Here is a 72,089-nt window from a genome sequence, read left to right on the forward strand (position 1 = left end):
AAGAGGACATCCGGACCGGCAGAAGTCTTCATCCTATCCGGGCAGAAGAGGACATCCAGACCAGCAGACATCTTCATCCAGGCAGCATCTTCTATCTTCATCCATCCAGAGCGGAGCAGAACCATCTTCTATCCAGCCGACGCGGAGCCATCCTCTTCTTATGATATCCTAAGGCCGAATGGAGGTTCCTTTAAATTACGTCATCCAAGATGGCGTCCCTCGAATTCCGATTGGCTGATAGGATTCTATCAGCCAATTGGAATTAAGGTAGGAAAAATCTGATTGGTTAATTTAATCAGCCAATCGGATTTAAGTTCAATCCGATTGGCTGATTAGATGAGCCAATAGAATTGACCTCGCATTCTATTGGCTCATCCAATCAGCCAATCGGATTGAACTTCAATCCGATTGGCTGATTAAATCAACCAATCAGATTTTTCCTAACTTAAGTCTATATTAGGGTTTATTTTATAGGTAAGTATTTAGTTTAAAATAGGATTAATTTATTTAATGATAGTAATTTTAGTTAGTTTTATTTAAATTATATTTAACTTAGGGGATTGTTAGGGTTAGGGTTAGACTTAGGTTTAGGGGTTAATAACTTTATTATAGTAGCGGCGACGTTGGGGGCAGGAGGTTAGGGGTTAATAATTGTAGGTAGGTGGCAGCGATGTTAGGGAGGGCCGATTAGGGGTTAATACAATTTATTATAGTGTTTGTGAGGCGGGAGTGTGGAGGTTTAGGGGTTAATACATTTATTATAGTGGCGGTGATGTCCGGTCAGCAGATTAGGGGTTAATAAGTGTTGGTAGGTGACGGCGATGTGGTGAGGGCAGATTAGGGGTTAATAAATATAATGTAGGTGTCGGCGATGTTAGGGGCAGCAGATTAGGGGTTCATAGATATAATGTAGGTTGCGGCGGTGTCCTGTCGGCAGATTAGGGGTTAAATAATTTTCTTATAGGGTTTGCGATGTGGGGGGTACTCGGTTTAGGGGTTCATAGGTAGTTTATGGGTGTTAGTGTACTTTAGCACTGTAGTTAAGAGCTTTATGTTCCTGCGTTAGCCCATAAAACTCTTAACTACTGACTTTTCAATGCAGTAGGAGTCTTGGAGGTAGAGGCTCTACCGCTCACTTTCTCCAAGATTCATAATGCCAGCATTAGGCAAATCCCATTAAAAAGATAGGATACGCAATTGACGTAAGGGGATTTGCGGTAGCTTTGAGTCGCGGAAGAAAAGTGAGCGGTGAGCCTCTACCTCCAAAACTTGTAATACCAGCGTTAGATAAAAAGCAGTGTTAGGACCCCCTAACGCTGCTTTTTAAGGTTTACACAAAACTCGTAATCTCGCCGTAAGTTACCAAAAAAATAAACACTAACTAACACAAAATAAAAATAAATTATCAAAGATTTAAACTAATTACACCTAATCTAATAGCCCTATGAAAATAAACCCCCCCAGAAAATAACCCCCCCCCCAGCCTACAATAAACTACAAATAGCCCTCAAAAGGGCCTTTTGCTGGGCATTGCCCAAAAAAAATCAGCTCTTTTACCTTTAAAAAAATACAAACAGCTCCCCCAACAGTAAAACCCACCACACACACAACCAACCCCCCAAATAAAAGCCTAAATAAAAAAAACTAAGCTCCCCATTGCCCTGAAAAGAGCATTTGGATGGGCATTGCCCTTAAAAGGGCATATAGCTCTATTGCAGCCCAAACCATAATCTAAATATAAAACCCACCCAATACACCCTTAAAAAATCCTAACACTAACCCTTGAAGATTCACTTACCGTTTTGAAGATCTGACATCCCTCCTCCAAGAAGCTGGAAAAAGTCTTCATCCATGCAGCCGAAGTCTTCATCCAAGCCTGCAGAAGTCTTCACCCAGACGGCATCTTCTATCTTCATCTATCTGGTGCGGAGTGGCTCCATCTTCCAGACATCCGACGCGGAGCATCCTCTTCTTAAGACGTCTTCTTCCCGAATGAAGGTTCCTTTAAATGACGTCATCCAAGATGGATCAGCCAATAGGATGAAAGCTCAATCCTATTGGCTGATTGCAACAGCCAATAGGATTTTTTCAACCTTTATTCTAGTGGTACCACTAGAAGGGGGCAAACATTCCCAAACCCCAAGAGCTCTATAAAACCCCTCCCACCTCACATGTACCTCAGTCTAACGTATAGCCAAGCAAAATAAGGTAAGAAAAAGGACTAAGAGCCATAAAAAAGAGCAGAGAAAAAGAAGTGCTCAAGAAAAAAAATAGCCATACAACATAGGGTGCTCTCTCTTTGTATTTGTAACACCATGGAAGAAATGAATTCATCAGATAAGCATACATTATGTTTTCTTTCATGCAGGTGGTGAGAGTCCACAATCCATTACTCCTGTGAACTAATATCCAAGCCGTGGAGTCAACGAGTAATAACATAAAGGGAAAGATTTAAAAAAACATATATTTTTCACTTAGAAAATAAATCCATAACCCCACAAAACCCAACAAGGGCAATCTTCTAAGTAAGCCTTAGGAATCAAGAGTTTCAACCAAGCTGCCAAAGAAACAGCAGAAACTCTCTGTCCTTCTCTAGTACCAGAAAAGTGAACAAATAAACTAGAAGTCTGTATAAAGGGGTAGATTTAACAAGTGCCGGGCAAACATGATTCGCTGTAGCAAATCTTGTACACCCGACATCGCTAAATGCTTGTGCAATGCTGCTCCCTGAATATTCGCGACCAAACGGCCACTAGCAGGGGTTTTTAATCATCCTGATCCTATCGGGACAATTGCTGTCCACCACATAAAGGTGGTGGAGAAGTTAAGGAGCAGCAATCTTACTACCGCTGCTTCTTAAATTACGTTTCAGATGAGCCTGAAACTTTGGGCGTAGAAAGCAGTGTCCTCTGCTTGTTGAATCTACCCCAACATCAAAATTATTCAAATATATTTTTGAAGCATTCTTAGGATCAGGACATAAAAAAGAGGCAATGATTTCCCTGGTAATGTTATCTGAAGAAAAATCTTTATGCAAAATGTCAAAATTAGTCCATAAAAGAGCCTTATCCTGATAAAAAAAATAAGATAAAGAGAATCACAAGAAATCACAGATAATTCAAAAATTCTTCTTGCAGAAGAGATAGCCAAAATAAATAAAAGTCTACGATAGAAAAACCAAAAGAAATAAAACCTTCCAAGAAAGCAGTCTAATATCCTTATGCATGGGTTAAAAAAGAGAAGCCTGCAAAACCCTTAACACCATGTTAAGGTTCCATGGAGGAGAAATTGACTTGATTAAAGGCTTAATATGGGCCAAAGCCTGACCAAAACATGAATATCAGTAAGATTAGCTATCTTCCTATGAAATAAAACTGAAAGAGCAGAAATATGCCCCTTCAGGGAATTGGCAAATAGGATCTTATCCAGACCATCTTTTAATAACTGCAAAATCCTAGAAATTCTAGATGAATGCCAGTAAAAAACCATGATCTATACACCAAGAAAATTAAGGCCTGTCAGCCTTATGATAGAGTTTCCTAGTTACAGGCTTACAAGCCTGAATTAAGGTTTCAATCACTGAATCAGAGTAACCTCTATGTCTAAGGACTAATTGTTCATTTTCCATGCCATCATGTTCAGAGACTTGAGATCTGGATGGGAAAATGGACCTTGAGACAGAAGGTCTGACCACAGAGGAAGAGGGCAAGGAGAACTGCTGGACATCTGAACTAGATCTGCATACCAAATCCTGTGAGGCCAAGCTAGGGCAATCAGGATTACTGACGATTTTTCTAGGCTTAACATGGAAATCTCTCTGAGAAAAAGTACCAGAGGAGGAAATAGATAAGCAAGCTGAAATTACCAAGGAGCTACTAGCGGATCCACAAACTCTGCTTGAGGGTCTCTGGACCTCGCAAAGTTCATGGGAAGTTTGTTGCTCAAACAATAAGCCATCAGATCTATCTCTGGGAGATCCCAAAGACCCACAATCTGATTGAACACATCCTTGTGCAGAGACCATTCCTCTGGATGTGTAGATTAGCGACTGAGAACTTCTGCTTTCCAGTTTTTTACTTCAGGAATATGAATTGCAGTGACTAAATAGGAATTTATTCCTGCCCATAAGAGTATTATTGACACTCCCCTCATGTTTTGGAAACTGTGAGTTCCCATGATAGGTAACATAAGTAACTACTTTGACATTGTCCAGTTAGAAATTGAGATGAGACCCCCTTTTTAACAGGGGCTAAGCCTGAAGAACCCTGAAAAATAGCACAGAGTTATAGAATATTTATTAGCAACCTTGCCTCCCGAGGATCCCAAATACCCTGTGCTCTCAGAGACCCCCAATAGCTCCTCAATCTGACTTGCATCTGTAGGGATCACAGTCCAGGTAGAACAAGCAAAAGAAGCCCCCTGAATAATGAACTGATGATCCAGCTACCATGTCAGTGACTGACTTGTACTGGGATCCAGAAAAATCTTTGGAGATAGCTGATTATGATCTCTGCAGCCCTGACAAAGCATACAAGGCTGAAAGATCTCATGTGAAGACAAGCAAATTGAATTGCATCTGAAGCTGCAATCATGAGACCCAGAACTTCCATACAAAGAGCAATCAAGGGAAAAGAGAGAGTCTGGAGGTTTAGACAAGCTGAAACAAATGTTAACCTTCTCTGCTCTGTTAGAGAAAGACTTATAAAGACTGAATCTATTTAAAATCCCCCAAAAAGTCATCTCTGTTTGAGGAACCAAAGAACTCTTTGGAAAATTGATCATCCGATCATGTCATTGAAGAAACAACAACAGCCTGTTGGTGTAAGATTCTGCTAAAGGAAAAAAATGGAGCTTAAACCAAGATTTTTTCCAGGTAAGGAAACACTGCTTTACCCTGAGATCTGATCACAGACAACAGGGCACCCAGAATCTTTGTGAATTTACTTGGAACTGTAGCCAGACCAAATGGTAGAGCAGCAAACTGAAACTGTTTGTCTAGAAAAGCAAACCTCAGAAACTGGTAATGTGCCCTGTGCATTGAAAAATGAAGATAAACATTGTGGACATAAACTGACCTTGCTGAGCAAAAGGCAGAATAGTCCAACTAGTTTCCATTTTGAAAGAAGGAATTCTTAAACACTTGTTCAGAGCATTCAGGTCCAGGACTGGTCTGCAAGTACCTTCCATTTTTGAAACAATAAAAAGGTTTGAATAAAAACCCATCCCCTGTTTCTGTACAATCACTGACATAGTGGAAACTGGCTGGAAAAAAATCTTGAGCCTTTAAAGGGATTCCTTGGAACATTGGACGGAAAAACCTACCTCTTGGTGGCCTTGTTCTGAAACCTATCCGATAACCTTGGGATACTATTTTCATAACCCAGGAATCTTGAGCAGACTGAAAGCAATCCTTCTGAAAAAAAGGAATAAACTGCCCCTTATCAGAACCTCTGGATTGTCAGTCACACGTTTGAGCAGATTTGGTAGTAGAGATAGATTTCTTAACCTGCTTTGACTTATTTCAGTTATCACTAAGCATCCAGATTGGGCCAGAGGTAACCTGCTTCTGAGCAGAGGAATCAACCTTTTGTTCTTTATTCTGACGAAAGGAATGAAAACAATTGGAAGATTTAGATTTCCCCTTAGACTTCTTGTCTTGAGGAAGAAAAGTCCCTTTACCTCCAGTAACAGTTGATATTATAGCATCTAAATCAGAACAAAAAATGTCTTTCCCTGAAAAGAAAGGGAACAATAGTATGGATTTTGACACCATTTTAGCAGACCAGGATTAAGTCATAAGTATCTCCAGCAAGGACTGCCAAATACATACTTTTGATATTGAACTTCATAATATCAAACACAGCATCACAAATAAAGAAATTTACATTTTTGAGTTAACCAAAAAGATTCTCACAAGCAGAGTCATCAGAACACTGTTCTGAAATGCTAAATAGCCAGTAAGATGAAGCAGCAGCCACATCAGAAATAGAAATTGCCAGTCTCAGCAAATACCCTGCTTGTAAAAAGGCCCTTCTATGAAAAGACTCTAATTTTCTATCCAAAGGGTCTTTAAAAGAAGTACTGTCTTCCAAAGGGAAAGTAGTATACTTAGCTAATGCGTATCCTCAGAAACCTTAGAATCTTTAACCCATAAACTATGTTAAACCTCTTTCAAAAGAGAAAGAATATGTTAAATTTTAAACAAAAAAGAGGAAGAATCAGGCTCAACATCAGAGGAAGACATATCTTCACCAGAGGAAACTTCACCTTCTGAAGACATAGCAGTATCTCTAACTTCAGGAGGCATAGTACTAGTAGAAGGTAAAATCTGTATTGACCTTTTACGCTTACTTAAAGGTGGGAGAGTAGCCAGCACCTCGGAAATAGAAGATTTGATTACATTTTCCCACTGGGTGATAGGTCAGTAGCCTTCTCCTGTAATGAACAAACAGAAGGAGGAATAATATCCATAGAAACAGCATTAAGTTGGTCTGAATGCATTAACATGTTTAAACATGAGTCACATAAATAGGTTGCAGGAGAGACCTCAGCTTCTTTACAATAAACACACTTAATTTAGTAGGAATGTGTTTAGGAGACTGCTTCAAAGGCACATTTAGGGACAGAATCAAACAGTTCCATTATAACCCCCTTAATAAGCTCTTTAGAAATGGTAATTTACCACCTCCTAAAGTAGCTTATACAAAACTTATAGCTACACTGCACACTAAGCTGAACTGCAAAACAAAGCAGGAAACATTTAAAATTCATATTTAAAGCCTAGATAACTCTCAGCAATATAAAATGATGTGCACAAAAAACAGTTATGAGGCATAAGCATAGCAAAACCCAACATGTGCAAGACCAAGGACATACTAACCTGACATGTGTAATCCTGCCAAAGGTACAAAAAAAGTATAACAGAATTACAAAGAAGCGCTCAATCCTGACGATCCTTGAACTGACTTACTCTATCTCGATGCACAAAAAATCTAACTAAGCACACCATAAGCGCAAAGTGCACAAAACAGTATATATATATATATATATATATATATATATAAACAATAAATGTTAAAAAATATATTTATGAGGAATCCCAAAGCCAGCCCTGGGGGTGAAAATGCATTCTGAGATCAGACGTTGTGCTATGTTAGTGAAACAAGTCAGTTAAACTTAATCTAGTCCCCGCTATAGAAGGGGCTTAAGCAGACAGAATCTATTACACTGAATAGCTGTGCTAAAGTTAACTGTGCAAGCAAGAACTTTATAATTACACATAGGGCGCCATGTACTAAGCTTCGAAGTGACCGTCCGTCTGTATTTCCGCGTCAAAATTTGCTCACGATCTGCTTCTCGTATGTACCAATATGCGATCTGGTCGAAAAACCACTATTTTCATCAGCGATCGTAAATTTACGCAACTGATCGTTCCGAAGCCTTTTTCCACTTACTACATGTTCGATCGCACGTAAATTCGCTGTAATCGGAAATTATGAATGTTACAACTAATCCGTCCGCTCCAACTTTCACTGTAACTTCGCGTGATTTGCTTTGCGACCATTTAGGTAGCGAATACAATAGAAAACTATAGGGCGTATCAACCTGACGCCAGGTAGAAGTACTTAAGTGAAAGGACTAGACTACTATTGTAGCATTATTGGTTTTTGGATCACTGAATGAAGATGGAGACACTTTTACACATGTTTCTTTTCCGATTAATTCAATTACGAGGAAGAAGGGCTATACAGGCACCGGTTGACAACTTGCAAAGAAGGAGAGGTAGAAGAATCAGAGTCCCTAGAGTTTTCCTTCCACGTATGGGTTTGGAAAGCATTTCTGATCGAGAGATTATCCAGAGATTCCGTTTGGACAGAGAAGCTATTATGGAACTTTACTATGAAATAGCAGAATACCTGGAACCTATGACAGCGCGTTCACAAGCCATACCCGGACTATTAAAACTGTTGGCAGCCTTACACTTTTTTGCCACCGGTTCATTCCAAGCTGTGTCTAGCGTTATAATTGGCATCAGCCAGTCTTTCTGGGAAAGATTTCTGGGAAAATGCACATTCTTATACATGTCAGCAGCCAGACGTTGCCACTTGTCTGACGATTATGACACCTAGATCGTCATGTGGGTAAAGAACTAAACCAATCAGGTCGCAGACTGCTTCTTAACTTTGCTCTTTCGCGCCGAACGAAGCTTCAAAGTTATCAATAATCCGATTGTCTTCGACGCACAATAGACGCAAAATTTTACGGCTTGGTTTTTAGTACATTCATGTAACGAAGTGCCATCCGCATGGTGCGAATGCCGGCGGGTTATTTCGATATGGTCTGTGTGAAAAAATTGACGCCTTAGTACATGGCGCCCATAGAGTATTAGCTAGATAGCTTTAATCTCGCAATCTGACATCCAACATATTAACAGGTCCTCTTGTTACAGCATTATTTCTGAATTTTTTATTAGCTGGCTGCAAAAAATATTGTTTGTATCTAACTGCTTGATATTTTACAAACCAAGTACAATGTTTCATATATAGATACATGACTCTAAGAGGTATTATTCACATACCTATGCTATATATTGATATCAAGAGAGTTCAAGGAGACAGAATCTATTACATTGAATAGCTATGCTAAAGTTGACTGTGCAAGCAAGGACTTTATAATTACAGATAGAGTATTAGCTAGATAGCTTTAATCTCATAACCTGCCTTTCCACATATTAACAGGTCCTCTTGTTACAGCATTATTTTTTAATTTATTAATAGCCAGCTATAAAAGATATTGTTTATATCTGACTGCTTGACATTATACAAACCAAGTACAATGTTTCATATCTAGATACATGATTCTCAGAGGTGTTATTCACACACCTATACTAAATATTAATATCTAGAGATTTTAAGCAGGCAGAATCTATTACACTGAACAGCTGTGCTAAAGTTGACTGTGCAAGCAAGGACATTATAATTACAGATAGAGTATTAGCTAGATAGCTTTAATCTCATAATCTGACATCCCACATATTAACAGGTCCTCTTGTTACAGCATTATTTCTGAATTTATTAATAGCCGGCTACAAAAGATTATGAGGCCCATTTATCAAGCTCCGTATGGAGCTTGTGGGCCCGTGTTTCTGGCGAGTCTTCAGACTCACCAGAAACAGCAGTTATGAAGCAGCGGTCTAAAGCAGGTGGACAAGAATCACCACAATTCAACCCGATCAAGTACGATCGGGTTGATTGACACCCCCTGCTGGTGGCCGCAAGTCTGCAGGGGGCGGCATTGCTGAATACGGAGAGCGCATTGCGCTCCACATTCAGCAAGGTCTTGCGGACCTGATCCGCACTGTCGGATCAGGTCCGCAAGACCTTTGATAAATAGGCCTCAATGTTTGTATCTGACTGCTTGCTATCATACAAACCAAGTACAATGTTTCACATATAGATACATGATTCTCAGAGGTATTATTCACACATGTATGCTATATATTGATATCTAGAGAGTTTAAGTGTTTTGTAAACATGTATGATTGAATAGTTAAACCAATAAAGATAAAGTATGAATGGTTAAAAAGCGTTCCTGTATTATTCAATGAGATTTTTTCCTAAATAATTTCAGGGGTAAAGCACTCTTTTTTGTTACAGACTTTGTAACTCATTTATCTATGGCATGCGTGCGTTAACCTGACGTGTGTAATCCTGCCAAAGGTACAAAAAAAGTATAACAGAATTACAAAGAGGCGCTCAGTCCTGACGATCCTTAAACTGACTTACTCTATCTCGATGGGCAAAAAATCTAATTAAGCACACCATAAGCCCAAATTGCACAAAACAGCAAGGGGAATAATATATAGATTCTGTCCTTAGGCTATATATATATATATATATATATATATATATATATATATATATATATATATATATATATATATATATATACATATGTATATAAAATAAATGTTAAAAAAATATATCTGAGGAATTCCTAAATCAGCCCTGTAGTGAGAGGGTTGAAACGTATCATCAGTCTGGCGTGTAACATGTAATTGCTAGCTAGCTAGCTGTCTTTACTGGTGTTCTAATTAAGCTGGGAACGTCCATACTATACAGAAGGCATACTGGGGGTGTGAAAGGTTTATTGGTCTGCCACAATGAAAAGAGGACGGAAGGACCTTCTAGTTTTTCTACGGAAATATCTGCATACATGATGGAATAGGATCGATTGGATGCTTGAATGAAAAGCAAACGTACCCGTGTGTATTAGTAAAGGAAGGTGGTCCAAGAGATAGTGCTATTGTTCATCTTTTATTCATTATTTTTGCCAGTATTTGCCTCAAAAAGAGACTAGAGATTGGTTCATACTCTGGAGCATGCATAAGCACTAAGTGCCCAGACGTTTTTCATGGGTTGCAGTGACGTACCAAGCCTGAGCTTGCTGCAAGCACTAAGTGTATAGTGTGAAGGAGCTAGGACTATCCCCAGTGTTGATGAGTTAGCGTGATCTGTTTGACTTATGCTCAGAAAGTATGTGCATATAACTTTTGTAAACCAGTGTGTTCTGTGAATGCACACTATATATTGTTTGCTAATAAATTGGAATCTTGATGCAACCTTGTCACACTTTAACAGTGCTTTTATTTATCATGTGCTCTTTCTTTTTATGTTGTTTTCTAATTACTAGTGACTGTTGGCACATTTTCCCCAAATATATGCATATGTGAGTGGGACCTTTTGGTTAGGTTGTTTTTTAAAACAAATATATATATATATATATATATATATACTTACCAATAGATGCTCATCCACCAGCAAATAACCAGTAGACAGCTAAACCAGTACTAAAACATATCAGAAGAGGTTATGGCGTAGGAGTATATTGTAGATCCATAGAAGGAGGCAAAAGAAAAGTCCCTGCAACCAATTATGGAGGATCTGTGACAGATTTCCCATAAGGTAAAAAAGGAGCCACAAATACGCCCCTCTGACAAGCACTGTGCTTTGAGAGAAACCGGTCGTCAATATAGACTGAGAACCCCTCTTCTTGAAGAATCAAATGCAGATCTTTATCTTCAACCACCTCCAGCGGAGGCAGAGTAAAGACTGAGGTACACGTGAGATGGGAGGAGTTTTTTTCCTAGTAATAAGGAAGAGTAATTCCCAGGAGTAATAGGAGTAATTGATCATGGACACTCACCACCTGTATGAAAGAAAACTCATTTGATGTATTGATTATAAGGATTGTTTAGATGGAAAGGCTTAAAGAGACCCCAAAACTGGATAACCCAAAAAGGCATCAACTCTTGCTAAAGCTCCAAAACAGTCTTAAACCACTACAGTAATCCTAAAAAGGTCTACAAGTACATACATTAAATACAAGAGGGTCTTTTTTTTGGGGGGGGGGGGTTGCAATGGTTTTCCATTACCAAAAATGCATCTAGTAAAAGTAATTACTGTTTTTCAATTGTATATGCAAAAATAATATGAGGGCCATGCACCAGTACTCAAACACTATGCCTGCTATGGGAGCTCAGTAAAGACTTTTAGTTTATGCTATACAACCCACTGCTAACTCTTTGGGAAGGTATGGCATTTGAATAGTGGTGTACTTACTCTCACAGTATATGTGTGTTTGCAGCTGAAAAACTTTTACCAGAAGCATTTTAGGTAAAGGAAGTATATTGTGTGTATGTATGTACACATATATATATATATATATATATATATATATATATATATATATATATATATATATAAAGAGCGTTGTGGAAATCCATAACCACTTGCTACTATATATATATATATATATATATAAAGAAATAAAAAGTGTATAAATGAGTGTAATATTTTATTTTAGTATGTTTTGTGTAATTTGCTTTTAAACCCTAACAGTTATTGCAGGTCTCAAGAAATGCTAAATATTCTACTGCAAACTATAACTCAAATTAGTGAGGTTGCAATATACATTGATAGTATAGGATGTGCACGGGCGAAGTCAGGCACGCTAACACTAAACACTTATCTGTTTAGAATACTTTATCCATGAAATTGTAATATCAAATAGGCCTGCTAATGGTAGCCCAGTAAATCAAAACAGGTTATCATGCATGCGCTATCATTAACATGAAACTTATAATCTAGCCCACTATTTCTTCAAAGCATAGTTTATTTTCTTAATATAAATATAGTCTAACTGAATTGGAGATGTTTGATTTTGATTTTCATGTCCTCTAAATGTTTAAATTTCCTTTAATACTAATGGACTATTCAATATGCAATCAACCAGTAAAGAGGCATTTTTCAACCTCACATTCTTTGATTTGTTTAAAATTTAGCATACTGAAAGTGCCACCTGAGGTGTGAGCCTATGAAAAATTGCAGGTTTATATCTTCTAAATTTATCTTTATGTTAAGTTATAGGCCCCTATTTAAGAAAGTCTGGCAGACCTGATCCGACAGTGCGGATCAGGTCCACGAGACCTCGCTGAATACGGCGAGCAATACGCTAGCCATATTCAGCATTGCACAAGAGCTACTGGTGCAACGCTGCCCCATGCAGACTCATGGCCAATCAGCCGCCAGCAGGGGGTGTCAATCAACCCGATCATACTCGATCGGGTTGATTTCCGGCGATGTCTGTCCGCCTGCTCAGAGCAGGCGGACAGGTTATGGAGCAGCGGTCTTTGTGACCACTGCTTCATAACTGCTGTTTCTGGCGAGCCTGCAGGCTCGCCAGAAACACGGGGCATCAAGCTCCATTTGGAGCTTGATAGATAGGCCCCATAGTGGTGTCCAAATATGCCATTTTTTATCACCATCTTGTTAACTTTAACATTCAATATTTTGGTACCAGAGCAGCTATAGAAGTGAAAGGTCTTGAAGAGCTCCTTTAGATGAGATATTATTTGCCTATATTAGGGGACAAAAGCACTGTAATTGTAAGACATTGTAATCAATATTTTGATGGCCATTTTCTCAAAAACAGGTCTTTTAATTTTTAATATATATGTTGTATATATAGTATTACTCATTAGCTTTACCAAATTTGAAGATGGAATGCCAATGGGATCAGGAGTTATGTTAGACTCAGTAGAACAGGAAGCCCCATTTACAATAATTCCCTTACTCCAGACAAGTTTAAAAATTTTCTGACTTGCATGTCACATCGCAAATGTAAGTTCTGTTGTAATCTTTGCATGATGAAGATTGCCCCACTGCCACTTGAATTGTATTGAAGAGATATAAGGACATCATTACCATTACTATCATTACTATATGTGCAAAGGATGCAGACATTTGTATATTTTCTACTATATATTGTAATCTGTTAAGTAGTAAAGGATTTGGTAATAAAAAGAACGGATCTTAGATCTGTTACATCTTGGATGAGAGAACTTTTCTCAGAGTTACATGACAATGCTATGACCCTAATTTACACAGTAGTGTATAGATAGACAAGTTTAAACATGTTCTTACTTGCATGTAACATCACAAATAGTATCACTTTCATGTAACTCTGGGAAAATCATAATATGGTAATAATATATATGGTAATATTTACATGGACTTGTAATATCAAGACCTTTCAAAAGACTCCTGAATCACTTCTATATGCGCCCTGGTTTTTTAAATATTGTAAGTTAACGTTTACAAGACGGTGAAACAAATTGTCAAAATCCCAAATTTTGCATACCTATAACTTAATATATACAAAATATATGGACCTGTAATTGTGCATAGGCTCATACCTCAGGAGGACCTTTCAGTTTCCATAGTCAAGAGGATGATCTTCTTGGAGTCATTCTGAAGTAATCAATGACTTCAGACTAGTCATCAGAAGCCATTCTGAAGTATGCCCACAGGCCAAAATATTTAAATGAGATGACTCTAGGCTTTTACAGGCTGTTTATGAATGTGAATTAATCAGTAAGGTAATCATTCTTAAGTCATTACCCAGAACTTTTTTACCTTAGCTGATGACTTTACAATCCTGAAGATGTCTGATGATTTTCAAAGATCCTGTTTGTCTTGGGATGCCAAATTAAAAACAAACAAACAAAGAATGTGAGGTTGATGACCTTGTTGATTTGACACTGAATTACCCTAATAGGACTTGGATTTGAGAGATAGAGAATATTGCACTTAGTACCAAAAGGAAAGATCACCCGCCTTAAAGGGATACTGAATTCAATTTTTTTCTTCTTTCTTGATTCAGATAGATCATGCAACTTTAAGCAACTTTCTAATGTATTCTTATTATCAAATTTTCTTCATTCTCTTGCTATCTTTATTTGAACATAAAGGCATCTAAGCTAAGGAGCCAGCCATTTTTTTGGTTCAGACCAACTGGACAGCACTTGTTTATTGGTGGGTGCTTTTATCCACCAATCAACAAAAACTACCCAGGTAGTGAACCAAAAATGGTCCGGCTTCCAAACTTACATTATTGCTTTTCAAATAAAGATAGCAAGAGAATGAAGAAAAATTGATAATAGGAGTAAAATAGAAAGTTGCTTACAATTGCATGCTCTATCTGAATCATGAAATACATTTTTTTGGCTCAGTGTCCCTTTAATAAATACGTCTGTACAAATTTGAATGTATTTTTAACCATTTCAATTACTCAATTAATTTTATATAACAAAAGCTAGTTATTTCAAAGCTCAAAATATGAAAGGAATTTATTTTCAGAACTGAAAATTTAGTATATGATTTGCCATTCTGCAGACTCAAGACCATGACTTGTTATAGTAGTTCACTGGAAACTAGTCAATTGGATTGCTTTATATCTGACAATGAAATGCAATGCAGCCTGTTTTGCTTTCGAATAAAATATTCTGACATTTCATTTTGAATGGATTTCAACTGTACGGTAAAATATAACAATGTGACAGATTTGTCAAAGTCAATTCTTTTGTAAAATAAAAGTCTAATAAGATTGTGAGACCTTAGCTGTATCTTGGATTTCATTTATTCAAGGAAATATGTTTTCTGCAGCTGCTTTCTTCATATTTAGAATGTTATGCTAATTCATTTCAGTTCTTTTTGGTGATTTTACTAAATTACTACCATACAGGCTCCGGAGATAGAGATCATTTTATATACTAGGGCTCAATAGGTACCTCAAATATTGTCTCTAGGAACAAACTTTGTGAGCCCTGCTTTGTCACCATTTGACTATGGTTACATTTTAATGGGTGTATTTGCTCATTGTGGCCATCTGCACCACGCCATGCATTTTGTGTAGTATTATGACAACTGTAGCTCTATTGCACATATATGGAGCTTAAAGGGACATGAAATACATTTTTTAATGATTCAGATAAAGTATACCATTTAAAACATCTTTCCAATTTACTTCTATAATTTAATTTGCTTAGTTCTCTTGGTATCCTTTGCTAAAAAGGATACCTAGGTAGGCTCAGGAGCTGGGAGTAAGCTACTGATTGGTGGCTGCACATATATGTCTATTGTCATTGGCATACCAATATGCTCAGCTTGCTCCCAGTAGTATGTTGCTGCTCCTTCAATAAAGGATAACAAGAAATCAAAGCAGGATTGATATTGGAAGTTAATTGAAAAGTTGATTAAAAATGTATGCTCTACCTGAATCATAAAATAAAAAATTGAGGTTTCATGTCCCTTTAAATTACCATCATAAGACATATAACTAAAAGCTTGTTGCCAGCATTCCCAGTGGCTTGGTTCAGTATCCTTTTATGGTCACTGCACCACACGTGTAAGTTTCTGGCAAATAAGGGGTTATATTACTGATGTAAATGTGTTATGCAGTACTGTTAGCCCCTTGACTATCTGTCGCCTAGATTTAGAGTTCTGCGTTAGCCGTCAAAACTAGCGTTAGGGGGTCCTAACGCTGGTTTTGGCCTACCGCTGGTATTTAGAGTCTTGTAGGTAAGGGTCTAACGCTCACTTTCCAGCCGCGACTTTTCCATACCGCAGATCCCCTTATGACAATTGCATATCCTATCTTTTTAATGGGTTCTTTCTAACGCCGGTATTTAGAGTCGTGGCTGAAGTGAGCGTTAGAACTCTAACGACAAGACTCCAGCCGCAGGAAAAAGTCAGGAGTTAAGAGCTTTATGGGCTAACGCCGGTTCATAAAGCTACTAACTACTGTGCTCTAAAGTAAACTAACACCCATAAACTACCTATGTACCCCTAAACTGATGTCCCCCCACATCGCCGCCACTCTAATAATTTTTTTTAACCCCTAATCTGCCGACTGCACACCGCCGCCACCTACATTATCCCTATGTACCCCTAATGTGCTGCCCCTAACATCGCCGACCGCTATATTATATTTATTACCCCCTAATCTGCCCCCCCCCAACGTCGCCGCTACCTACCTACACTAATTAACCCCTAATCTGCCGACTGGACCTCACCGCTACTATAATAAATGTATTAACCCCTAATCCGCCTCACTCCCGACTCAAAAACATTATAATAAATAGTATTAATCCCTAATCTGCCCTCCCTCCTATCGCTGACACCTAACTTCAAGTATTAACCCCTAATCTGCCGACCGGACCTCGCTGCTACTCTAATAAATGTATTAACCCCTAAAGCTAAGTCTAACCCTAACACTAACGCCCCATTGTTTCCTATGGGGATATCGTGCACGAGCACATTTTTGAAGCTGGCCGCGTCCGTAAGCAACGCTGGTATTGAGAGTTGCAGTGGCGGTAAATATGCCTGTACGCTCCCTTTTTGGAGCCTAATGCTGCTGTGACAGACCCAGTAGTCAGAACTAAAAGAATTGACCTTGTGTAGCTTTGAGAAGCTGTTTTCTAAAAGACAGGTTTGCTGGCCTCAGCTATTGTGTGCTATAATTACGTTTAAGTGATAAACATTCCATTGTTCAATCACATCTAGAGAGAAGACGCCTCAGTGATAAGAAAAGCCAAGTGTGTGTCTTGTGTTTAAGTTGTTATCAGCTTGAGCAAGGTATTCTATTGTATCATGCAAAGGGCGTGTTCCCTCCATCTAATGTACAACATTCTTTCAACCCCCCATCTGGGGTTAGACCTGCATATATACTGGGCATATGGCCCTTAATAAAGTACATTCTGTTTTAAACCTGATGTGGAGCCTGGTCTCATGTTTGAGGGGAAAAACTGGTTGGGGTTGTGAATTGCTGATTCCCTATTCAGGATATTGTTCATCTGGTATTAACCCTTGGTATCCTGTTGGTACCGTAACAGCTGCCCTTCAGACAACTCTAAATACCAGCGTTGTTTAAAAGGTGCAGGGAAAAAAAAACACGCGTAGCTAACGCACCCCTTCTAACGCAAAACTCTAAATCTAGGCGTGTGTTTTGGGAATCAAGGGATTAAGACCCAATGTTAAAAAAGGGCATGTCTGAGCAGTGCTGGCGAGCAGAGATGTCTCTCCCATAGATATCTATGGGAGCATGATGTCACCACCCTCATTGCTGTCATCAACGCTCATCTTCAGTTTACTGCGGCTGCGGCGGCACTTTTAAAATTGGGCCTACACGGCGCAGACAGGGTGCTCACTGAAACTAAAAATAGTTTCAGTGTAGGCACACTCCAAATATTGCAGGCTGGACCTAGGTTTACTACACCTACACTAACTACTTCAGGCGATGTAGTCTCACCAGCTGATAGCTGGCAAGACAAACATAGCCACTACCCTAATCACAACCTGCACTTTGCTGATTTGAACATTTGTGTTGACATATCCGAATCAAAGTGAAGCATACTCCAACTAGCAAGCCCCAGTAACTCCCCCTGAACTCCTATGCCTATGTCACATCTTACCTTCACTCCCCCTGCTAGGCCTCCATACCTCCCACCGACTGCCTACACCTACATACATAAATAGTAAACCTCCACATTATAACTATATGAGCTATGTCACTAAAATTATAAACAATGTTTAAATTATGTGTCACAGAGATGTGCTAAATGCTGGCAGCCAACCATCAGAGGGCCAGCAAAACATTGCCATTCTAGTTGGACTCCTGTAACGATTGCCAGACTAGAATTAAGATCCAGTCCGGTGCTTCTTAAAAGGGTGCCGATCGAGCAGGGTGCAGGTGATTATCATCCTTTTAGTTTGTTGTCTGCAATTTAATGAAGCACCTGGGAATACCTCTTGTTTGGGGGTGCTTCCTTCTGGGAGGATTAGGGGACCAGAAGGTAGCACCTCCAAGCGCTCAACTCCAGGAGCATGGGTAGGCCGGCGAGGTTTTGCTGGCCCTCCGGCATTTACAAAATCTTCTTGACAAAATATTAATTGTCATTTACAATGTAGATTATTTAAAGTATTGTAGATATCTTAAAAGGGATTTAATGTTGCTTGCTGTGTTTATTATTTCAAACATAAATATATATTTTAAAACATTAAATACCTTTTAATCTATAGGAATATACAATACTTTAAACAATTTGCATTGTACATGACTATGCATATCTTTAAACATTTACCCTTACACTGCCATAACCCAATACTAACTGTAGAAGCTAAGACCCTACACATAAATATTCAATATTTAAAATGATCCATTGTTATGTGGAATGCATATTATTTTAACTTTTGCATATAAATTAAAATGTAATTAATGCTCTCTTTCTTAGAAAAAGCAAATATGAAACTTGATCAATGGAAAGTTTTTCCTATTTCTCTGTCAGCCAAGATCATGATTATTAAAACCATTTTATTCCCTCAATTAATATATATAATGCAAAACATTCCTAGTATAATACATAATAAAGATATTAAAACATTTAATAAAAGCTGTGCTGCATTTCTATGGGGTAAATCAAGACATATCTTATCATTAGCAAAGCTATCATCTATTCCGGAGGATGGGGGTTTGGCCTTTCCAGACATTAGAAAATATAACATAGCAATTTTAGCGTGCTTTGCCGTTGATTGGATAACGGAATCTAATTATCTCACATCTTTAGCACTAGTGGAGGGTGTCATCTCTCCCTTTTTGTTGAAAGCAATTTTGCATTGCCCAGCCTCACAGCTACCTAAGTATATAAAACATATTAGTACAATACGAAATGTTGTGGAGGCCTGGCAAAAACTTACTTTAACATTAAACATATATTTTGAATTATCTCCATTTCTCCCTATCATAGGCAATCCTAAATTTGTACCTGGCTACTCATCAGAATTTTTTTAATCCTGGGCTCAAAAAGGTTTATCAAGGATATTCCAGTTATATGACTCTGTAAATTACCTGTGTTCCTTTGAAAGTATATCACGAGAGTTTAATTTATCAAACAAAGATTTCTATGCTTACCTACAGGTTAGACATTACTTACAAGGGTATAAGATTCCTAGTGTAGAGCCAATGGCCAGGGAAAAAATCAGGATATATATGACTTTATATAGGGCAGGGAATCACAATATAGCTTTACTATACAAAATCATGCTGGCCAAACAGGGTCAATTAGCTTTAGACAGATTAGTTGAAATGTGGAGAATGTCTTTCAATGATATTTCTTCAGACATAATCAAAAGAAGCATTAAATGGATCCATGGGGCCCCTGTCTCAATAGCTTGGAGAGAGAGTCATTTAAAGTTACTTAATAAAGTCTATATTACATCTATGAAAATGGTGAAATGGAAGTTAAACCTATCAAGTAAATGTACTAGATGTAACAGCTCGGCTGCTGATTTAGTACATTGTCTTTGGTCCTGCACAAAAGTACGGCAGTTTTGGAAAAAGTAGAATATTGGTTGAATAGCAAATCAGAAATGCACATACATTTCAAAGCTAGGGATATTTTCTTTCTACTAACAACAAATGCTACCAAAGGAAATACCAATACGGTAAACACTGCAATTCTAGTAGGTCGTAATCTGATATTAAAACAATGGAAAAGTCAGGTAACACCTTCAATAATGAGTTTTTCACACTCTATGCACCATCAAATAATTTTTTAGCAATTCATTATAATACCTACAGAAAATAAAAAAGTCAAAGATTTTTTTGTAAAATGGTTAAGAATTATTTTGTCCTTTCCTATATCAATACAATTCTCGCTAATGTCCCAATATCATAAGACAGAAACTTTTGAACAATTATTTCTCCAAAATATCTTTCCAACTGAATGGTATTGAGCATTTGGTATATTCAGTGTACGACGGAAGCTTGAGGTGAGGGGAGATCAGGGAGGAGGAGAGGACTCGGAGTAATTCCCCCCTTTTTTTTTCTTTTCTCTCTTTTCAGTTATTTTTATTTTATAGGAATTAAATTTTTCCCGACAGGGTAAGAGGGTTAATTGAGTTAATTACCCCACAGTATATAGATCTATTTATGCCGGAAAACAGACTGTTAAATTGTTAGATTAAGCTATCTTTCGGCTTTTATAATTGTTGTACTGTATCTCTTTCTTTGATTTTTATTCATTTTCATATGGATGTACACAATTGTCTACAGGATATGTATAAATGCTATATCAAAACATCCTGCGAGATGTTTAAAGGAAAAAGGGGAAAAAAATAAAAAGAAAAAAAATATGTATATATTTACTGTTTATTTATCCCCCTGCTTTTGTTGGAATAAAAAACTTATTAAAAAAAAATGAATTAATGCTGCTTGTTGTGTTTATTATTTGCTATTAAAGACAGTGTAATTTAAATGATAGTTCAATATAACTGCATGCCTGTTATGTAAAAGACAATTTAATGCTACTGACTACTATAACATAAATATATATTAACATATATATCTATGTTATCACTAATAAACATAACAAGTGAACATAAATAAATTTTAATTTATATTAAATACAATATGCAATATACATGACTGCATACCTTTTTAAATATTGAATATCTATGCAAGACCAGACTACATATCTACAACATTTGAAATACAATGCATGGTCATCTATAATGCATATTAGTTTAAAGGGACAGTCAAGTCCAAAAAAATAGGGCATGTAATTTCAGATAGGGAATGTAATTTTAAACAACTTTATTTTTATCATCAATTTTGCTTTGTTCTCTTTGTATTCTTAGTTTAAAGCTAAAACTAGGAGGTTAATATGCTAATTTCTTAGACCTTGAAGGCCGCCTATAATCTGAAAGCATTTTGACAGTTTTCACAGTTTTCACCTAGAGGGCATTAGTTCATGTGTTTCATATAGATAACATTGAGCTCATGCACATGAAGTTATCCTGGAGTGAGCACTGATTGGCTAAAATGCAAGTCTGTCAAAATAACTGAAATAAGGGGGCAGTTTTGCAGAGGCTTAAATACAAGGTAATCACAGAGGTAAAAAGTATATTAATATAACTGTGTTGGTTTTGCAAAACTGGGGAATGGGTAATAAAGGGACTATCTATCTTTTTAAACAACAAAAATTCTGGTGTTGTATTGGATATCAATTAAAATGTAAATATTCTTGCTTGTTGTATTTATTATTTTAAATATAAATATATTTTACCAAAATACATATTTATGTTATTAAATATAGTTGAATTATAATTATAGTATTATAACTGCATGCCTGTAATAATACAATTGTAATGCTAATGCCTTTCGCAACATAAATAAAAAATATATATATTTATGTTTACAATATAAACACAAGTAAAAATAAATACAAAAACATTATAAAAACATATATACAATACTTAAAAGAATATGTATCATACATGATAATGAATAATATTTTAAACATTATAGATAAATGCACTATTAACCCCTAAGCTGCCCTAACGTAATCACCTAATCAACCCCCCATTCAGGTATGGGGGTGGTTAGGTTATTAAGGGCTACTAATGCTAAACATCAATAATCACCTAATCAAACCCCATACAGGTATGGGTGGTGGTTAGGTGATCAAGGCCTAAACCACCACCTCCCAACACAAACTAGAACTACACTAAGACCTAACACCCCCCTCTAAACTAAACCCACTAAGTTACAAGAAAATAAAAAATCCAAGTTACAAAAATAATAAAAGACAGTATCCAAAATAAAAAGCCCACCATTATACCTAACACTAATCTACATGCCCTATAAAAATCCCATCCAAGATAAAAAAGAAAACTAAACCCTAGCACTAAAATAAATTACAATAGCCCTTAAAATGACCTTTTGTAGGGCATTGCCCTAAAGGTAATACATCTCTTTGTGCCCTCACCCCCAAAAATAATAACATCTACTAAAAAACTATCCTAGAAAATAAAATGTAAAATATAAAAAAATATTCTTTAAAATAAAAAAAATCCAACCGCCCTCTTCATCTATGGTCCAGGCGCTTGGGGCCCATCTTCGCAGTGGTGGAGGCGGACTTCAGCGGCCTCTTCCACCGCCTCTGCTCTGCATCTTCTTTCTTCTTATCTTAAACTCTCTTCCTAGAGCCCTCATCTTCATGTGGTCGTCACCGCAAACTAAATTTATGGAAGCGCGGAACCTATTTGTATAGGGCTACCACTTCATCCCTAATGCTTTTTTTTTTTTTTTTTTATCTGCCAATCCATATTGTCTGATTTTTAATTAGCTCCGTGTCGGAAGGATGAAGATAGAAGATGCAGTCTGGATAAAGACTTCTGCCCGTCTGGAGGACCACTTCTTGCCGCTTGGATGAAGACTTCTCCTGGCTTCGTTGAGGACTTCTTGCTGCTTGGATGAAGACTTCTCCCAGCTTCGTTGAGGATGGATGTCCAGTCTTCAAAAACTGTAAGTGGATCTTCGGGGGTTAGTGTTAGGTTTTTTTAAGGGTTTATTGGGTGGGTTTTATTTTTAGCTTAGGGTTTGGGCTGAAAAAGAGCTAAATGCGCTTTTAAGGGCAATGCCCATCCAAATGCCCTTTTCAGGGCAATGGGGAGCTTAGGTTTTTTAGATAGGATTTTATTTGGGGGGTAGTTGTGTGGGTGGTGAGTTTTACTGTTGGGGGGTTGTTTGTATTTTTTTTTACAGGTAAAAGAGCTGATTTCTTTGGGGCAATGCCACACAAAAGGTCTTTTTAAGGGCTATTGGCAGTTTATTTTAGGCTAGGGTTTTTTAAGTTGTGGGGGGGGGGTTTATTTTGATAGGGCTATTAGATTAGGTGTGATTAGTTTAAATATTGGATACTTTCTTTTTTATTTTGTGCAATTTAGTGTCTGTTTTTTTGTAATTTAGTTAATTGTATTAAATCAATGTAATTTATTTAATTGTAGTGTAAGGTTAGGTGTTAGTGTAAGACAGGTTAGGTTTTATTTTACAAGTAAATTTGTATTTATTTTAACTAGGTAGCTAGTAAATAGTTAATAACTATTTAGTAACTAGTCTACTTAGTTAAAATAAATACAAACTTACCTGTGAAATAAAAATAAAACATAATAAAGCTACAATGTAACTATTAGTTATATTGTAGCTAGCTTAGGGTTTATTTTACAGGTAAGTATTTAGTCTTAGATAGGAATTATTTAGTTAATGATAGTAATTTTTATTTAAATTTATTTTCATTATATTAAAGTTAGTGGGTGTTAGGGTTAGACTTAGGGTTAGGCAGACTTCCTGCATGTTTAGAGATTTTTGTAGCTAGCATATCCAGACATAAATGTACTACTTCACAGTTTGTGTATATATTTGAGTCGCTACTGCAATGTATGGCTATCTTACGCTCTGTTATAATATTTGCCTGCTAAGTCCTCTTAGGGGATGCAAATAATTTTTATAAACATTGGTGACAGATAAGGATGAGAAGATTTTCCTACCTCAGGGCCCAATATTTCTCCCGCATAGTTCAGCCTTATGTCCAAGATGTTCACAGCTTTTTTAAGCCCATGAGGATATTGTTAGCAATTAAATGTAAGATTATCCCTTTTCACTCCTGTGTTCATTTTTTTATAACACTAGATTATCACCTCCTTAGGTAATTAGAATCTCAACATTCTCATACATTATGTACATACATGGAGTTTTGAGCGAACTTGCCTACTTCGCAACTTGCTGCCAGCGGCCGGGGCGGCGCGATACCTACTTGTTACAAAAATATAGCTTCATAGTATAGTTTTGCACCATAATGCAAATTGTTGTACATAAGCTCTGTTTTTATCCTCTGCCTCATACTAAAACTGTGCACTTGTTTTCAGTATTCTATTTACAACTGGTGTATAAAATGGACAGATGTTTGAGATTTCAATATTAACTTTATTTGCGGGTGTATATGGGAGTGCTGCAATTACATGGCTTACTAATGTCTACCCCATAGGCGAATTTCCAATACCCCAGGATGCCCTGTTTTCCATCGCAGGCTGGACCTGCAATAACATTAAACTGTGCAATTTCTCATCCTTATATTTAGTTCTAGTTATACATGCACCAAGTATAGTATCTACTCAATATATAATTAGCCTATAAGCTATCTACTATGCTTCAATAACCACCTCCTCCCCCACTATATTATAATGTACCTCCATATTTGGCATATACACTACCCATAGTATTTATCTTGTCTCCTAGCTTCAGAAGATTTAAAAAAGCAGTTTCTCTTAGCTAACCTACCACCCCCCCCCCCTTACTCCACTCCATTCCCCTTATAATATACCTCCTAATGTTGGGGGGCTATCTATATGGCTTATCTTGTCTATGCCATACTCTAACTATTTATACCTACATACTTTACCACTCTATTTACACAGCAAGTTTATATATTTACTCTTATTATTGCTCCCAATACCAATTCCTAACTATTCTAAAAATTAAAAAATTCGAGGTTTATTAATGAGATCCAAAAGTGGTCTCCTTAGTTACAATTTCCTTCTTTCGCTTCATTACTACCTGTTGCTTTTGTTGGCCCAAAAGTAATTTATTATGTCATATAGAAGGTTCCTGAAGGATCAACACTCTATCTGTATAATGTTTACAAGCTATGTAACTTGTTGGCTATACGTCTCTTTTATGTCTCTTTTTATTACTCCTGTAACATTGAAGCCTTATTTCATGTGACATAAGAATTTGTTATGATGTTTTATGTATGCCTTTAACTAAACCTCAATAAAAATTATTAAAAAAAAAAAAAAAAATATGAAAAAATACTTCTTAAAAAAAAAAAAAAAAAAAAAAAAGACTTAGGGTTAGGTTTAGGGGTTAATAACTTTAGTATAGTGACAGCGACGTTGGGGGCAGCAGATTAGGGGTTAATAAGTGTAGGTAGGTAGCGACGACATTGGGGGCGGAAGATTAGGGGTTAATAAGTGTAATGTAGGTGGCGGCGATGTTAGGGGTGGCAGATTAGGGGTTAATAAATGTAGGTAGGTGGCGGCGACATTGGGGCAGCAGATTAGGGGTTAATAAGTGTAATGTAAGTGTCAGCGATGTTGGGGGCAGCAGATTAGGGGTTAATAAGTGTAATGTAGGTGTCGGCGACGTCTGGGGCAGCAGATTAGGGGTGTTTAGACTCTGGGTTTATGTTAGGGTGTTAGGTGTAAACATAAAATTTATTTCCCCATAGGAATCAATGGGGCTGCATTACGGATCTTTAGGCATTTTTTTAGCTGGCTCTCCCTATTGATGTCTATGGGGAAATCATGCACGAGCACGTAAAACCAGCTCAAAGCAGTGCTGGAATTTGGGTGTGGTATGGAGCTCAATGGAGCTCAACGCTGACATATTGCCTGCTAACGCCGGGTTTTTGCAAACCTGTAATAGTAGCGCTACAGGGATGTGAGCGGTGGCAATAACTTGCAAGTTAGTACCGAGCCGCTCATAAGGCAAAACTCGTAATCTGGCCGATAGTAATTAAACAAATACTATTATTTTAAAACTGCACAAAATTCTGATTTCACAGAGGGGTGACAATGTAAGTATTTGCATACCCTTATCCATATTAAAAAATAATGGAAGGAATGTCAACCAAAGATGAAACACTTTCACAAAAAATGATCCTATATACATTTTCACAAACTTTTATCTTCTTTAACACTCTATCTAATTTATTTGGATACCTGCAATTTTTAATAATATCAAAGAAAGAGGGATAAGTCATGCCTGTAATCAATAACATAACAAATGAAGTTAGCAGCTGCTACCAGATAATCTTTATTACTATGATGATTACTTCACAACCGTGAGGCAAGAATTACCTTATTTGAATGTTGGGATCCCAGTCTTTAAAGCAAGGGGTATTGTGATATATTTATATTTTGGGAGGATGAATTGGGCCTCTTTAGAGTTGCCAGAACTCCCAAAATTTGGCCTATGCTGGGAGGTATTTGTCATAGTTAGGGCAATCATGTGGTAGCTGGATGAACATAAGACTACTCATTTGAAATAGCAGGATTACATGTCTTACTAATGCATATTCTATTCGGTTTTACTTTTGCTACAGTAATCACCTAATAACTAACAACACGTGACCCCACATTTTATACAGAGGTGTCTCTTATTACAAAAGAGGGATGGCTTGCTCCATTGTAAGACATATTTATGGGTGCATTTTAGAATCCAGGACACCCAAAAACTCAACTAGCAGAGGATTGATTAACTATACTATGTCAATCAATTACCACCTATGGTGGCATATGACTAATTTGAAAAAGGATTACCTCCTCATCCATATGAGGAGTAATCTCGGTGTCCGGTGTGTACTGTCTTTAGGGAATAAGGGAACCTTTGAAATTACTATATCTCCATGTTGTAAATACATTAAATAGGTGAACATTAAATAGGTGCTTGCAATTTTTATGGCAATAAACTTCTAATGACAGGAGTAAAAGACCCCTTGTTGGAAAGAGCGGGTGCTCAGCTGTCCAGGTATCAAACAATGCATAGAATTGTCATAAATTTGGACACATTTGTATTTATCCCAAGCTCAATGTACATCTCTAGCAAACCCACTTAATTTGTACTAATTGTGTATAGTAAATCAATCAGCTAGATTACAAGTTTTGCGTTGCGGCTTGTAACGCTGAAAATATGGCATTTTCAGCGTTAAATCAGCACCGCAGCTATTACAAGTCTTGTCGGTATAGCTGTACCACACACCTTTTAGCCTGTACCGCAACGTCAGTCCCCCACACGTAAAAATGACAATTTTTCATGGGACTTCCATAGCGCCGGTATTACAAGTTTTGCAGTGAGGCTAAAAAGTAAGCGTTACACCCTATAACGACACGATCCGTACCGCTATCTAAAGTCAGTAGTTATGAGTTTTATGCTACAAAGCTGTAGCATAAAACTAATAACTAAAGTGTTAAAATGTACACTAACACCCATAAACTACCTATTAACCCCTAAACCGAGGCCCTCCCGCATCGCAAACACTATATTCAATTTATTAACCCCTAATCTGCCGCTCCGGACATCCCCGCCACTAAAAAAATGTATTAACCCTTATTCCACCGCTCCCCGACATTGTCGCCACTATAATAAACTTATTAACCCCTAAACCGCTGCCCTCCCACATCGCAAACACTATTTAAATATTATTAACCACTAATCTGCCGTCCGCCCACACCAAGCAGAGAGAAGTCTTCATCCAGGTGGCCTCTTCATTCTTCATCCAGGCGTCATTTTCTATCTTGATCCCAGAGTTGCGGAGCCGGTCCATCCTGAAGATATCTGGGGTGGAGCATCCTCTTCATACGGTGGCCACTGTACACTGAATCTACAATGCAAGGGACACGATTCAAGATGGCATCCCTTGCATTCCTATTGGCTGAAAATTTTTAATCAGCCAATAGGAATAAGGGCTGCTAAAATCCTATTGGCTATTCAAATTAGCCAATAGGATTTAAGCAGCTCTCATTCTAAATGTCAATTTTCACAAGTTTATCCCTGACACATATCTGTTTCTAAATGGTCTCAGCACAGGCTATCATATAATAAACAATACAACAAAAGACAATTTGGTAACGAATTGACAGTGACTAACTGTGTAAACTTCAGTAAAAACTACTGATTTGGCTCTTCCAAATAAGGTAATTGGTGAAGGGAGTTTGGCAATTGAAAAACAATTGCAACAAACACAGGTGTTAACACATTTTCTAACACTCGCTAAATTACAAGTGGAGCACTATTTATCTATCCCGCTCACGCGCTAGATCCTGTAGAAGTAAGCATTTTGCACTTGACAGATTGAGATAAATGCACCAATGCACATAATCCCATAGGGGCACTCCCTAATGAGTACTAAAACGTATATACCAATCAGACAAATAAACAACAAACAAAAAGTCTATATAATCAAGAAAAAGGCAGCTCTCTGTTAAAGGATGGTCAAATCCTGATGAATGATGATCTGGGAAATAAAAACAGAGGTGCCACAATGGCCAATTAGTACCACCAGAACAAGCAGTGATATGTATGAGACAAATATGTACTCACAAATGTGATGCACCCAATGGTGCTATTGGGACAGGCTGGAACTTCCCAGTTGTCCAGCTTACTGTATTTAGCTGACTGTAGTGCAAGGCTAGGATTTTCTGAAGAATCACCACCAACACCTATGTAGGGATGGAACAGTACAGTAATGACAAGAGCAAAAAAGTATGGAGAGATTGCTCTTATGAAAAGGAAAGCACCTCCAGGTGCAATCCAAACAGACTGGGACTTCACAGCCGCCCAGCTGACTGAGATCCGCAACAATGAACTGGATAAACTCAAAATTCCCAGGAATAGTATAACAAAATCCACAGCAGCAGCAAGTGTATATATAAAAACATTTTCTTTATTAAAAGCGACACGTTTCTCAGCCTCTATAGGGCTGTTTCCTAGGCTTCTGTTTTCTTTTCACAGATTTTGCACTTGATGGATACTTCATGTATTACAAGTTGAAAGTAAAATGTTTTGGCATGATGTGCACAAAAACCGAACTTCAAATATTGTGACTGCATTAACGTAATTCCCCAAATACTTCTAGGGAGCGTAAAAAGTGAAAAAACTAAAACCCAACAAGTCGGGCAAACACAGTCACATTATCTCAAGTGCGCTAACCTGACATTAAATAATACTATTTTACATTACAATCACCAAGATTACAAGTTTTGCGCAATACCGGGTAAGTAAATAATGCAAAAAAATTTGCGTTATCGCACTCTCCATAGCGCTGCTATTCTCTTGTTGTGCGGTATGGTGCATTAAGCTCCATACCACACAAAACCCAAGGCCTGACTTTACGTGCTCGTGCATGCTTTCCCCCATAGACATCAATGGAGAGAAAGTGTCAGAAAAAAACTAACACCTGCGATCGCGGAATAGTGATCACCGTAATGCAACCCCATTGATGTCTATGGGGAAAAGAAAGTTATGTTAAAACCTAACACCCAAACATAAACCCCTAGTCTAAATACCCCTAATCCGCCGCCCCCCGACATCACCAACACTAAATAAAGTGATTAATCCCTAAACCGCCTCCCCCCGTATCGCTAAAACCTAAATAAACCTATTAACCCCTAAACCACACATCCCACATGGCTACTAATAAACTAGACTTATTAACCCCTAAACCACTTGCCCCCCACATCGCTACTAATAAACTAAACCTATTAACCCCTAAACTTCCAGCCCCTCACATTGCAAATCACTTAATTAAACTATTAACCCCCTATACCTAACACCCCCTAACTTTAAATTAAATATAACTATCTTAAAATAAATAAAAACTTACCTGTGAAATTAAAAAAAACTAAGATTAAACTATAAATAAACCTAAGATAACTATTTTAATAAAATAAAATAAACTACAAATAAAAAAAACTAAATTACAAGATTAAAATAATCTAACACTACGGCATTTGTATGGGCATTGCCCTTAAAAGGGCATTCAGCTCTTTTACTGCCCATGAAAATAAAAAAGTCCTAATCTAAATAAAAAACACCCCCCAAAAAAATAACACTATCCCCAGGAAATCTACTCACAGTTCCTGAAGTTCGGACATCCATCTTCATCCAGGCGGCGACAACTTCCTCCATCGTGGGGGCATTTTCTACCTTCATCCCGGTGGTGCGGAGCTGTGGTGGTGCAGAGCGAAGCTGCCAAGGACCGGCGATAACATCCAGCGTGGAACGTCCTCTTCATGCAATCGACCGCCGCACACTGAAGCTTGAATGTAAGGTACCCCTTTTATGTTGGGTACCGTTGCATTCTTAATGGCTGAAAAATTCAAATCAGCCAATAGGATAAGAGCTGCTTAAATCCTATTGGCTGTTCAAATCAGCCAATAAGATTTAAGCAACTATCCTCCTATTGGCTGATTTGAATTTTTCAGCCAATAGGAATGCAACGGTACCCCAATATAAAAGGTGTACTTTGCATTCAAGCTTCATTGTGCGGCGGTCGATCGCATGAAGAGGACATTCCGCTCTGGATGTCGCCGTCGGTCCTAGACAGCTCTACTCCGCGCCGCCACAGCTTTGTGCCACAGGGATGAAGAAAGAAGATGCCCCCAGGATGTAGGAAGATGTCACCGCCTGGATAAAGACTTCTTGCTGACTAGATGAAGATGGATGTCCGGATTGTGACTGTGAGTAGATTTCCTGGGGTTAGTGTTACTTTTTTTTGGGTGTTTTTTTTTTACATTAGGGCTTTTTATTTTAATTGGCAAAGAGCCGAATGCACTTTTAAGGGCAATGCCCATAAAAATGGCCCTTTAGGGGCAATGGGTATTTTAGGATTTTTTAGAGTTAGGATTTTTTATTTTGGGGGGTTGGTTGGGTGGGGGCTTTTACTTTTAGGGGGACTTAGTATTTTTTTAAGGTAAAAGCTGTTTAACTTAGGGCAATGCCATACAAAAGGCCCTTTTAAGGACTATAGGTAGTTTATTGTTATGTTAGGGGGTGTTTTTATTTTGTGGTGGCTCTTTTTGGGGCTATTAGGTTAGGTGTCATTTTTATTATTTTGGGTAATTTTGTTTATTGTTTATTTGTAATCTTAGTGTTTTTTATTTTCCGTAATTTTAGCTTTTTTATTTTTTGATAATGATAGATTTTTTTTTTTCTTTTTTTTTTCTTAGTGTTAGGTTTTTTTAAAATTTATAATGTAGGTTTTTTATTTTTTCGTAGTGTTAGGTTATTTTAATCTTGTAATTTAGGTTTCTTTATTTGTAGTTTTTATTAAAATAGTTATGTTACGTTTATTTATAGTTTAATCTTAGTTTTTTTTATTTCACAGGTAAGTTTTTATTTATTTTAAGATAGTTATGATGTAAACTTAATTTAAAGTTAGGGGGAATTAGGTTTAGGGTTTAAAAGTTGAATTTACACCTAGATTACAAGATTTGCGCTATAGAGGGTGCAAAACGAATGGGTTGTGTTATTTCACCCTTCATATCGCTGCCATTACAAGTTTCTAAAAAGCTAAGAATACGTGCTTGTGCACGCTTTCCCCATAGACATCAATGGGGAGAGCGTGTTAGTTTTTTTTCTAACACCTGAAGTACGGAATGAAAAGCTCCTTATTGCAACCCCATTGATGTCTATGGGGGAAAAAAGTTACATTTAAATTTAACACCCTGACATAAACCCCAAGTCTAAACACCCCTAATCTGCTGCCCCCGACATTGCAGACACCAAAATAAAGTTATTAACCCCTAATCTGCAGCTCCCGACATCGCTGCCACTAATAAAAGTTATAGTGCCGCCACTATAATAAAGTTATTAACCCCTATTCCCCCGCACCTCAATATCGCTGACACTATAAACAAGCTATTAACCCCTATTCCGCTGCTCCCCAACATCGCTGCCACTAAATAAAGTTATTAACCCCTAAACCTGTGGCCTCCCACATCACTGCCACTAAATAAACCTATTAACCCCTAAACTGCCAGCCCCCTACATCACAATAAACTAAATTAAACTATTAACCTCTAAACCTATCAACCCCCTAATTTTAAATTAAAATTACACCTGTGAAATTAAAAAAACCTAAGTTTAAACTAACAATTAACCTAACATAACTATTATACTAAAATTAAAATAACTACCAATTAAATAAAATAAATTAATTCTAAAATTACAAAAAATAAAAAATACTTACAAAAAATAACAAACACTAAATTATGAAAAATAAACAAAATTATCCAAAATAAAAATAATTACACCTAATCTAATAGCCCTACAAAAAATAAAAAGCCCCCCAAAATAAAAAAAATGTAGCCTACAATAAACTACCAATAGCCGCCCTTAAAATAGCCTTTTGTAGGGCATTGCCCTCAAGAAATCAGCTCTTTTACCTTTAAAAAAATACAAAGGCCCCCCAACAATAAAACCCACCACCCAACCAACCCCCCAAAATAAAAAAAATAGCTCTAACAAAAACCTAAGCTACCCATTGCCCTGAAAAGGGCATTTGTATGGGCATTGCCCTTAAAAGAGCATTTAGCTCTTTTGCATTGCCCTTAAAGTGGCATTTAGCTCTTTTAAAAAAGCCCAAACCCTAATAATAAAAAAAAAAAAAAAAATGTAAAAAAAAACTTAACACTAACCCCCGATGATCCACTTACAGTTTCTGAAGTCCGGACATCCAGTCGGCGAGAAGACTTCATCCAGGCGGCGAGGTCTTCAATCATCCAGGCGGCATCTTCTATCTTCATCCTGATGGGTTCATCCTTGAAGACATCCAGTGCGGAGCGTCCTCTTCATTCGGTCATTCATGCAAGGGAGCCTTTTCAAAATGGCGTCCGTCACATTCCTATTGGCTGCTTTGATTTTTTAAATTCAAATCAGCCAATCCTATTGTTCAAATCAGCCAATAGGATAAGAGCTACTGACATTCTATTGGCTGATTGTGAAATATTTACAGTAAATACACAGTTAAACTCTTTATTAAATATGAATATTGCATGAATATGATTTTACATGTTTTCATCTACTTGACTGCAAAGGCCTCCAATGCACTTATGGACTCAATTTATCATTCCGTGGCAGACTGCGAACCTGAAGTTAAAGTTAAGGGAAGGGCTTGATAAATTGAGCCCTATATTTTTATGTGTATATATGTCTGTAAATATATATATATACATTTATAAAGACATATTTACAAACACACACATACAGTATATATACTTATTTAGACATGTGTATGTATCTCTATGTTAAAGCCCTTTGCAGTATTTTAAACAATTTTGAACTGATGAATCAAGAACAATTATTTTGTAATGAAACTAACCATAAATATATTGAGTATAAATATACAAAGCTTGATGAGGTTGTATTGGAGTATTAATATAAGCCATAAAAGTCCTGAATTTAACTCCAGAAGACTTATTTTAGTTGTAATTGTATTGCAAAACAAATTACTTGTAATGAGCTTGTTTGATGATGAACAAGATACTTAAAGTCATACTTGTGACTAATTACATCAAACCCTTTGTTAATACATTGCAAATTGATTATGTTTTGAGAATATTATTTGATGTCTTCTATCTAAATACAGAGATAGAGAGAGATATGCAATCAGCGATAGATAGATAGATAGATAGATAGATAGATAGATAGATAGATAGACAGATAGAGTGTACCTTATATCCAATCTTTTATGTTAAGGTATTTTAAATCCCATCATACTCCATCATACATACATGTTGTTTCAGAGAGTAAAATTGTTTTTATATGAATGTATTTTCAATGACTTGTTATACCAGCTGAATCATTGGGAACAATTTAAAGGGGATACATTTTTTGGGTCAACTATCCCTTTAAAGGGACATTACGCACTAAATAAATGCTAGATAGAATGATACATTAAAAGAAAAGATTAGTCTGAGAATAACATATAGATGTGTTTTTAAAGTTTCATTAGTTGTATATTGACAAAATAAGTGTACATTTTTAGTGTCTACAAAGCTATGAGAGCTGCCATGTTGTAACTTAGGTTACCTTATCTGTTGTGGCCAATTTGGGACAGTTATAAATAGGTCACTAGAGTCTGAAGCCAATGACTGTGTGGAATATAACAGTGCTCTGCTCTTCCCTTTCTAAACAGAACTAAAAAGCTCACAATTTTAAAATGAAATTACAAGAAAAGGGGACAAAATAAATAATGAAAGAATATTGCAGAGTTTATATATATATATATATATATATATATATATATATATATATATATATATATATATATATATATATATATATATATATATATACAGAGTTTATCATTTTATATTACCATCTCAAGATTTTTAAACTAAACTTGTACATCAATAATATAATATATTAAATTTCATGAGAACTGTATGAATATCATAGGACTGGTGATTAAAATAAAATAAAAAAATAAACAAGGACCTATAGACCCTTGGATTAAAAAAGTACTTTCAAATAAAGCATTTCAATATAAAATACTCAGAATTCAACCTAAAAAAGGCCCTTCTCTGTTCTACTTCATACACCTAAGTGAGGTAACTATGATTTGGATGTCGGTGACAGACCTACTATATTGAATAAACTAATTAAATTGATCTGGAATTAGGTTTTGTGATGATCCTGTTGGCAACTGATTGATATTTAAAGGGAGGTAATTTAGGTTTCCAAATTACACCAAAATATAAAGGTTACTCCTGCAGTAGTATACTAGTCCCAGGGGTCTATAGAGTGTTCAAATTGATCCTCCAGAGAATGTACTTTACTGATTTTCTTTTAGACAGATATCAGCATTATTATATTAAAATAATTAATTAATTAATTAACTAAATTAATGAATTCATTCATTTATCCAGGACTTTTTTTAAAATGGGCTTACACATTCTCTAGTTGTATGTAATATTATTATTATTATTATACTTTATTTATGAAGCGCCAACATATTCCGCAGCACTGTCCATGTTCACTATTTGAGTTTAAATGAATTCTTCATATTGGCTACTGTCCAGAATTAAATAGAAAATCTGTTTCTTTATGAAGTAATTAATTTTGAAACTGCAGAGACTTTAATCAACATTCTTTAGTAACTGATTAATCCCTATTTACTGCATAAAAATATACAAGTTATGAAAGCTGAAGCACTCAAGATCTATGTTTACATTAGAGAAAATATGTATATTTAATATGTATTCAGTTTCATTGATTTAAAGGTGTTTAATAACTACATGTGAGTCATAGTAAAGATGTGTGCTTGTTTGATTACTGGAATCTAGATGCGTCACGAAAGCAATCAAAATGCGCTCTACTCCTATGATGATTTATTAACCCACTCGTTTCTCTATTCCCTACAGGTCATTGAAATGAGGATTAACTATACTGAATAAATATCAGGGTGACGTGAAGAATATTAACTTGATTCTTTAATCTGTGTTCATTTTGTGCAGGATTCAGCCTGCAGCGCACAAGCTCAAAGACAAATTAGCAGAATATCAATTCCCCAGTTAACTAGATGATTCAGAGAAGACTTTACTTTCTTTAACTTGGAAGGCTGAACAAAACTCCCCTCTTATTGTCTCCAATACAATGTTATATAATTACACTTTTAACTGTGTGTAGATTTATGCCTGAGCAGGAAACACAAAAACAGATGGGAATCAATAGACAGCAGAGGTGCTGCACTGTATATTATAATCAAGCAATCCATAACCACTTAAATCTAATGTGTAAGCAAAATCTAAGTTCATCTATAACACTGGCAGATCTGCCATTACTATTCTGAGCTGGCAGGTTTATTGTCTGTAATATCTAGTTCTGACTTAGAAAAGCATTCATGCTAGCTATATTCAGTGGCCATGATCTCTTGCTTGTACATTACTTACTACACTGTGCCTGTGATCTAAGCTATATTTTTAAGGTATTATTAAGCCAGTAAATATAGGGTTAGATTATGAGTGGAGCGCAAATTTGAGCTCCTGCGAGTGCTCATTACAGGTAACAAGTAAAACTTTGGCGCTCTCGTGGTTGCATCCTTGCGCAGAAAAAAAAGGATTTGCGAAGTTGCAAATGCAGGACTGTATTCCCCCTAGACTTTAATGGAGTCTTGTTTTGAAAAAAAAAAACATAACAGCCGCCAACTTCCACACACACAGTAGTGCAGGATTGAAATGAGATATATGTATGTATTTCTATACATATGTATCTATGTATTTAAATGTGTATATATGTCTATAAATACATACTGTATATACACATATAAATAAATGTATACATATGTAAGGAAATGCATGCATATACTGTATATTTATATACATATTTATATATATATATATATATATATATATATATATATATATATATATATATATATATATATACAGGGAGTGCAGAATTATTAGGCAAGTTGTATTTTTGAGGATTAATTTTATTATTGAACAACAACCATGTTCTCAATGAACCCAAAAAACTCATTAATATCAAAGCTGAATAGTTTTGGAAGTAGTTTTTAGTTTGTTTTTAGTTATAGCTATTTTAGGGGGATATCTCTGTGTGCAGGTGACTATTACTGTGCATAATTATTAGGCAACTTAACAAAAAACAAATATATACCCATTTCAATTATTTATTTTTACCAGTGAAACCAATATAACATCTCAACATTCACAAATATACATTTCTGACATTCAAAAACAAAACAAAAACAAATCAGTGACCAATATAGCCACCTTTCTTTGCAAGGACACTCAAAAGCCTGCCATCCATGGATTCTGTTAGTGTTTTGATCTGTTCACCATCAACATTGCGTGCAGCAGCAACCACAGCCTCCCAGACACTGTTCAGAGAGGTGTACTGTTTTCCCTCCTTGTAAATCTCACATTTGATGATGGACCACAGGTTCTCAATGGGGTTCAGATCAGGTGAACAAGGAGGCCATGTCATTAGATTTTCTTCTTTTATACCCTTTCTTGCCAGCCACGCTGCGGAGTACTTGGACGCGTGTGATGGAGCATTGTCCTGCATGAAAATCATGTTTTTCTTGAAGGATGCAGACTTCTTCCTGTACCACTGCTTGAAGAAGGTGTCTTCCAGAAACTGGCAGTAGGACTGGGAGTTGAGCTTGACTCCATCCTCAACCCGAAAAGGCCCCACAAGCTCATCTTTGATGATACCAGCCCAAACCAGTACTCCACCTCCACCTTGCTGGTGTCTGAGTCGGACTGGAGCTCTCTGTCCTTTACCAATCCAGCCACGGGCCCATCCATCTGGCCCATCAAGACTCACTCTCATTTCATCAGTCCATAAAACCTTAGAAAAATCAGTCTTGAGATATTTCTTGTCCCAGTCTTGATGTTTCAGCTTGTGTGTCTTGTTCAGTGGTGGTCGTCTTTCAGCCTTTCTTACCTTGGCCATGTCTCTGAGTATTGCACACCTTGTGCTTTTGGGCACTCCAGTGATGTTGCAGCTCTGAAATAGGGCCAAACTGGTGGCAAGTGGCATCTTGGCAGCAGCACACTTGACTTTTCTCAGTTCATGGGCAGTTATTTTGCGCCTTGGTTTTTCCACACGCTTCTTGCGACCCTGTTGACTATTTTGAATGAAACGCTTGATTGTTCGATGATCACGCTTCAGAAGCTTTGCAATTTTAAGAGTGCTGCATCCCTCTGCAAGATATCTCACTATTTTTGACTTTTCTGAGCCTGTCAAGTCCTTCTTTTGACCCATTTTTCCAAAGGAAAGGAAGTTGCCTAATAATTATGCACACCTGATATAGGGTGTTGATGTCATTAGACCACACCCCTTCTCATTACAGAGATGCACATCACCTAATATGCTTAATTGGTAGTAAGCTTTCGAGCCTATACAGCTTGGAGTAAGACAACATGCATAAAGAGGATGATGTGGTCAAAATACTCATTTGCCTAATAATTCTGCACTCCCTGTGTATATATATATATATATATATATATATATATATATATATATATATATATATATATAGCCATGTTAGTCCAGAGATTTAGATATCAAAATAACAAGAGTATTGCATTGAGCAATGATACTTTTTTTATTGGACTAACTATACATTTATAAATTGACAAGCTTTCGGAAGAGTTCCTTCCTTTATCAAGTTTAAAGCAATACTGACCAATTCAATGGAATTTACAGATTATATCTTAAAACACAGAATAGCTAAGAAGACAGTGCAGGGAGAGGAGGAGGTGTCGTAAAAATCATGAGGGGGGCTTAGGTAACAGGCAGACAATGTCCAGTGTAGGAGAACAGACAGGGGAAATATATAGCTTTACATAGAGCATATACTGACATAAAGTTATATATCAACATTGAATCAATATCTATAAAGATGTGAAATTGTATATACAGGGGGAATACAAAAGTTAAAAAAAGACAAAAGTGTGGACATAGGCTTACCTGTCTGCCTATGTATAAAAAATGTGGAATATACAATGTAATTGACTAAATGAAAGTACATTACAAAATTTTTTGATAATGTGTTAAGAATCCAGAGTCCACATTTAGTCCAGAATTAAACAGGTTGAAGTGCATTATCATTTTCATTTCAAAGGTTTTTCTTTCCATGGTGTTTTTGAAGTTGCCACTGAGAATTTTGATTTTGAGGTTTTGGATGGAGTGGTCAGGTTGGGTGAAATGGTGACCAACAGGGGTGCAGTATTTTGTTTCACAGTGGTTTTTGATTGAGTGTCTGTGTAAGTTCATTCGAAGGTGCAGTTTTTGGCTTGTTTCTCCAATATAGCATCCCATTTCACATGCAGTGCAATGTATCATGGATACCACATTTGCAGATATACATGAATATGCCCCTTTAATGTTATAAGATTCATTATTGTGATTGGCTGTGCTGCTTTCACAAACGTGTTGACACAGTTTGCAGAGAGCTTTATAGCAGCACTTGGTTCCACTCTGAGTGTTCTTTTTCTCAAGGGGTAGCTTCCTATGTACCAGTTTCTGCTTTAGGTTAGGTGGTTGTCTGTATGCCAGGATTGGGGGTTTTGGAAAGATTTTTTTGAGTGTGGGATCCTCTAAGATTAGTAAGTCTTTTATGATTTTTCGTATACCTTCCACAGCAGGGTTGTATTTGACTACTAGTGGGATACGTGATATGTTTTTCTTCTCCCTGTATTGTAGTAAGTGTTCACATGGAGTATTGAGGGCAGAGTTAATTTTTTTATTTATAATCCTTGTTTTGTAACATTTTTCTCTGAATGATTGGGACAGTGTGATGAGGTGTTTGTCACGGTTCTTAACTATTTACTAACTACCTAGCTAAAATAAATACAAATTTACCTGTAAAATAAAACCTAACCTGCCTTACAATAAAACCTAACCTTACACTACAATTAAATAAATTACATAAATGAAATATAATCACCTAAATTACAACACAAACAAACACTAAATTATACAAAATAAAAAAAAGAAATTATCAGATATTTAAACTAATTACACCTAATCTAATAGCCCTATCAAAATAAAAAAACTCACCCAAAATAATAAAAACCTCTAGCCTAAACTAATCTACCAATAGCCCTTAAAAGGGCCTTTTGCGGGGCATTGCCCCAAAGAAATCATCTCTTTTACCTGTTAAAAAAAATACAAACAACCCCCCAACAGTAAAACCCACCACCCACACAACCAACCCCAAATAAAATCCTAACTAAAACAATCTAAGCTCCCCATTGCCCTGAAAAGGGTATTTGGATGGGCATTGCCCTTAAATGGGCATTTAGCTCTTTTTCAAAAGCCCAAACCCTAACCTAAAAATAAAACCCACCCAATAAACCCTAACACTAACCCCCAAAGATCCACTTACAGTTTTGAAAACCGGACATCCATCCTCAACAAATCCGGTAGAAGTCTTCATCCAAGTGGCAAGAAGTACTCAACGATGCCGGGAGAAGTCTTCATCCAAGACGGCAGAAGTGGTCCTCCAGACGGGCAGAAGTCTTCATCCAGACGGCATCTTCTATCTTCATCCATCCGGCGCGGAGCCGGTCCGTCTTCAAGACATCCGGCGCGGAGCATCCTCTTCTTCCGACGGCTCTTCTGGAATTAAGGTTCCTTTAAGTGACGTCTTCCAAAATGGCATTCCTTGAATTCTGATTGGCTGATAGAATTCTATCAGCCAATTGGAATTAAAGGTGAAAAAATCCTATTGGCTGATGCAACCAGCCAATAGGATTGAGCTTCAATTCTATTAGCTGATCCAATCAGCTAATAGAATTGAGCTTCCAATCTATTGGCTGTTCCAATCAGCCAATAGAATGCAAGCTCAATCCTATTGGCTGATTGCATCAGCCAATAGGATTTTTTCACCTTTAATTCTGATTGGCTGATAGAATTCTACGCAATTCTTTATTTAGAAAATAATGTACTTTAGCGCTCGACTCATTGGGGTCAATTTACTAAGTGACGGGCGGGCATGATTTTCTGTACCAAATCATGTCCATCTGGCATCGCTAAATGCCAACATCATGTGCATTTAACATTGCACAAGCATTTCACAAGAAATGTTTGTGCAATGCCGCTCCCTGCACATTTGTGGCCAATCGACCGCTAGCAGGGGGTGTCTGCTTGACCGCTGCTTCTTCACTTCAGTTTCTGGATTGCAGGAAACTACGAGCAGAGACAGCCCATCCGCTGCTTATTATATCTCCCCCATAATCTGGCCCTTTATGGTGGTTTAAAATTTATATTTTCTTATTTCTACTTTGTAATATATTCTTTATAAAAGCTATAATAGGTGGTAATTTAATCATACTAAAATATGCGGATTATTTATGATTTTTTCAATAATGTGGTGTTGTTTATAATTTAACTCAAAATTCTTTCCAGAATGAGATTATTATATTTTATATTAAATATTTATATTTTATATTATATATATATATATATATATATATATATATATATATATATATATATATATATATTTAATCCATAATATATTTTTCTCTTCACTGGAATCTGTCCTTTGTGAGTGGGGATTAATGATGTCACAAGTGCCAATGAAATACCTTAAATAATTACAGTAGAGTAAACTCGATAGCATTTCCTCATTGGGGCATTTTTATTAACGAAGTCTGACATGTGGCTTGAGTTTCTAGGTAATAAATAGACTTAGATTACTTGCAGCACAATTATCTACAGTTAAAAATACTTCTTAATCAGCCTTAATTAAAAATAACAATTACATATTAAAATCATAATAATCAAGAACTAAAGCACATCAGAAATGTTGTAAGGTTTTATAATGGCAGTTTAGAATATATATACAGCACTTTTATTTTTTGCTCTGCTTAATGACTGTATAGTCTTAAATATAATTATTAAAATCAGAATGCAAGCTTTACAGACATTGAACCCAAACAAATAGTCACCCCCTTTGAAAATGATGACATTCCTATTTTTCATTCTGTGATTTTTTTTCAGTCATGGCTCTTTTTTCATAAGATGAATAAAAGTTAAAGAAACAGAAACCCCCAATACATTTCTGTTGTTTTGCTGTTTAATTAAATAAGGCGCTATAGATGGTATTTAATGGGTAGATTCGTTTTTTTTAGATAGTTTTTTTTTAGTTTGGTGGGGTGGGGTTTTTTAATGTTAGTGGGTCTTTGTATTTTTGTTTAGAAAAAGAGCTGATTTTTTAGGGCATTGCCATACAACAGGACCTTTAAAGGGCTATTGGTAGTTTATTATAGATTATGTTTCTTTTATTTTTTTTATTTTTTTTTTTAAATGGGTATTAGAATAGGAATAATTGTTATTATTTTGGATAATTAGTTAGTTATTTTGTGTAAATTTTTTTTTGGGGTGTTTTTTTTTTAGAATAGCCATTTTTCATTTTTAATGGGCAGCAAAAGTGCTGAACGCCCTTTTAAGGACAATGTCCATACAAATGCCCTTTTCAGGACAATGGGTAGATTAGGTTTTACTTTATTTTTATTTTGTAGGTTTGGTGGGTGGGGGTTTGTATACTGTTAGGGGTGTATGTTTTTCTTTTGTAGAAAAAGAGCTGATTTCTTTAGGGCAACACCCTACAAAAGGCCCTTTTAAGTGCCCTTGGAAGTTCATTATAGATTTGGTTTTTTTTATTTTGGGGTGTTTTTTTGTTTGTTTTTAAAAAAAAAAAGGGTATTAGAATAGGAATAATTTTTATTGTTTTGGATAATTTTGTTTGTTATTTTTTTGTAATGGTAGGTTTTTTTATTTTTTGTAATTTTAGTGTATTTTATTTTTTCTAATGGTAGTTTTTTTATTTTTGTAATGTTCGGTTTTAGTGTAAGGCAGCTTAGGTTTGTTTTCACAGGTAAAATTGTATTTATTTTAACTAGGTAGTTAGTAAATAGTTAATAACTATTTACTAAATATTCTACCTAGTTAAAATAAATACAAACTTACCTGTGAAATAAAAATAAAACCTAAGTTAGCTAGAATATAATAATTAGTTATATTGTAGCTAGCTTAGGTTTTATTTCACAGGTAAGTATGTATTTAGTTTTAAATAGGTATTATTTAGTAAATAATTGTAACTTTAATTTAGCTCTATTTTAATTATGTTAAAGTTAGGGGGTGTTATGGTTACAGTTAGGGTTAGGGTTAGGTTTAGGGGTTAATAGTTTAATTTAGGTTGTTGCGATGTGGGAGCTGACAGTTTAGGGGTTAATAGGTTTATTTAGTGGTAGTGATGTGGGAGGCCAGAGATTTAGGGGTTAACAACTTCATTTAGTGTTGGTGATGTCGGGGAGCGGCAGAATAGGGGTTAATATATTTATTATAGTGTGGGCAATGTTGGGGTGCGGGGGAATAGGGGTTAATAACTTTAGTATAGTGGCGACGATGTCGGGGAGTGGCGGAATAGGGGTTAATACATTTTATTAGTGGCGGCAACGTCGGCAGCAGATTAGGGGTACATAGCTATAATGTAGGTGGCGGCTCTTTGTGGTCAGCAGATTAGGGGTTAATTATTGTAGGTAGGTGGCGGCGGCATTGTGGGGGGCAGGTTAGGGGTTAATAAATATAATATAGGGGTCGGCGATGTTAGGGGCAGCAGATTAGGGGTACATAAGTATAACGTAGGTGGCGGTCGGCAGATTAGGGGTTAAAAAAAATTAATTGAGTGGCGGCGATGTGGGGGGGGCTCGGTTTAGGGGTACATAGGTAGTTTATGGGTGTTAGTGTACTTTAGAGTACAGTAGTTAAGAGCTTCATGAACCGGCGTTAGCCCAGAAAGCTCTTAACTACTGACTTTTTTCTGCGGCTGTAGTTTTGTCGTTAGTCGCTCACTTCAGCCATGACTCTAAATACCGGAGTTAGAAAGATCCCATTGAAAACATAGGATACGCAATTGACGTAAGGGGATCTGCGGTATGGAAAAGTCGCGGCTGAAAAGTGAGCGTTAGACCCTTTTTTGAATGACTCCAAATACCGGCGGTAGCCCAAAACCAGCGTTAGGAGCCTCTAACGCTGGTTTTCACGGCTACCGCCAAACTCCAAATCTAGGCCATAATTTTTTTGGGTGCAGGACTGACGTTGCGTTACAGGCTAAACGGCTTGCAGGACACTGAATGACCATTTTTTCAGTGTTAAAACACAAATGCAAACATCTACCTGTCAGTTATTGCATTTCAACCTGTTCCTGCAGCTCTTTAAAAATCAGTTCTCCCATTTTAATAGCTTAAAGGTGCCAGATATTGTAGCTGTACTGGGGGCTGCCATTGTGGAGCTCAGGTATACTCACAGCCTGTGACAGAAGTTGTGCACACTCACAGATCAATATTGTCCATTTCTTTAAAGCTGTATAATGTGTTTCAGATTAGTTTGCATGATACATCATGTGAGCTTTATATTTTTATATTTTTGTATATTTTGCCCTCGACAATAATATAGAGAAATGCAGCCACAGCAAAAATGTACAGTTCCTGCTTTATATCATGAACCCTAATCTGAAACTCATTTTACAGCTGTAAAAATTGGTAACATTACTAATCTGTGAGTGTGCACAGCTTCAGTCACAGGCTGTGAGAATATGTCAGCTCCAAGATGGCCGCCCCCAGTACAAAGAGGCAGAGCTTCAGTACCTGGCACCTTAAAGGGACAGTCTACATTAATATTAAACTTACATAGTAATAATCATTTCCCTCAGAGTATTCTTTTGTATCTGCTTCACAGTATGCACTCCACACTGGATTTCAAGATATCTCAAAAAGTTTGGCGTCATTCTGAAAGTAAAGTAGAGATATCTCAAAAAGTTTGGCGTCATTCTGAAAGTAAAGTAGATCCCTAAACTCCTCCTATTGCCATCGTCTTCTTCCCCAATTTTTTTTAGGATTGGTCTCGTGCTTGTGTATAACGAATTCTGCATGAGCAGTGTATCCAATAATATCCAATAATAGCAAACCAATACCGGAACAGCTAGGGAGCATATTTAGGGGTCGATTTATGAAGCAGCGGATGCTGCTTCCGACCCTCTCCGCTTCAGTTCCGACTGAAGCGGAAGATAAGAAGCAGCGGTCCTAAGGTTGTGATTTCATCTAGGGTTCAGAAACATAGCTAATGTGTTGTAATGGTGATGTCAGGGCTAGGTGGGGTTTAGGGGCCATCTTTACTTTCAGAATTGCGCCAATTTATTTTAAATATCTTAAAAACCAGTGTGGACTGCATACTGTGAAGCAGGTTCAAAATAATACTCTGGGGCAATAATTATAAATATGTAAGTTTAATATTAATGTAGATGGCCCCTTTAAAGCTATTAAAACAGGAGAATGGATTTGAAAGAGCTGCATGAACAGGAGGAAATGCAATAAAATAGGCCCGGGTTACAAGTTGTGCAGTATGGCTTTACCACTTAAAAAATGGCTTTTGCATGCGGAATTGTCAGCTACTTGATATTACAAGTCACGCGGTATGGCTTTACCGCAATCGTTATGGCCTATACCACAACGATCCATTCCGCACTCAAAGACCTGTAGTTATGTGTTTTGGGAAACAAAAAAGTTTCACAAAACACATAAAAATATGTTACAAAGTACACTAACACCCATTGGGAGAGATTTATCAAGCAGCAGATGCTACTTGCTCCGCCTGATGTTTCTGGCTACCTGGAAACATAAGTTAAGAAGCAGCGGTCATAAAACTGCGGCTCCTTAACTTTTCTGCCACATTTTAGGCGGAAAACTGTGATCATCCAATCAGATACAATCAGGATGATTGACACCCTCTGCTAGTGGCCGCAAATGTGCAGGGGGAGGCATTGTACAAGCATTTCTTGTGAAATGCTTGTGCAATGTTAAATGCCAACAGTGCATGCTGTAGGCATTTAGCAATGTCAGACGGACATGGTTCGCTATAGCGAATCCTATCCGTCCGACATTTGTTAAATCTACCCCATAATGTAAACTATTAACCCATAAACCACCACCCTCCACATCGCAACTACTTAAATAAAGTATTAACCCCTAAACCACCATCCAACCACATTGTGACTATTAAAATAAACATATTAACCTCTAAACCGCAATCCCTCTGCATTGCAACTACTAAAATAAAGTATTAAGCCCAAAACCACCGTTCCCTACACATCAGGACTACTAAAATAAACCTATTAACCCCTAAACCTCCCCCCACATTGCAACTACCTTAATTAAACTATTAAACCCTAAACCTAATACACCCTAATTTTAAATTAAAATTACAATATACTAACTTCCTTAAAATAAATCAAAACTTACCTGTGAAAAAATAAATAAAACCTAAGCTTTAACTAAAAATAAACTAAAATTACTAAAAAAGTAAAAAATACCAAAAATAAAAAACCTATATTACCAAAAATAAAAAACTACATTACTAAAAATATAAAAAATTACATAACTAAAAATAAATAAACCTAACATTACAAAAAATAATTAAACCTTACATTACAAAACAAAATAAATTCTAAAATTATCCAAAAAAAATCCAAAAAAAAGTATTCCTGTTCTAAAGTAAACTGTAAGAATTAAAACAAAACTGAACAAAATTAATTCAAAGCATTAAAATAAAGTATTACACACATATATACACTTTTCAATAAACATACACTAATTTAAATATTAACCTTTTAACGTTGTTATGCCATTTTATTCCATCATAATTATACTGGGCTTTAGTGCCATTCTAACGGAATAGAACGTCATAACCTTTGGCTGTCCAAAAGCCAGCTACGCTTCCAGGATGTGATCGCGGTCTGGGTTCAAGCAGGATGAAGCCTTGACATACAAAGGTGAAACGCGTGTAGCTGTGTTTGTTTGTGGTGAGAAAAGCTGTTCAACACTGATGATTTCTTCCCAGTTTGTTGCTGCTGTGGCTCCACGTAAGGCATGCTCTATCCACTAAGTGGCTTTCTGTATATGCTGATTGTTCCACGGAAGGTGTGCAGTATGCACCAACTGCCTTCCCCTGCATGCTGTTTGTCTTCACAAGGCTACTAATCAAGCGGTTGAAATCCCTTCAAGTATATTGAATCCCATTACAGGGACGGCGAACCTGTGACATCACACGAGTGGCATGTGAGTACAACATGGGCTGTATTGATTCCAGTGCCGTATGACTCCCTAAGTTAAGGAGGTATTTATTTAAGCCTCTCTATCACTCCATGGGGTTATGGATTACAAATACTGATAAGAGTTATACATGGGACTGACTGAACATTTATGGATGGTCGAGTTATGCTGATCTCATAAATTGATTTACAATGTTGCCAGCTTAAACCAATACAAACTGAAACTATATATGTGGAACTCGTTGAAAACTGCACTTGTTCCATTTGGAACTTTTATATCAGCCCTTTAACAACTTACTGGAAATGTGATTTTGGTGGACATTTTAATTATTAGTATTTTGCTTTTGTATTATGTACTACTGGTTTGATACTGTCGAAAATATTTAAATGGCAGTAAAATACCTGTTGCTAGAACAATAGTGGTCTATATTTTCTTTTATATATCACATTTCTTTGTTACCACTATCTTGCACTGTTAGTAGTGAATGTTTTTTATAAACACTGCTCTCATTAGGTGCCTTTGTACATAGTCCCAATAGTGCTGTGATAGTTTTATATATATATATATATATATATATATATATATATATATATATGAATATCTATTTAAAAATAAGGACATTTTCTTCTATGTGAAGAACATTGGAATGTAAAGTATTCCTAACTCACTTTGGGATTAGCGCAGGTGGTCTAACATGCTGTCGTTTAGCATGCAAGCGATAACTTTTAGTTTTTTTTAACAGTGTGTCCCATATGCAATGGACTATCACTCGCGTGCTATCTTTTTACTTTCAGCTTGTAATACATGTGCTAACTAATCTGGCAGTGTTAAAATTTTACTTTGTGTGTAGAAGTGAGGCATTTATTTATAGCACAGCTTGCTGCAGTAGGCAAGATCAGCACCATTACTGGGTTGAAAACTATTTAAGGACACACAATGTACAGGTTACATCCGTGTTACTAATGGGTTAAAGTGATGCATAACAGTTTAAGTTGTTCTACGTTGCAGGAAGTAAACAATTGTGAGATAAAGCTGCGCCAATGATTTCAATAGAACTAATCTCACCACTGCTCTAAGGACTGTTTGGTACAAATCTTTATTTATTCCATAATTTGTGACAGCAATGTGCCAATGTGAGATACAGTATTAGTTTTACACATGGGTTTTATTAATTCTAGGTCAAAAATTTAACTTTTTTTTATTGTAGTCAAATTTCAAATTTATATGTTAAGCTTTTGCAGTTGACTTACCCTTAAAACTTAAAGAGACAGAAAAAGTCAAAATGAATGTTTCATGATTTAGATAGAACATGCAATTTTAAACAACGTTTCAATTTATTTCTTTTATCACAATTGATTTGTTTTATGAAGAATAGCCTCAGGAGCCACGATGCACTACTCAAACCTAGCTGAACTTATATGGTTAGCCAGTGACAGCAGGTTTTTGTGTGCAACCACCAATCATCACATAGCTCATACCTGTGCATTGATGCTTCTGAGCCTATCTAAGTATGCTCTTCTATAAGAAAAAAAATACCAGGAAAATGAGGGAAATTTGACAATAGAATTTAATTGGAAAATGGTTTACAATTGAATGCTCCATCTGAATCATAAACATTTCATTTTAAAATTACAGTCCATTTAATTACTACATATAACAGCTTTTTTTTTACTTGACTATCCAGCTGTGCTATATTAATAATTCATATTAATATGTATTTTACAACGAAGAGGCTTGATATCTCTCTACATGCCATTTATGATAAATCCCTTAAGAAAAAATATGCAAATACTTGATGTAAAGTTTGTCTCTTCATCTCCCTTTAGAGTTACTGCCATTCTTGTGGAGAGATATGAAGTATGAATGTTTTGCATTGTTTAAAAAAAAAAAATGAAGATAGGGAATATGAACAGCCTTGCTGAGCACTGTGCTCTGTAACCTGCAGCCAGTTTCTAGATTTCTCTGTTTCCTTGTTAACGGGCTTATTAAATGATTCAGGTGACAAGAGACAAGAAGAAGGCAAAGAAACAGAAAATCTCTTTAACACTGGTGTCATTCGTGGAGGACAAATCTTTTAATATTGCTCCACACAGCTTAGGAAAACATAGGGCTCTGATTTGGTTTGTATTTTAAAAAAATGTGCTATCTTGACATTTTATATATGACTAACTAAAACCTACTTTATCACTTCCCTGCCTGCTTGAAGACATGAGTGTAATTAAATCCAAGAATCACAGATTCAAAAGTGACAGAGCATTTAAAGGGAGAAAAATATCAGCTGAACGAGTAGATAACGTGTCTTGTATGTTTGGCGTTTTAAAGTTTGCAAATTAGAGAGGTATTTTTTACACTTACAAAACATAAATCAATGTAATCAGAACTTCAAGTTATTCACAAAATCATATCAAAGAACACTCTTCATTTGAATTGTTTTCACTGATTTACTAGGCATGGGCAAAATTATTTATTCGGCATTCATGTACAAAATGAATGCTTAAAGGGACACTGTACCCAAATTTTTTCTTTCGTGATTCAGATAGAGCATGACATTTTAAGCAACTTTCTAATTTACTCCTATTATCAAATTTTCTTCATTCTCTTGGAATCTTTATTTGAAATGCAAGAATGTAAGTTTAGATGCCGGCCCATTTTTGGTGAACAACCTAGGTTGTCCTTGCTGATTGGTGGATAAATTCATCCACCAATCAAAAACTGCTGTCCAGAATGCTGAACCAAGAAAAAAAGCTTAGATGCCTTCTTTTTTCTATAAAGAAAGCAAGAGAATGAAGAAAAATTTATAATATGAGTAAATTAGAAAGTTGCTTAAAATTGCATGCTTTATCTGAATCACAAAAGAAACATTTTTGGTTCAGTGTCCCTTTAATATGGCTGCCAGCAGCAGCATTTGGCTGTTTTCAGCCGCTAGATTTATTAATGTCATAGTGCAGTACACAAAGATCTGTGCAAAACAAATGCAGAATATCACATTTTTATCCATGCCTAAATTTTACTAAATGCTGATACATAACATTTAAAATAGAAGAAAAATTGAATTAAAAGATGATTTTGTCAGCTTTATTAAAGGGATTGGAAAGTCAAAAATAAGCGTGCTTGATTCAGATAGAGCATGTCATTTTAAGACACTTAATTTCACTTATATTTTCAAATGTGCTTTGCTTTCTTGGTATGCCTATTTAAAAAAAAAATATGCATATCCTACACTAGGGGGAGCTAGCTGACAATTGGTGCTGGTACACATTTGTCTCTCGTTATTGGCTAACTGGATGTGTTCAGCTAGCTGCCAATGCTCCTTTAGCAAACGATAACAAGATAATAAAACAAATTTGATAATAGAAATAAATTGGAAAATTGATTAAATTGGTATGTTCTATCCGGATTACAAAATACATTTTTGGAGTTTCCTGTCCCTTTAACTTTTATATATATATATATATATACCTCATTCATTTTTAAAAAGTGGCAAAAAAAAATGCTGTCAAAAGTCATATCCTTTTGTGGGTAGGGATGGGCGAATGTGTTTATATCCGAATTCAAATGTTAGAACAAATGTTATTGTAGAAATTCGATTTACATAATAGAATGTTGATAAGAACGAATATTCTTGAAAATTTAATTTTCAAAATGTTATTTACAGTTTTCGAATGTGACATTCAAATTCAAATGTGACATTCGAATTTGAATGTGAAATGCGAATTCGAATGTGACATTCGAATATCACATTCGAATTTGAATATTACATTTATAAAACACAATTGTAGACTAGAAACACTATTTTGAATGTTACCTTCGAATCGAATGTCACATTCGAATCGAATGTTACATTCGAATTAGAATATTACATTTATAAAACACAGTATTAGACTAGAAATACTATTTCGAATTTGAATGTCACATTTGAATCGAATATCACATTCAAATCGAATATCACATTTTAAACACAGTATTAGACTAGAAATACTATTTCAAATTCGAATGTGACATTCAAATTCGAATGTAGCATTCGATTTCGAATATTACATTTATTAAACACAGTTGTAGACTAGAAATACTATTTCAAATTTGAATGTCACATTCGAATTCGAATGTCACATTCGAATTCGAATCTTACATTTTGAAATTGAATGAATACATAGCTAAACATTCTATTATTCAAACGAATATTTTCAAATTTTATTGAAAAATTAGAAAACGAAAATTCGAAAATAGAATGTTAGAATGTTATATAAACATTCGAAATTCGATTCGAATGAACGAATGTATCAACATTCGTTTTAAATTTCGAATTTTTAGAAACATTCGCCCATCCCTATTTGTGGGCAGGTCTAACATTTAAATAAAATCATCAACAGGGGGGGCGGAGCTAACCGCCGTGCAGAGTGGACGGCTTAAGACAGAGCTCCTCCAAATTTATTAATATAAGTGACAATAAAAGGCTTATTTGCACCTGCAAAAGCCATTTTTACACTTGCTCTGTGAGAGTTGCCTAATACCCAGGACCGGCACCTTGTTTTGGAGACTCCACGGAGCCTTTTTGCGCCACCACGAAGGGTCTGGCGCCAAACCAACGTCCATTCCTCAGCCCATCCACCCATCTATATCAGCAAACTGTACCGGAGGGTCGGGGCTCTGCTCCGGTACAACCGACACTGACCTGGGACCTTTTGCAGGGGAACTGTGGCGGCAGAATAGTTAGAGGTGCGTGGAGGAGAACTCTGGGGCCGGTGCGCTCCAGAGAAACAGCCGACTACCACGCTTGACCCGGCACAAGGAGTTAGATTAGGCCAACTGGGCTGCGACACCTGCAGTGGGAGCTTTGTGGCCGCCGCCGATAAAGAACAGACCCAGACTCCATTTCTTCTAGTTGGCCATACAGAGGGAGAAAGCGGCGGGAACAGCCGCCATCTTGCCGCCTAGGCCCTGCTTCCTCACATCAAGCAACAAGCTCCGGTCAGCAGAGGTGCCTGAGCAAAGCCGCCCTACAGATTTCCTCTCCTCCTTCCTGGAGGTACCACCGGGGAAGCTTCTGCCTACATAGCGGGCCCTGCTGGATCACTTAACAACCGGGACTGCCATATTGACTGGGTGAGTCACGATTTTACCACGCAGCACTGCTGCTTTTAAGGGGGCTCCATTATCTGCAACTCCACACTACCTAACTCAGAGGGGGTACTGAATCTAGGAGCCGGCTGTAGCCCTAACATTGTAACCTTAGCTGCCAGGGGTGGTACAATGGGACTTGGAGGGGTGAAGTCCGAGGAGGCCACTTTCTGCAAACTGCCAGGCCCACTTGCCCCCTATCTCACATCAGCTCTGCCCTGAGGTTCCCCTGGCCTCCTAAGTAACAAATACAAGTGGAAAGGAACAGCATCATACCCCCTAAGCCTCCTATGCCAAGTGACTTCCAATTAAGTAGTGGTGGGCTTGCGATATGAGTTCAGTCCTATCCTCTTAGTGTCAATCTGGGGGGACAACAACTACCAGCCTGGTTGGGGCCTGTACCATTCCACTGTCTCTTAACTCACTCCAAGGGTCCCTGCAGACTCCCTATACACATTATACCTGTATATTTCACAGGGCTTTTACTGCTTTTGGAGGTGGGCTACAAGTTACACCCCTCACCTGAGAGAACTGGTACACCTTTGGCATTCATCTCATACGGATCTATATGTGTCACTAGCTAACCTTTAGAACCACACTGCTGTGTACCCACCTCCTTTACATTGAGAGATATCTGTTCAGAGGCGCTATCAACATATGGCTCTCCATACAGTGGCAGCATTGAAGTTCTGTGTTCTGTCCATTTAAGCTGCTACCACTGACAGCTTGCTGTCCTGCTTACGTGTAGTGCGGAAGAACTGCTACCCTTGCCAAACACAGAAACCAAATCCTCTCACTGGATCAGCACTAGGTCTCAAGGTTACATTAGCAAAGTTACATCCCAGGTCACTCCCAAGTCCCTTTAAGCACAGTACCTACTGGGAGGCAGACTTTGTTCATAATCACTGCTGATCCCTTGGACTGAGGCTACTGTCATAGAATTGTGATTTATTGTGCTGCTGCGTCAGCTTCTGTTTCTCTGCGGCCCAGCTCAGAGTGGAGTGTTTTATTTTATTTTTGTGTTGTGACCTTGCATAACTTGCATTTTTCCTTTCACAGGTCGATTGGTATTTAACTCTTTAGAACCCAGTTGCTCCTGCCTGTTTGTCGCACTTATGTAAACCGTTAACTAATAGAGAGTGCAAATTTAGCCTCTCACCCTGTGCGCTGACCGGCAGAAGTCACTGTTCCAGGTACTCTGGGCTTAGCTGCCTATTGTGTGTTAATATCACTTTCTATCATTGAACCCCCCCCTCTCGGACTCATCCTTTCCGGCCTGCTTACGTGGGCTGGTCACTACCACTCCCCTTTTTCCCTTCCTCCGGGTCGTATCCCTCCTTCCCTGAGTCCGAGGGGCATACCCCCCTTAAGAATCTTAGAGGTGCCTCACTACAAGTAAAGGGGTAATCTAAATAAGGCGCCCACCTGGCTTCTCTCTCCACCTGAGTTGGCATCTTTTGATACATACAAAACCTTGTAGGGTAGCATGCTGCCCATACACGCCGCTATGGGGAGGTAGAGGTTACAGGTGGTCGGCTGGCCCTACTCCGTTACATAATACTAATGTGCATGTGTATTATCCTCTTTTTATTTTATTAGCCTGTCGGGTCCAATAGCCCCCTTATCTATTCCTAATTCAGGCTCATTGGTTTAGTTGGAGGTTCTCTCTTCTCATACGAAAATGCCACACAACGCCAGGAGACACTCGAAGACACCAGGTTCTGTGAAAAAAACGGTCCTGGATCATTTCACACAACCTCCCAAAGACCAGATTGAGGATTCCAATGAAGGTCTGAGTGAGTCTGAGTCTCTGGGGGATGGATCCCAACCTGACCATATGCCCCAAGTGAGCTCACAACATCTAATAACGGAGGCAACTCTTAAGAAAATGCTTGCAAACCAAACTATCTCCATATCCAAGGAAATCCAGCGCAATCATGCTGAACTCCGTAAAGACATCTCTGAGATAGGTGACAGGGTGGACTCCCTGGAAAGAAAACAGGACGATCTTGCCACTGACCATACAAATTTATTGTCCTACTCGGAATCTCTTGCGGATCAAATTAGCCAGCTGGAGTTCAAACTTGCTGATGTGGAGGATAGGGCACGCAGAAACAACGTAAGGTTTAGAGGAATACCAGAGGACATCCAACCGGCAGAGATTCAAAACTTCCTGAAAGATCTCTTTAAAGAACTGTTGGGACCAACAGAGGGGCTGACAGACACCATGGAAAGGGCCCACAGAGCCTTACGACCTAGAACAGTCTCTCAGGAGAAACCGAGAGATGTCATAGTCTGCTTCCACAGTTTCATCTTTAAAGACAGACTCATGCAGGCGGCCTTTCGGAAGCCGCAGACATCGGAAAGATTTAAAGACATACAACTGCTGCCCGACCTATCCGCACACACTCTGCAGCACCGGAGATACTTCCAGCCAGTTACACAGATTCTTCGCAGGGAGAGTATTAAGTATAGATGGGGTTACCCTACTAAACTAATAATCACAAAAGACAACAAATCATTCACTGTGACCTCGCTTTCTCAGGGGACTTCTCTCCTTGGCCAATGGGGACTCATGGCAGTAGACTCACGGGGACCCCCGGCTGTTCAGTCTAAGCTAAGAGTCACAGCCCCCGAATGGTCTGTTAAGGAACAAAGGCCTAAGAGGATGAGAACACAGCAGCCTACTGACGAAATCCAATTAGAGTCTCCATCCTCCTGAATATAAGCTTACTTATGTTTATTTTGCAGGTCTGATAAGATACAATTTGCCTACCCCTACTCTCATTACCTTGTGTTGCTATGTTAACAATGTAACGGAGTAGGAGCTGTATTGTCTCAAAAATGTGACTTCTTAATCATATATGCCCACTTTCTACTGTTTCATACTAGACTTATGTGTTTTCACTGTTCATTGCTTTCCAATGTTTCATGTTAGGCCCTTGTGTTCCACTAGTCTTATATAATACAGGCATGACGCGATAGAATGTTCCTACCTCTGCTCTCTCTATTTTTTGCTGATACGCTGACGCGTCACTGAGCTGGGTCTGCATTGATTGAAACTATGTGTTTACAATGTTCATTACATTCTGTCGTTTCATGCCAGACCTCTGAGTTCACCCTGTTTTTTATTTTACAGGCACAATAAGATAAAATGTCCTTAACCCCAATCTCCTCACTCTTTGTTGATATTTTAAAGTGTTCTTGAGAAGGGTCCGCATTGACTAAAATATGCAGCCTTTGATCATATGTAACCACATTCTATTGTTTTATGTTGGCATGTATGTGCAGATTGCTTATTGTATCCACTGCTTCCTATCAGGTTCCTGTGTTCATTTTAGCTCATTATGTTTGGTCACGCCCTCTATGGGGCCCACAGGTTTACATTTTCTTGCACCTTAGTTTACTATCTCATTGTCTAGTCACTCAGCTAGTGGAGTGGGGCTGGACCTTCCAGCTCCTCTCATACATTTGCCCTTAGCTCCCCCCCCCCCTATAGGTTAACCCACACCAGGGTTCCACCTAGGTGGACTATTTCCACCTGTGTTGTCAGTACATTTCCGCCTTACACTCTGACTAACCCCCTCCCCTCCCATCCCCTACATACCTCATTCCAAGACCTTAACCTAAGTCTCCCAGATCTCCCTACTGCCCACCCACTCCCCTGGGCTAGTAGTGGACCATGTCCCGATTACGAATATGCACACATAATTCCAGGGGCTTAAACTCTCCCTTCAAAAGGAGCCTACTCACTCGTATGCTTAACCACCACAACCCCGATGTTGTGTTTCTGCAAGAAACGCACTGGATGTTAGACGCTCCCCATAGATTCCACTCTCGCTCATATACGACCATAGAATGCTCTTCATTTACAAAAAAAGCACGAGGGACTGCGGTCCTGATTCACAGGAGGGTAGCTTACGAGGAAATTGAGGTAATAAGGGACCCCCAGGCTAGATACACTATAGTAGTCTGCAAGCTTGATCACGCCACACACACCCTAGTTTCAGTATACCTTCCCAATACCCAACAACCTGCTTGCCTCAGAAAAATTCTGAGATTAATCGACCTACACAAACAGGGCAGGGTCATAATAGCGGGGGACTACAACATGATCTGGGACACTAAACTAGACCGCAAGACGTTATCCCCAACCAAGACCACCTCCCAACTAACTCTCCTCTCCACACGCTTTAAATCAATTATGTCTGAATTTGGATATTACGACATCTGGCGCTCATTACACGCTACAGACAGGGATTTCACCCACTTCTCCCAGGCACACAAAACCTATTCTAGGTTAGACCATATTTTCTGCTCGGCAACGACCCTGGACTCAGTACTCCAATCTAGTATCCCCCTCTGCTCATGGTCAGATCACGACCCAGTACTGGTGGACCTACACACCAGTGACCCTTGTCTTCATAAAAGCAGGTGGTCCCTTCCGCGCAACATTCTAGCAGACATCCCCTTCAGGGAAGAGCTACGAAGAGATCTTATAGAACTTATTCAACTTAACGACAATGGTCAGACAACTGATGATACACTCTGGGGAGCTATTAAAGCAGTATCCAGAGGCTATATCATCCGCAAGCAAGCTCGCCTTAGGAAACTGGCTGGACTTTCCTTAGCCCAAGCCCACTGCAAACTTCGGCTGCTTGAATCCTCCAACAGAGCTAACGTCTCTGAAGTACTGACCTCTCAGATCTCAGCCGTACGTGCGCATATTAATCACCTAGAGTTGCGGCGCACCCAAGAAAACCTCACAAAACTTAAGCAGTTATTTTATTATAAAGGCAACAGGGCCGACACTCTGTTAGCACACAAATTGCGTCAGCGGAATAGCTCTTCTCGCATACACCAAATTCTTCACAACAACAAGACCCATAAACTTCCCTCACAGATAGGGGACTGCTTCTCAGACTACTATTCTAAACTCTACAACCTTGAGGGCACTGAAGTTAAAGCCCCTGCCTCCACACAACAGATTAAAACATTTCTAGAGTCCCTAAATTTACCGTCCTTAACTACGGAACAACAAGAGTCTCTGTCCAACCCATTTACACAGCTGGAAATTAAGCAGGTCATCCAGCGCCTCAAATCTCTTAAGGCCCCCGGCCCAGATGGGTTCCCCGCACAGTTCTACAAAACTTATAGTCGAGAACTAATACCACTGCTCCTTAGGTTTTTTAATACTGCCAGGCAAGAGGGAAGTTTCAATCGAGAATTCTTGGAGGCTGAAATTATTATGATTCCCAAACCAAACAAGGACCCCTCCTACTGCCCCAACTATAGGCCCATCTCGCTTATAAACGTTGATATCAAAATCTATTCCAAACTTCTCGCTAATCGAATATGCAAACTTCTGCCTACCCTAGTCAACCCAGATCAAGTAGGATTTGTACATAATCGTGAGGGCCCGGATAACACTAGGCGCCTTATCAATATTGCTTGCGAATCGACAAGAATGAACAAGCCTTTCTCGGTTATCTCTCTGGATGCCGAGAAGGCTTTTGACAGGGTCAGATGGAGTTACCTGTGGGAGACTCTTGTCGCCTTCAAATTTCCCTCTGACATACGCCTCGCGATCCAAGCTTTATACTCCAACCCCACAGCAACGGTCAGGGGGGTAGGGTTCCATTCGTCTTCATTCCCCATTTTTAATGGCACAAGGCAGGGTTGGCCACTTTCTCCGCTCCTGTTTGCGCTGGCAATCGAGCCTCTAGCGGAAACAATACGTACTGACAGGGACATTGTAGGAATTACACTTTCTGGCTCCAAACACAACATCGCATTGTTTGCAGATGATGTGACAGTGTTTTCTGCAGATCCGCTTCGCACAATCCCTAGACTTTTGAAGATCCTTGAGGACTTTGGCTCCCTTTCCTTCTACAAGCTAAACACCCCCAAAACGGAAATTTACTTGTGGGGTTTTCCCCAAAAATATGTCACAGCCCTCCAAAGACAATTTGACTTCAAGTGGTCTAGCAAAGGGATTACTCACCTTGGAGTTCAAATCTCTAATGACTTGAAACAGATGGTTAAGGACAACTATTTACCCCTCTTAGCGGACCTAAGAGCGTTAAAACATGTTTGGGATCATAAGAACATCTCTTGGATGGGCCGTATAGCGTCCCTTAAGATGTCGTTCCTCCCTCGGCTCACCTATATATTTAGATGCCTTCCAATCAGAATACCCACTCACCTTTTGCTACAGTTTCAAAGTGAGTGTACAAAATTTATTTGGCAAAACAAAACTCCTAGAATAGCTCACAAAATCCTGCAGTTCCCTGTCCAGCTTGGGGGTCTGGCTTCCCCATCCATAGTAAAGTACTATGAGGGAGCTATGCTTACGCACATCTCCCAGTGGGGAGTGCTCCACTCACAAGACAGGTGGAGAGACATTGAACAAGCCTCATTACCGTTTGATATATACCTAAAAGATCTAATCTGGACTCAGGTCCATAGCCGCAGAACCCTAAAGATACATAACTCAGTAGTTTTGGAATGCCTGGCAATCTGGGATAAGATCCGGCACCGTAAACTAATTGCGCCACACCCCTCCCCGATCACCTCCATCCCAGGCCTCTTTACAGGTCTAGCAGAAACACACCCCAATACGTGGGCTAGGTTGGGGGTAAAACAAGTTTCAGACTTTTGGTCAGAGACTAATGTCGATGGATATCTCTCGCTGTCTAAGGACAGACCAGGCGAAGACATCCCACCCTACCTCCTATTCGAGTTCACCAGGATCAAGAGTTTCCTCTCTAGCTGGGGCTTTTTTCCCTCTGCTCCACGTCATCTCACCCCATGGGAGTCTGTATGGAAAGGAGGACGTAGACTCCACAAACCTCTTTCGAGACATTATAGCCTGCTGGACGGTACTGTGCCCCCAGACTTGGCCCCGCACCTACGCAAGTGGGACACTATTCTTCACTCTCGAATCTCGGCTGATGCCTGGCAGGGGTCCCTCACCTTAACCAAAAAATCATTGCATTGTGTGACAATGTTCGAAACCTATTATAAAGTTATTTCCCAATGGTATCTGGTCCCCGCGCGGCTATCTAAGATGTTCCCGACATCTTCTCCGCAATGCTGGAGGGAATGTGGCTCCCACGGAAATATGCTTCACATATGGTGGGAATGTCCTAAGTTGACTCCCCTGTGGAACACCTGTTTCCGTACCCTGTCTGCTCTTGGGATTCAGCTACCAAAAAACCCTGCCACTGCACTCCTACACCTAAACCTACAGGCCCTTCCTAAACATCAGCAGATTCTCTGCGTTTATCTCCTGTCATCGGTTAAAACCAATATTGCCAGGTACTGGAAAAAAACATCCCCCCCTCGTTGGCCAGATATTCTCAAAACAATGGCTTACTTACATGCTATGGAAAAGGACATATTCTATAGTTTGGACAGAAGTGACCTTTTTGAAATGGTTTGGACTGACTGGACAGACACACATGACTCCACATGGCTTCCCCAGGTTAGAGTTTAAGAATCCTCGTTACGTACGCCTCAGGCGATCCCCGGCAGTATTCCCCCCCCCCCTCTCCCATCCTTACAGATGAACCCTTCCCCCACCCCCCCCCCACCCTCTTACCCTTCTTTAACAGCTGTTTGGAAATGTACTGACCCTATCTTTGAAACTTGAATGTCTCAGTTGTAATTTTTCCATAATACTTTCTTCATGTTATGCACTGAAATTTGCAGGGGACCTGCGAGTCCCCATTTACTGTTATATATTGTTAAAAATCAATAAAAACTATTTGAAAAAAAATAAAAAAATAAATAAAGTCCTGATCATAATAATATTCAATTAATACAATCAATATTTCACAGCATTATAGTTCTAAATCCCATATCTAACAAATTAAATAAATATGTAAGTGGACACAGAAAAAAAAAAAAAAAATCATCAACAGTTACTGGGTTAAAAAAAATGTTAATTTGATAGACTTCATCAGACATCCATATATCCAAATATATGAGTGAAGTAAAAGAGAAAGTTACTGGATACAGTTTGAAGCCATGTAATATTTGAGTTTATAAAGCACATTGTCATGTATTTTACAATATTGTCTAACCTTCTATTTATCTGTAAATATACAACAAATGCCATATGGAGTAATTGTGCTAATGTAATATGATTATCAGATGCGCTTGTTTTCTAAGGAGAGCATCATACCTCCAGATTAATTTGGGAATAAAATCTTCATCAATATTCTTATTAAAGTATTGTTTCATTTAATGGTGTAAATCGCAATGAAACATGCAAAATGAATCTTATATGATGTTTATGGTGTGGATACCACAGACAAAATCAGCTATTTCAAATACTAAAAATAAAGGTCAAGGAACTATTGTTAGTTGTAATTAGTTGTTATTTATTTGACAAATTAATATTTGTGAACAAATTAAAACTGAAAATTTTTTACAGTATACTATCGCTTTAAACTTAAAGCGACACTCAAGACAAAATGAAACTTCCATTATTTAGACAGAGCACACAATATTAAACAACTTTCCAATTCAGTTCTATTATCACACGCCTAGATTTAGAGTTTGGCGTTAGCCGTCAAAACCAGCGTTAGAGGCTCCTAACGCTGGTTTTGGGCTACCGGTAGGGAGATCTTCAGGGGCTTAGTGTTAGGTTTATTTAAGGGGGGGTTGGGTTAGATTAGGGGTATGTGGGTGGTGGGTTGTAATGTTGGGGGGTTATTGTATGTTTTTTTTTCAGGCAAAAGAGCAGAATTCTTTGGGGCATGCCCCGCAAAAGGCCCTTTTAAGGGCTGGTAAGGTAAAAGAGCTTTTCTATTTTTATTTTAGAATAGGGTAGGGAATTTTTTTATTAGGGGGCTTTGTTATTTTATTAGGGGGCTTAGAGTAGGTGTAATTAGCTTAAAATTGTTGTAATATTTTTCTAATGTTTGTAAATTATTTTTTTATTTTTTGTAACAGTTCTTTTTTATTTTTTGTACTTTAGTTAGTTTATTTAATTGTATTTATTTGTAGGTATTTTATGTAATTAATTTATTGATAGTGTAGTGTTAGGTTTAATTGTAACTTAGGTTAGGATTTATTTTACAGGTAATTTTGTAATTATTTTAACTAGGTAGCTATTAAATAGTTATTAATTATTTAATAGCTATTGTACCTAGTTAAAATAAATACAAAGTTGCCTGTAAAATAAATATTAATCCTAAAATAGCTACAATATAATTATAATTTATATTGTAGCTATATTAGGGTTTATTTTACAGGTAAGTATTTAACTTTAAATAGGAATGATTTATTTAATAAGAGTTAATTTATTTTGTTAGATAAAAATTATATTTAATTTAGGGGGGTGTTAGTGTTAGACTGAGCTTTAGGGGTTAATAAATTTATTAGAGTAGCGGTGAGGTCCGGTCGGCAGATTAGGGGTTAATACTTGAAGTTAGGTGTCGTGATGTTAGGGAGGGCAGATTAGGGGTTAATACTATTTATTATAGGGTTATTGAGGCGGGAGTGAGGCGGATTAGGGGTTAATAACTTTATTATAGTAGCGGTGAGGTCCGGTCGGCAGATTAGGGGTTAATAAGTGTAGTTAGGTGGCAGCGACGTTGGGGGCGGCAGATTAGGAGTTAATAAATATAATATAGGGGTCGGCGGTGTTAGGGGCAGCAGATTAGGGGTACATAGGGATAACGTAGGTGGCGGCGGTGTACGGAGCGGCAGATTAGGGGTTAAAAAAATATGCAGGGGTCAGCGATAGCAGGGGTGGCAGATTAGAGGTTAATAAGTGTAAGGTTAGGGGTGTTTAGACTTGGGGTACATGTTAGGGTGTTAGGTGCAGACTTAGGAAGTGTTTCCCCATAGGAAACAATGGGGCTGCGTTAGGAGCTGAACGCTGCTTTTTTGCAGGTGTTAGACTTTTTTCAAGCTCAAACGGCCCCATTGTTAACTTCCTAAGTCTGCACCTAACACCTAGCACGTTTTGGAAGCTAGCCACGTCCGTAAGCACCGCTGGTATTGAGAGTTGCAGTGGCGGTAAATTATGCTATACGCTCCCTTTTTGGAGCCTAACGCTGCCCTTCTGTGAACTCTCAATACCAGCGGTATTTAAAAGGTGTGGGAGAAAAAAAGCACACGTAGCTAACGCACCCCTTTGGCCGCAGAACTCTAAATCTAGCGGTAATTGTGCACAATATTTTATGTGCACACTTTCTGAGGCACCAGCACCTACTAGGCATGTGCAAGATTCACAGGATATATGTATATGCATTTTGTGATTGGCTTATAGCTGCCACATAATGCAGTGGGAGTGAAAATAGAACTAACTTTAAAATTTGTCAGAAAAAAATCTACTGCCCATTTGAAATTCAAACAACGTGCTTTTGTATTCATTTTTTTTTATTATGCATTTACTGATTATGCAATTCTACTGTTTTTAGATGCCCTTTAAATAAAGGTAGTTGCAGTCTAGAAAGATAGACAGGTAGATAGACAGCCAGCCAGTGTCAGGTTTGATGTAGAATAGGAGCCCAGTAGCAGAATATAGCTTGAACGACCACTAGACAACACAGGAGTGTGGTGTGGAAGAAAAATCCAAAAGCAAGGTCAAAGTTCTGAGGTCATGGCAGGCAGCAAAGGTTCATAAACCGGAAACCAGGCAAAAAGTTCAGGTATCTAAGATTCATACACAGGACTTCACTCAAGGATAGCTCTTTAATAACTGAGCACTGAACTCACTGAACAGCAGCAGTGTTATATAGAGTTGCTAAATGAGTTATAGCTAGTAAGGGGTTTGGTTTTGGCTTTAATTTTCTCACATATCCTGTGCAATACTGTTTGTCCAATACTGCATATCTGCCACTAGGTGGAGTGCTTGTGCAACCTCTGCAGGAGACTAGGCACACATCACTGCTACTGCAGTTTGTAGGGAAGATAAACAATATTGCACCAATATGGAGGATTCCAACAGCAGCACATGGAGGGACACCAATGGAGGACAAACAGGAGCACCCTCGGCAGCATTAGTATAGGTAAGTACATTACAGATAGACAGATATTTAAATGATGTTAGGATTGGCCAATTACAAAAATGACACTTACATACTTATTAGCTGATATAGGAGTCAATTAACTGACAAGGGCATAGATTGTTATTCAATAGTGTAAATGTAAATCCTTTACCTATATAAATCTTCATATATACAGTATATATATATATATATATATATATATATATATATATATATATATATATATATATATATATACGCACATACATACATATACACATTTGAGCCCTTCCTGTCCAAAACCTTGTCATATACCATATCTTGTCAAATCCCTTTTTAAACCCTTAACAACACAGATGTATGCACCCTTTCTAAGCCCTGTAATAGCAAGAGTTTAACAAACAACAGCAAGACGTCCAACTACTACATGTCTCACTTTAGGAGGCATTTATAAATAGCACCGATGTACAGGATACATTGACTATTAATGGGTTAAACATTTATTTTGTTAAAAATCATATAGTTGACTTTTAATAAGTACAAATATGAGTGAAATACTTTATTTTACTATGTTTAACATGTGTTTCTAACTTTGTATATACTTTTATTGTAGCCCTAACACTTTACTTCACGTCTCCAGTCACTGACTTTTTTAGTTCTGTTAAATGTTGGGCTCAAGTCCAACATATAGCTTATTAGTGTAATTTGAGCAATGTTTAGAGTGGGTGTGTTATCAATTAAAAGTATAGGGCGCATTAAAAAATGTAGGTTGTGCTATAAATCTTCATATATACAGTATATATATATATATATATATACGCACATACATACATATACACATTTGAGCCCTTCCTGTCCAAAACCTTGTCATATACCATATCTTGTCAAATCCCTTTTTAAACCCTTAACAACACAAATGTATGCACCCTTTCTAAGCCCTGTAATAGCAAGAGTTTAACAAACAACAGCAAGACGTCCAACTACTACATGTCTCACTTTAGGAGGCATTTATAAATAGCACCAATGTACAGGATACATTGACTATTAATGGGTTAAAAATTTATTTTGTTAAAAATCATATAGTTGACTTTTAATAAGTACAAATATGAGTGAAATACTTTATTTTACTATGTTTAACATGTGTTTCTAACTTTGTATATACTTTTATTGTAGCCCTAACACTTTACTTCACGTCTCCAGTCACTGACTTTTTTAGTTCTGTTAAATGTTGAGCTCAAGTCCAACATATAGCTTATTAGTGTAATTTGAGCAATGTTTAGAGTGGGTGTGTTATCAATTAAAAGTATAGGGCGCATTAAAAAATGTAGGTCGTGCTAAACATTCTCTGCTAATTCTTTTTTAAACTGGACTTTTATTACTAGATTGGGTGCTATTCTAGGGTGGGCTTGCAATTTTGATAGATCACACTGCGTTATCAATAGCACTTCACTTGGAATCTAGGCCTAAGTAGGGATTTGTTTTCCTTACCCTTTGTTGATATATGGTTTTTCTTGTGGGGTTTTATGACTTAATCCAAAAGATTATATTCTGATGACACCAGTCCTCATCAGCAAGGGCCAGACTGGAATCAAACCACTGGGGAAACCCTGTATATATATAAAGCATCGTCTTTTTTGTATACTAGATTTTCTATGCATAAATGTTTTGTAGATGATCCATTTATATAGCCCATCTGGTAGTGTTCTTGTAACAATGTATAGTTTTGCTTATTTTTTTAATAACATTGTGCTGATTTTCAGACTCCTAACCAAGCCCCAAAGTTTTAGATGTATACCGATATATACAGATTCCAGCTGCTATTGTTTGTATAATCTGTCTTTTTATATGCAGAGAAGGGGGGGGGGGGGTGGAGGAGTGTCTTTTACTGAGTGTCCCAGCCTATCCTCATCAACAGTGCTAAACTGGAGATCTAAGTAAGTTTTTAAAAGGTTTTATGCTGGATTTAGATCAGTATCTGTGCATATTCTTCTTTATAGTAGTGTTGATTGCATGCAGTTATATGAACATTTGTGTATACTGTCCCTTTAAGCTTCTAAGAAAATATCCAAAGCTGTTCCTTGCTTAATTTCTGGTGACCCCATGTCCAGGGTACAAGGTTTAACCAACCTACCTTAATTAGCTTGTCAAAACCTATATGTTTTAATTTGTTTTATATTGTATACTTACCAATTAAAATTGGGGACCCAGAGGCGAGTCAGGTGAGCCAAGTGTGGCCTTAGGTGGTGTATCACTTTTCATAACCAAAGGGCAGGGGAACAGCAAGAAATAGAGCAAGATAGTGTTTTCAAACTGGGGTTTTCCCAAAAAAATCAGAAAGGTTGTGGGCTCTGATAATTAAGTGCAAACTAATACCTTAATAAACGTTTTAGAAGTCTTATTATAAATAATACATGTTTTATTTAATTTACTTTAACCTACAAGTATTGATAAGACTGTACTCAAGCAATTTTTATAACTTCCTAAACTGTAAATACTTGAATAGAGAAAACAAAATCTGTTAAGAAAGCTGTGTGATACATGGACACATCCAAAGAAATCCCACATCATATCCTCCTTTTGTGGTTGTTGACCTTTTACAGAACTAAAAATAAAAGATGTGTTGTTCCAAAGATCTGAATGATTCTTTTTTTTTGTTTCCTTATTGTTTTCAGAGAATAAATGTTTGTAAAATAAACAAGTTTCACAGTGGAATACAGGAGGATCAGTAAAGAACAAGAGATAACAAATAAATAAAAATAAGGGGTATATTTTATTAAATAAATTGTAATTAAAACTGGAAACATTTCATATTAATTAGATGTCTTCATTCAGAGCGGTCATCATGTGACACAGCAACATTCAGAACATTGCTACTACATTTATTTTCTTCACTCTTTGCAAATCAAAACAGTACACAGAGGAAATGTGCCAGAATCTATTGATGTTAATCTGATACTGATATTAGTCTCCATTTATTAATGCATAGATGAAGAGGATCCTCAATGAGAGCAGGGGCTGTCAATCACTCTGGTTGGACAAGGACTTAGACCTGAATGAGAGGTCAAGAAACAGCGGTCTGATGATCAATGCTATCGGCTGCCGGCTCACTCAGGTAAGCCTGCACTAAAGGGCCTTCAAAGCTTCATAGGCAACTTGATAAATGGAGCCCAATATGTTTATGAAATACATGCAGAAAGTCCTTCTCTATTCACATTAAAAGTGGATTCTGATTCAACATCTCTGTGAAGCCATTAGCCCTGTCCTTGAATCCTCTGTTACAACTGCAATAAAAATATACTGAGTGCTAATGTTGCTGCTGTGCACTCAGAGCGGTGCTTAGTCCTGCTGACAGCTGGTTGCTATGCGCACATTTATTTTACAAGTACACATGAGTTTGGAGTGAGCGTAATAAATTTTACTTTCATTAGGCTATCACTAAAAATGCAAATTTTCTTAGTACTATCCAATTTACATCTACTATTTAATTTGCATTGTTCTTATGGTATCCTTTATCCTAGGTAGGCTCTGGTGCAGCAATGTACTACTGGGAGATAGCTTCTGATTGGTGGGTGCATATATATGCCTATTGTCATTGGCTAACCTGATATGTTTAGCTAGCTACCAGTGGGTAATTGCTGTTCCTTCGACAAAGGATACCTAATAGAATGTAACAAATCTAATAATAAAAGTTAACTGGAATGTTTAAAATTGTATATTCTCTCTGAATCATGAAATAATCATTTTGGGTTTCATGTCCCTTTAAAAACAAAAAAACATTAAACATTAGGCACACAAACATTAGCTAAGTTTTAGTTACTTAATGGGCAGGATATTTTGATAGTGAGAGGTTGGTAGTAATCGCTCATCAATTTTAACATAGCGCAATAATGATCATTATGATTGGAGGAATGTTTAATCTGAAAGCTGATTTAATGACTTTAAAGGAACAGTAAAATAAAAATTAATCTTAAAGGAATACAAAACCCAAACACTACCCAGGATGCTGAACCAAAAATGGGTCGGCTCCTAAGCTAACATTCCGGCTTTTTTTCTAAATAAAGATACCAAGAGAACGAAGAAAAAAAATCATAATAGAAGTAAATTAGAAAGCTGCTTAAAATTGCTCTGAATCATTAACATTTAAATTTTACTTTACTGTCCCTTTGATATTATACCACAAATCTTAAAAAGATGGGAAAAAGAGAGAAAAAAATGTTTCTATGAGGCCCATTTGTCAAGCTCTGGATGGAGCTTGAGGGCCTGTGTTTCTGGCGAGTCTGCAGGCTCGCCAGAAACACCAGTTAAGAAGCAGCGGTCTGAAGACCGTTGCTCCATAACCTGTCTGCCTGCTCTGAGCAGGCGGACAGACATCGCCGCAATTCAACCCAATCGATTACGATCGGGTTGATTGACACCTCCCTGCTGGCAGCCAATTGGCCGCAAATCTGCAGGGGGCATCTTTGCACCAGCAGTTCACAAGAGCTGCTGGTGTAAGGCTGAATACGGAGAGCGTATTGCTCTCCGCATTCAGCGAGGTCTGTCGGACCTGATCAGCACTGTCGGATCAGGTCCAATAGACCTTTGTTAAATAGGTGCCTATGTCTTATATTTAGCCATATTTAAAAAAAAAAGTTTTTTTTTTCTTTAAACAAGCTTTATTGGTAGAAACAAGTTTACAACATCAAAAAGATAGAACACAATTCACATCTCACACTCGTGTATATGGTAGACAACCCTTTAAGATCTTGGGTTTATAGCCCATCTGAGGATCAGCATCCAGAGTAAGAAAAAAAAGGAAACAGCCCTAAAAGTATGCAGCAGAAATCAAGAGTCCTATGTTTCAAAGACTACCTAATATAATGTTTATAATAAACAGTGTAGAATAATTATTTTTATAGAAAAAATACAATTAAAAATATTTTTATGATTTGTGTTACATTTTTGGTGCCATATTTTTATTTTTTTATTTTTTTTTTTATTTTAAAAGATTTTTTTATTGAGAACCAAAAGTACATACAGTCAATAAACAAGAAGGAAAAAATTATTTTCCACAAAAACATCAAAGTGAATACATAGATTTGACAAATAGCATCTAGGCATATGCAGCTGCCTACCGATATAGAATTTTAAACTCAAGAAGAAATTCTTTCTTAAATATTATAAGTTTTTCACTTTTTTATTTACCTTTTATAACATTGGAACTTAAACGGACAGTCTACACCAACATTTGTATTGTTTAAAAAGATAGATAATCCCTTTATTACACATTCCCCAGTTTTGCATAACCAACACAGTTATATTAATATACTTTTTATCTCTGTGATTACCTTGTAGCTAAGCCTCTGCAGACAGCCCTCTTATCTCAGTTCTTTTGACAGACTTGCATTTTAGCCAATCAGTGCTGACTCATAAATAACTCCACTGGAGTGAACAAAATGTTATCTATATTACACACATGAACTAGCAGTGTTTAACTGTGAAAAACTGTCACAATGCAATGAGAAAAGAGGCAGTCTTTAAGGGCTTACAAATCAGCATATGACCCTACCTAGGTTTCGCTTTTCAACAAAGAATACCAAGAGAAAGAGAACAAAGCAAATTTGATCATAAAAGAAAATGAAACAGTTGTTTAAAATTTTAACTTGACTTTAATTTTAGTTTTGACTTGACTGTCCCTTTAACAATATTTTTTATTGTTATAATTTTACTAAAAAAAATATTAACTCGATTTAATTTGTTCATCATTGTTTAAAGAAACTTAATAGAGCAGCACATTTTATTTATAAACTGTATAAATAGTTTATTTTGACAAATAAAAAAGAAATAAATAAAAAAAAGTTGTATTATTCTCAGAAGGTATAAATAAAAACCTATTCTGTCCCATTGTTCATGTTGTCTCAGTGTGTTGCCAATAGCACAGTAGAATTCTGCTGATTGGGATTATTCCTGCTACCCAGAACATTGTGTAAACTGTAGGCATTAAGTCAAAGCACAGAACTTCACCCAGATCACAGCCAGTAAAGCAGTTGTTTTGTTTCCGCTAATTGCTTTTGTAGACGTTGTAAACAGTAATAGCAGCTGTTCTGTTTACTTAGTCTAAAAAATAGCATATAACTTACTTTTAGTTGCATCTTAACATACTGGGCACTTACTTTACTTAGTACAATAAATCTATAATTCATAAAACAGTTTTGTATAATATGCACCTTAAGCATCTGTACCTGTTGGTCTGGCTCAGATCTTTGAAGTTTACTCAAAGTTTTCGTGTCATTTTATTGTCTTTATATAAAATTTTATTGCGGTCAAGACCAAGCATAACAACAATGAGTGATCGTATAAATATATGTTCTATATATAATAATAGGAAACAAAATTGTGTCTAAAAATATGAGAAGCTTTACGACATTTACGAATCAACCACATATCTAATTTTGGTTAAATGTAACAAACCATGTACTCTCCTTATAATAACGTGACCACTATTGGGCCTCTTAAAAATGAAAAACTAACAAGTTTAAGGAGTTATTATCATCAAGCATACACAGAATATCACAATACTTTAATAATAATTGGATATTTGTATAGCGCACAACCTCAAACTTAATCGACTTGCGGCACTGATAACAGGTATTATTATTACCCAACTTAAAGGGACAGTCTAGGCCAAAATAAACTTTCATGATTCAGATAGAGCATGTAATTTTAAACAATTTTCTAATTTACTTTTATCACCAATTTTGCTTTGTTCTCTTGGTATTCTTAGTTGAAAGCTTAACCTAGGAGGTTCATATGCTTATTTCTTAGACCTTGAAGCCCACCTCTTTTCAATTGCATTTTAACAGTTTTTCACCACTAGAGGGTGTTAGTTCACGTATTTCATATAGATAACACTGCGCTCGTGCACGTGAAGTTATCTGGGAGCCAGCACTGATTGGCTAGACTGCAAGTCTTTCAAAAGAACTGAAAAAAGGGGCAGTTTGCAGAGGCTTAGATACAAGATAATCACAGAGGTTAAAAGTATATTATTATAACTGTGTTGGTTATGCAAAACTGGGGAATGGGTAATAAAGGGATTATCTATCTTTTAAAACAATAAAAAATCTGGTGTAGACTGTCCCTTTAATGGTACTCATTTTACAGACCTCAGAAGGATTAAAGGCTGAGTGGACCTTGCCAGGATTGAACCTGCAACCCCTGGGTAGATACAAATCTCTGTAACAGTGCACTAGCACGATGAACCATCTGTCCCGCTTTACATTTAAGGGACACTGTACCCACATTTTTACTTTTGTGATTCAGATAGAGCATGCAATTTTAAACAACTTTGTAATTTACTCCTATTGTCAATTTTTCTTCGTTTTCTTGCTATTTTTATTTAAAAAGAAGGCATCTAAGCTTTTTTTTTTGTTTCAGAACTTTGGAAAGCACATTTTTATTGGTGGATGAATTTATCCACCAATCAGCAAGAACAACCCAGGTTGTTCACAAAAAATGGGCCGGCATCTAAACTTAAATTCTTACATTTCAAATAAAGATACCAAGAGAATGAAGAAAATTTGATAATAGGAATTCATTAGAAAGTTGCCTAAAATTGCTTGCTCTATCTGAATTATGAAAGAAAAAATTTGGTTTCAGTGTCCCTTTAACTAACGTAAAATGGAATGAGACTGATAAGCTTGACTACTAAGATGTGCATTTAGCATGAAACAACATAACTTAATTTATTAAATCTGGAAATCTAAGTGTTATTCCAAAAATAACCTCCGCAAACTAGCTAATTATTAAACAAAAGAGAAGAACAACATTATCTAAAAACCTAGATAACGTTAACAACATGTCACTGTAAAACAAAATGTCATTTTCAAAATAATTATTGAGATCCATTAGTATAAGTGTAATGTTAATGCAAAACAGAATACAATTTCTTCATAGATATTTCTCTATGATGTCATAATGATTAATTGAATACACTGGAAAAATGCCTATTCATAGTGAAAACCTTCTATATCATAAATGAAGCCACTATCAGACCCCACCATATTTCTAAGTATACAATAGTCATTGCTGTTCCTGAGCCTACCTAAGTGTTATGTCCTGGAACTGGGTCACGCAATCTAGGTTTCACAATAGTAATGAAAATGGGAACCAGGCATGCAAGAATGCAGTATAATAAGATCCGTGTTTATTATGAACTTATTGCATTAACATAAATAAGTAATACGTTTATAAAGCAAGGCAGTGATTAAACAATAAACACATTACATATCTTCAGCTTTTGAATAAGGCATTAATATCAGCGTACAAGAGTAGACAGTCAAAGGAATACAGTTACAGTCAGCGTCATCATTCAGGGGGACACATGCAGCAGATGTCACAGTTGCTAATGTTCGAGACCTCTCTCTAAGATGTTTCCCACATTTCTCCTGCCCCTCTTATCAATTCTAATAAGTAAAGTACAATTTAGCAGGAGTGTGTAATGTTATGTCAATTGCATGCATGTGTTTAGCAAAATAAGAGTGTTCTCATAACAAACAAATATTCTCACAACAAAGCTCTCTTGGAATGTGACATCCCACTCTTTATAGACAAGAGCAGTGCTTGAGTACATAACATCACAGTGAAATACCAGTGTAACTTTTTTTTACAGGCAATGCTCTTAAATGCATATATGTATTACTATATATGTTTGCATACTGTGTATATGTTGTCTAAAAAGCAAAGTTTTAATAGAAACTGCTAATACATTAACCATTTGATTAATTATTTGTGCATGAAATCATGAAAAGTGTCCAATCCCTTACACTAGGTATGCTTTTTAGGAAAGAAAACCAAGAGATTAAAGTAAGTTTGAGAACAAAAGTAAGATAAAAAAAATTCTTAAAATAGCATGCTGTGCACACAATATTTTTAATTTACTTTTAATAATATTGCAATCCAAGTTTTGTGAGCTTAAGCTCCCACCAGCATTCCACTGAAACAATATTATAATAATATAATTAAAACCATAGAGACATAAAAAAATAAAGAATGTTTTGCTTCATGATTAAAAATGTATATATGATTTTATTGGATTTTAAAACCTAATCCACAGCATTTCACAATCTTATATGGAAATGACTTGGTTAACAATTAAGGGGATCTATTTTTGAAAGATATGGGCCACATTTTGCATATTATCTTTTTGAACATTTTTTTGTGGTCTGAAATTTCAAGTACAAGGGAAAAACCTTTCAGTTTTGAATACAACCATTTTTTACAATATACTTTTATTAGCAGAAATGCTTCTAATAAAATGTATCCCAATTTTAGTTGCATTTGCACATATTGGCCTCTATTTATCAAGCAATACGCTCGCCGTATTCAGCATTGCAGCAGCAGCTCACAAGAGCTGCTGGTGCAACGCCGCCCCCCTGCAGACTCGCGGCCAATGGACTGCCAGCAGGGGGGTGTCAATCAACCCGATCATACTCGATTGGGTTGATTTCCGGCGCTGTCTGTCCACCTGCTCAGAGCAGGCGGACAGGGTATGGAGCAGCGGTCTTTGTGACCGCTGCTTCATAACTGCTGTTTCTGGCGAGCC

The sequence above is a fragment of the Bombina bombina genome, chromosome 11 (assembly GCF_027579735.1).
Source record: "Bombina bombina isolate aBomBom1 chromosome 11, aBomBom1.pri, whole genome shotgun sequence".
In the NCBI taxonomy this organism is placed as follows: domain Eukaryota; kingdom Metazoa; phylum Chordata; class Amphibia; order Anura; family Bombinatoridae; genus Bombina; species Bombina bombina.